The sequence below is a fragment of the Fundulus heteroclitus genome, unplaced genomic scaffold (genome assembly GCF_011125445.2).
Source record: "Fundulus heteroclitus isolate FHET01 unplaced genomic scaffold, MU-UCD_Fhet_4.1 scaffold_168, whole genome shotgun sequence".
NCBI classification, from domain to species: domain Eukaryota; kingdom Metazoa; phylum Chordata; class Actinopteri; order Cyprinodontiformes; family Fundulidae; genus Fundulus; species Fundulus heteroclitus.
The window spans coordinates 196,767-268,855 of record NW_023396580.1 but is presented as its reverse complement, the minus strand read 5'-3'; the positions used below and the strand labels follow the sequence as shown (position 1 = coordinate 268,855).

General features: G+C 38.2%; 1 protein-coding gene across 1 annotated transcript; it reads right to left on the bottom strand.

The window, feature by feature from the left end:
• Positions 1–14,195: 14,195 nt before the first annotated feature.
• Positions 14,196–37,997, bottom strand: LOC105933597 (protocadherin-17). Its single transcript, XM_012873199.3, has 4 exons — positions 35,145–37,997; positions 33,551–33,609; positions 32,872–33,041; positions 14,196–16,178 (listed from the first exon to the last, which is right to left on the bottom strand). The coding sequence occupies exons 1-4, from the start codon at positions 37,611–37,613 to the stop codon at positions 15,601–15,603; spliced, it is 3,276 nt and encodes a 1,091-aa protein (XP_012728653.2). The 5' UTR covers positions 37,614–37,997; the 3' UTR covers positions 14,196–15,600.
• Between the last annotated feature and the right edge of the window lie 34,092 nt (positions 37,998–72,089).

Sequence of the window (72,089 nt, the reverse complement as noted above, 5' to 3'; positions counted from 1 at the left end):
GGATCTTTCCAGTGCTTTTATTTTATTATGTGTGTACATGCTAGCTTAAAAAAAAATGTAGACCATCTAAATTATCTAGAGTCTAGAAACGGAGCCTGGAACAGGGTAGCAGGAAAACATCTGAAAACATTCTTTGCATATTCTGACTGTAAATAGGGAAATTAGACACAGTTGTTTGTATTGTGGTTTCTGTTTGTTTGATCAGAAACCAGAATTTAAGATCTGTGATTTTTATGCTTGAAGCTTTGTGGCTTATTTCCAACCTCCAGCCTTAATGCTTTACCAATTGTCACCGATTCTGACGTCTCATTAAGAGCTACGGCATAATAATACATGGGAACAGCATTCATAATATTTTCTCTGGCCATCCTCCCGCCATGAGCATTCATTGTTCACATTAGAAGCATTGGCAACGTCGTACCATCCTTGTAAGAAAGCAGTCACTGTAAAACAGGATGCTACTGTTCATTTAAAATCAAGACAAAGTGTTATATAACTGTTATTTTAAACTATCTTTAGCATCTGGCATTAGCAATTAGCATTAGTATTGCTAACTGTAAACATTGGTGTGTGTATGCTTAATAAAATGTAGATTTGTGCTACATTTTCTTGAGAAAATCTAGCACGTCACATCTCGTCTTTTAAAGCAGAGATCTGGGAGAACTATATGCATGTCCTTGCAAAAGATAGACTTTTCTTCTAAATAACTTCCTACATGTTTACATACCTTTTGTGCTTCCTCTCAATTTTAAAACGCAGCACCTATATTGAAAATAGATCCATATCAGTCCTCTTCCCACCGTAATGACTTCCTTACTGAAGGGTCCCGTTTTAAATACAGTTCAATTCAATTTCAAAATACTTTATTAATCCCAAAGGGAAATTAAATGATCAACCTAGTAGCACTTCAGTTTCGTTTTTCCACAGATCAGAAAAACATTGTATTGTAGCTGGATTGTAGTGTTTCTCAAAAGCTGGTCACCAGTCCGGGCTGTTGAAAGTAAAAACTGTCTGATTCCTGTCTCATTGTTTCTTTGGCACCCTCCACTTTCATTTACAACCCCGATAAACACATTGCCATGTTTTGATTCTAGTGCAATCAACAATTACAGACACACTGAGATCATTTAAGAGATTTATTGAACACAAAAAGCTAGAGGGTAACTCCTTTGAGTTCTGGGGAAAAAAAGTGGTAAGAGGTTATGGTCTTGATTTTATAGGGATGGTTGTAAGATGAAAGGACTAGTGAGAGGAGTACTGATGTGGTGGAAAAGCTCCAGGGGAATGAGCAGATCCACAGAGACTGAGTTTGGTAGGTGGTAGAAAACAACAGTTTGGCGGAACCGTCTCTTTGCCTACTTCCTTGCAGGAATGAGTGGGCAGTGGACTGGATGGCATTGAAAGGTGGACAGGCAGGAGAGCTCAAGGTAAGTTGCAGCAGGGTGTGAGCAGCTGGCACCAGGACAGCCAGAGGAACTGTGAGTAGATCAAGGGAGGGGATGCAGAGAAGATTTCTCCAGTAGTCGGGGGAGTGAGAAGAGCACTGAGAACTCAAAAAAGGCATGGATAGGTTTTGAGAATACAGAGGACAAACACTCTGATGAAAACCAGAACTGGAGAACAAAAGGAACCCAAAGAAGACATGTCTGACTATGACGCTGGGTGAGAAAACAATTTAGTGTCTGTCAGAGGGTTGTCTGTTCCTCTTATATGCTCCTCCTGATTGGTTCTAAACGAGCTGCAGACTGCACCTGCCAGTCACACCCTGCAAGGAAGTAGAAACACCCCCCCCCTCCCCCACAACAATAGCAATGTTGTAACACCTAGCACACTTTGGTCTAGAAAAACCTAGAAAAAATAGGTGTTATGGTTTTAAGTGTCCAACGAAAACCATCCACTTACAACCTCACAAGAATGAGACAGATATAAGAGATCAATGTAATATATGCTGAGACAGCAAAAGCAAAGAGCGAGTAGGGTTATTGGAAATATTTTGGTGTTCTGTACCCTGTCCCAGAAAGAGTATCAAATTCACATCTATCTTTTTTTTTAAGAAATGTTGTTAGAAGTGATGTGATGCATGGCACAAAAGTAAAAAGAAAAAAAAATATCTTTATCCGTCACTTGAGCTTTGTGGAAATGTCATTTTGTTTGCTTTATAAAAATGAAGAAATGCACACTCAAATGCAGCAGTGGCTGGTGATACAAAAAATAACTGGGTGTGCACTTAAGGTCTGGGATTACAAAAAAACACTAAACTCTACTTGAACATACATTTTGCTCTCCTCTCCTTCATGCCAGAACCGTTTCAATGACTTTCTGATTGGAATCTGTCATTTCACAAACAGGTCTATTGGGCAAGGAGAGCATGGCCAGTCCATTCAGCCTCTTCTGGGTCATGGTCTTTCTAAGAAAGGTTTTTACTCTTTTCAAGGATGAGAAGCGTGGCTGAGCTTCTGCTGTGATCATGGGTGTGGTGATGATAATCTTTAATAGAAGCCCTCCTCTAGATTTTCCCCATGAACAACTGGAATAGCTCCACAACACATCAGCCTCTGAACTCTGCTGTAGACGAGACCAAGTTCTGTCTTTAGTTTGCTTCTGTTCACCATTCAGCAGGCCTTTAGGTTTCTGCGCAGTGCGTCTTCAGGAAATTACCTCAAATGTTCTTCAAACCCCCCCCTGCAACACGTCTGCACAGACAAGATGATTTGCAAAGGAGAAGTGCTGCCTGGCATCTGTAGGAGTACAAAAATACATTAATTCAGTTTTGTTGACAGTTTTTTGCGGCTGGAAAAAATATTTTTGCTATTTGATATTGCTACAACTGTGACATGATTTTAAATATTTTTTAATAATTTTCATTGTCGTTAAAAAAATAAACTATAAAAATAGTGGTGATGAACGTGATAGGCTGAAACATCTTTGCAACATGACAATGACACATTTCAAATGGTATCTCAAAACTAATTTCTCATCTAACATGTATCACAACTTCCAGTGAAGCATGGACAGAGACATATTTCTACAACATAAACTCACCTCACGACTCTTCGCTGGCAAAGGTCTCATTGCTTTGTTCATGCATGGAATGGAGAGAATTTCTGTGAAGGATAAAGAAAAGTCATGATAAAGATCAAAAGGGGGAAAGCGATAATGATGAAAAAGTGCTGATCAGATTACTAACATGAATTTTTACTACCTGGTGTTTCCTATGTCCTGTTTGACCTGTGGGTTGCTCCCTTTGATGTGGACTGAGGGATCTTAGCATAGAGGAGGTCCACATGAATCATGATGTGGTGAAAATGTTCCAGGAACAGCCAAAAGTCGTGATGTTCCAGCCGCATCATTAAATTAGCATTTTTTTTCAGAGAAATGGTTAAGGTATCTGACCCCCACTGTTGTCTAGAAAAAAAAAATCACTGCCAAAACTGGGAAAGCAATAAGAACATTTCTACTGTAATGTCACATCCAGCTAGCCAACCATGTTAGTCATCACACAGGCATCCGTCCACGGTCACTTGCCCACTGCTAGATTTTAAATAAGTCTGGTTGATTCCCTCATCTGTTGTTTTCCTCAAGCAAAAGCCTCATGAACTTAATATTTCATAAATAATTTCACGAATTAAAGGAACAATAAGTAATATTGAAATCTAGTGTTTCAAATCGGAAAAACAACAGCCTGCCACGACAACAGAGTTTCCTTAACAGTCCTGTTGCTGTGAAACTCCACTGAATTTTTACTTACACAGGTTAGGTATATCATGTTGTATTATGTTCTACTTCTGGTCTGCTTCCCTTACAGGCTTCCATTTTTGTAGGCTGCTGCTCTTTTGCTGAGATAAAATATCAAATGCTGCGCTATGTTTCGGGAACGCTGGGAACTCTGATATGATTGGCTCAGGAGCCAGGAAGTAAACACGGACTACACATTGCACCGAAGTTGTTCCGCACCGTACCTCTAATTTTGAAAGGAGAAAGACTCGATTAAGACATTTTATATGAAGAGGACCAATTGTTTATAGGTAATGTTACTTCCATCCCAGGTGACAAATCAGAATGAATTTGGTTAATTTTACTGTAAATATCCTACTTACTGCTCCTTTAACCTGGCTGGATGACGGATGACACACAAGGTGCTGATTGGCCAGCAGAATCTTTTAGTAAAATTAGAGACCAGCATGGAGTCATATGGAGCCAAAGGCTTAAAGACATACATACACACTGATCTGGCCAGCCACCCTCGGCATTGACACATAGCCCTACACAACAGAATAACCCCAAATAAATCCAAAATGGAATGTTAAAAAAAAATCCAAAGTCAGGAAAATGTTATGAGAGAACAGATCTGTTAATTACTTCTTCTTTTATAATGTATGTTTACTGTCAACACTTTCTCCTTGCATTTTTGATGAGGGCGACGCCCTAGCGCCCCCTATTGACTAGCCGCCACTGGTCAATTGTAAACAAGAAAGCAAGGAGCAAGCTAACCATCAACACAAAAATGTATGCCATTTAATCAGCAGGTGCATTATAAAAGCAACATTTTTATGTCTTCTGTGGTATTTAGTAATAGTTATCTCCTTCTGAGGCTGCACATGTGATGCAATTTGTTTTTAATTTGAAAGATCTGTTTTATTCATATAAAGATACAGAACTGCGTCATTGTTCTTTCATTCTCATTTGTATAAATGCCATTCTCATGAAACAGTTTTTTTTTTCTGTGAGAAGTAAGAGGTAACACATATGTGCTAATGAAATGCAAACTCATGCAAACCTTGAAAAACCCAACTAACTCAAACTGAAACCACCTCCAGCCAAGGTGGCTGCATCATTAACTGCAGAGCTAACTTGCACGGAATGCTAATGAGAGTTCTGCTCTTTAACAGCTATAAAAGCAAAACCGTGAAGCTTAACATTTGATGTGCTCCATCAAAGCTTTGTGACATCCCCACCTTTGCAGTTTCTCCAACAATGTCAAAGACCTGAACAGTTGTAAGAAGGCACATCTATTTTCGAAATGATCCAAAATATGCTACACTTACGCCTCCATGACTCCTAATCAGCCATCTTATTCAACATGTAACTTTTTGGTCAGACAGACAGGTTTTGTGCTGCACTAAACTGTGTATTGATTCAATAAACTGTCTATTGATTCTAAAAGGCTCGGCCTGTTTCTATACTCTGTCTCACTCTGTCTAGTACCTATTTTCTCCCTTTTTTATCCTATTTATGATGGCAGACAAAGCACTTAAAGGGTAAAGCTTTTTAGACTCAGGACTCTTGAGCGTATGACAGAGCACATTAGCTTCCCCACTTTATGCAGATATTGGCCCACTTTGTAACTAAAAAGGCTCGCAGAGGACTATTTTTGCCCAATTCAAAGTGAGGAAAGTGTGTCGTGACCCAGTAACATGTAGTGAATCCTGTGTGAAGTCCTGCCAGATGACTTACTCAATCTATATGAATTTTTTTTGTGTTAAACATTAATCACGATTGACAGATCGGCGTGCATTCGAACTCCTCCCAAAGGAGAGTGCTGTCACTAACGCCTTTTTAACAAGCACTTAAAATGAGGTGTGTGTAGAGTCTGGAATTTTCTGCCAAAAGGGGGTCAGGGAGGGTTGTTTATTACTGACTCTATTAGTGTCTCTATGAAAACTAAACGCAGTAAATAACATTAGACACCTTTTAAGGAAAAGGTTGGCGGTGGGAACGGCTGCAGGGGAACAGCTGGCTTTTTTTTTTCTCCTCCCCGTCAATTCTGTTGACTGTTTATAAGGAAAAACGGGTTGTGGAAGTACACTTGCTTGAACACATGCGTATCACCCCAGCCGTACGTCAAGTACAAATTACGGAAAGCATTACTCAGTGGTGAAATTTGGCGTGCACATTTATTTCCATGTCACTTTGCTGGGTAGAAATCTAACAACACATTAATCAGTTTGGCTCACTGTTTGGCTTCTTTTCACAGACTGTTTTCATTGGGCTGGAATAATCGTCTTCTTTGCCCAGTCTAAGTTCAGCCAGTAAAAAAAAAAAAAATAGCAGTATTTGATTTCTTAAAATGAGCACAATCCCTTTTTTAAGTCCTTATAAATGCCAATGATATGGAGGATTAACAAAGAGATGCAGCTTAGTTATATTATATTTTGGCTTAGAGACAGGATGTTCAGCATTTCTCAATTCATTCTTAATACACTGACAAAATAATTTCAGATTCCAATTTAGGGGCTTGGACTGCAAATGTGATTAACATTTTAACAACACAAACAGCTTTGGTAAATATATATATATATATATGTATTTATTTTTCTAATCAAAATTTCAAAACAATTTTTGTGATCTTTGCTTTTCATTTCAACCTGGATTAGAAATTACTGTCAGAAGGCATGGGTCAGTTTCTGTCACAGTTTCTCTTCCTGTGGTTTTAAGTCTTTCTAAAGAGATGGCAGAAAAAAATACTGACAAGACCAGTTTTCACCGGCTATGTAAGTGCACAGACTAATGCACAGCTGGCCCTCCAAAACCTTTTGTTGTGCACTGCAGGTTAGCTGGCTGAAGGATCCGTTCACATGACTGCTGGCTGTGCAGAAAAACAATTGTCTTTTTCAGGGCTTTTTAAATTTTCAATCCCACTACCTTTTATGTAATTATGCAATTGCTGAAAAGGAAATGCAACACTGGCTATTTACTTTAAGTAGAGGCTGGTGTGAATCTACAGTGGGAAAACTACAAGCAATGTATGTCAGGCAACTGGCAACATGATTTACCTGAGCAGAAAGCCAGACTGAACAACCTGCTGATAACAACTTGTTACTCCAAGTAATACTCTATAAATTATACGTTCATTTTGGCTAACATCAAAGCTAACCGCTTAGCTAAGCCAGCAAGCGGAAACTAACAGAGAATGTGCACGCACATTAGCGTTATGTGAGCGCGTAGGAATGATTAGCATGTGGGACAACCAATAGATAAGGCGATACCCCCAGAACCTGAACCAGAGGTGGGTGAGAGCAGAACCAAAACTCTAACAAATCCTTGCCATATCTTAGAAGCAATATGAATGATTGCTGCTTTTCTGTTTCAAATAAAAGGAATTTGATTGTGCCATATAGCTTTGCTTAAAGTTTGTATACATATTTGCCATTGGTTAAGGTTTTAGGAGTTAGTATTTTTACTCAAGGTTATCATACTATGAGAATCTCCGACTGGCCCATTTCTAGCTTACAGTTTCCCTTAGAAAATTCTTTATGCTATCCAGTGAGGGGAATCCAGTTTAGAATTTGATCCCTGAAGCATCTTTACGTGTTTTTGTTGAAACACATTATATCTGTTAGATATAATGTGTTTCAACAAAAATTGGATCTAAATATGTTTTTGATTGTTTTGTTTTAGTTGTTTTTCATTTTTTCTTTTGTTTTCAACAGGACATGCTCCCCAATCACTGCCACCCTCATGAAAGATGTGTAAAAAGCCCTAACATAAATTAACCCTTTACTGCAGTAGCAAAATGTCACACGAAAAGATTTAATCTGAATAGCTACTATTGAGCTTTGAATATTGGGTAGCACTGTTGCCTTGCAGCAAGAAGGTCTTGGGTTCATATCTGACCCTGGGTCTTTTTGCATAGGGTTTGCATGTTCTCCCTGTGCATGCGTGGGTTCTCTCCGGGTACTCTGGCTTCCTCCCACAGTCCAAAAACATGACTGTTAGGTTAATTGGCTTCTCTAAATTGTCCTTAGGTGTGTGTGTGCGTGAAAGGTTGTCTGTCCTGTCTGTCTATGTGTTGCCTTGCGACAGACTGGCGACCTGTCAGGGTGTACTTCGCCTCTCGCCCGGTGAATGCTGGAGATAGGCACCAGCAACCCCCGTGACCCCATGAGGGATTAAGCGGGTCAGAAAATGGATGGATGGATGGATAGAACTTCCCTTACATCCTCCCCACTTTGTGCGATGATAAAATAAACTAGTCATGGGAACAACTACATAAATCACTGTACTATCCATCCCATATCACATACATCTATCCTATCTCAGTTCACTGGTGTAGTATGTAAGTGACACAGCATCACTTCCAGTACGATTTGCATACTGCACGGATCAGAGTGGTTAATTTGTTCATGCTGCAACACAGGCTTCACAGGCTGAGTCACAGTGTGAACAAGAAAACAACTGCAGGGTGAACAAAGCAGGTTGAAAGTGAGTACTTTACTCTGTAAACGAAGCAGCACAGTACCACACCTCAGCGGCAGTACTTTGTGTGTCTACTAGGTTGGCATGTCAATCTTGAGTTACTCCAAGATAACTTAAGCTATTAGCTTGGGCTGGTGATGACATCATAGACATATAGGTAGACGCCCCCTGGACTGGCGCTGCCTGTTGCAGCTGGCGTTGCAGCGCAGCCGGCATTTTGGAAGGGTCTCTCACGCGACCCTAGTGCATTTCTTTGTACTGAGGAAGCTGTTTGCCCAACTAAAATAAGTCATAAGGGCCTGATTTTTTCCACAATTTTCACGTGGTTTGGTTTGCTACAAACAGCAGAGATGTGGTTATGATACAGGCTGCTGTTATGCATAAAAAACGTGTTTTCATGATGAAATATGTTGTTTAAACAATGTATTTCATAAATGTATGGTCTTTGACTTACATACATATGGTATATTAATGTATAATTTTGTGCTTTCATACTGAAATACTTTGTTTTATGCTATTTAACAAAAAGAGACTTGTGTTATGGCATATTATTAAATCTGTAAATAAATACATGCTTCATGCAGAAATTTTGTTTTATGCTCTTAAAAGAGAGATGTGTATTACCTATTGATAAATGTATAAATTAATATATTGCACATTTCAATAAAGAAACAAGTTGGATTGTTCAGGAGCAGCAAAGTGAAACGGGCCTTTGACTCAGGTGATATATATATACCCCAGAGTGTAGACTATAACATTTTTAATAAATTTATCAACTTTTCACCGTGTTAAAATTATATGCTTATTCTTATTAATATCAAATAAATAGAGTATAAAATCGAGTAATGAGTATAAACAATTTTTTTAGGAATTCTTATGGTTGACACTAATTTTGTCACAGGTTATTTAGTAAAAAAAATACAATTATTTATAAACTAAATGTAATGTTTAATGTGAATTTACAATAAACATTTTTTAAAAAAAAAATAGTATGAGATGATGCTTCTGCAAGTGCATGTATTTAAGGCTTTTTTTTTACACATCTGTAACAGAGGTGGCATTACATGGAGAATGTTAAATTTTGCTTTGAGATGCTATTGGATATTGTTTTTTGTAGATGTTCTTTTTTTCTGCCGATACTCAAAAATAAGGCAAAAAGTCAAATTAGGCAAAGGATTGAAAACTTGGAGAAAAGAAAACTTGGCAGTGTGAGCAGCTGCAAAAACCATATCATGTCTTTATTGTGCTTTTTCTTATACCAAAGAAGTACAGGTAAAGTGGGTGAATGATTAGGATCTTATATCCCTTCTGGTTGCAGATATAGGAACCACGCGAGTGTTATAACTACCTTCCTTCCATCACTGTGGTGCAAAAAGCTTTTGGCAACAGGCCCACATTAGGCATACATATATAAGGAGTGTTATTTATATCAACACAACTGACTTTTGATGGGAAACGCATTCCTTACGGCTATACTGCTGCTAATGCATGTTTAAACTCCTGAAAACAACAGCAGAGTGCTTTCAGATGTTGGTGTCATCCCTTGATCATTCTTTTTTTTCTAATAAAAAAGGGAAAAGGTTCAAACTATACATTTTATTAAGTACAATAAATCTAATTATATAATTATATATATGTATATATATATATATATATATATATATATATATATATATATATATATATATATATATATATATATATATATATATATATATATATATATATATATATATATATATATATATATATATATATATATATATGAGTAAAATAGACTTATTTACTAAAAAGGTAGCTACATTCACTGTGTAGCTACTGTGTAGCTAAATTATGTCCCTTTAAGTTGATCACATTTATCACGTAAGTTATAACCACAAAGTTCAAAGTATTTAATTGGTATTTAATTTAGATGAGCATAAAGTAGAGCTTATTTATGAATAAAAAAAAAGACAAATGGTTTTCAGTTTGTATATTAAATAAATAAAAAAAATGGAAAAGCGTGTTGTTTCATCCAGGCCCCTTAAGTCAAATAATTGTACTTTCATCTTTTTTTACAATTACAAATTGCAGATATTTTGAGGTACCTCACTACATTGTTTTTCACATATAGCGACTGAACCACTTCCCCGTTCTTCTTTGCTTAATAGTTACATTTTTAGGTCTTACCACAAATTCTCCATCAGACTCAAGCTTCGACTTTGACTGAATTATTCTAACAAATGTGTACGCTTTGATCAAAACCATTATTTTGTAGCAGTGGCTACAAAATAACCAGCTGAAGATTAACCTCCATCCAATCTCAGGTCTTTTGCTGTGTTCAAAAGGTGTTCTTACAGGATCCCCTCATATTTAGCTCCATCCATTTTGGATAATGTGTAGGGGTATCACAGTTTGGGAGTTGAATACACTTACATGACACGGTTTTCAGATTTATACCTGTTTAAAAGCATTTATCTTTTTCCTTTCACTTCCCAATTATGCAGGACTTTGCAATTATCTATCACAGGGGTCAGAAACCTTCATTATTTAGGAACTACTTTCCTTGCTCATTTGGAAAATACCTCATATGTTATTTTATATTTATCTGACACATTGCGCCGAGGTGAGAGCAGTTTTGTTGCGTTTGTGCCACGTGACAATAAAGATGCTTAAATTGACATAGAATTTAGCTAGAGTTGCAAAACCTTTTCTGGTTTTAGTTATTAGAATAAAAAAAGAACATTCCTATATTAGGTTAGAAGCAGAAATACTATAAAATTTTTTGTAGCTTTGACCAGTTGAATCCTTTCCATATGTTTTTTTTCACTTAAACTAAATTACCCATGATTTTTAGGCTAATGATAAAAGGATAGAAAATAAACTTGCACCATTAGTATTATATTCTGTTGTTGAAATTTTATTCAAAAAATTTTCAGATGAAAGACCTTGGAAAACTACTTTTCCTTTTATTTTGATGTATGCAATCATTGCTTATTTTATGTCTTTATTGGTCAAATGTCTTCAAATTTCTGCATTGGGCTAAACAGCTGTGTTTGGGCTAAACTGCCACATGTAGGTTATCACTTAAAATCCTTGTAAAATTTAGAGCTAAAACATGAGAACATGTATATATATTAAAAAAAATCTACTTTTGCAAGCCATTGTATTTCTCACATAAAGTAGTTGTAAAATTCAGGCTCCAGGAACAGTTACGGAAAAATTAAGTTCATGTTATCTAATGGCTCCCAGGTTTTGCTATTTCAATTATGTTTTCCCCCCATGCTAATAGAGCTAAAATCAGCTTTTTAGAAGTCGCCCTGGGGGTATGCACGCTGTGTTCAATGACATCTCCCAGTTAAAATGAAAACTACACTCTCAATATTGTTTATGTTTCGTGCTCGCTTGCTGTTTCCCCACCAACAGTTCCCAGCCAAGTGGAACCATCTCCCTTAGAATTTAGTGAAGGTGGAAGACAAGCTCTTAATCGCCTGTGTTATTGAATTATTGAATTAAAAGCTTAAGTACTCCGGGTGAGCATGTCAATTTTTCACAACTGAATGGTACAGTGCTCATTCCATTTTCATCTGAATAGATCATTTGTGTATGTAAAATGTAGAAGAATGGCAGTATTACACAGATCGGTTTCATTGTCTGTAATTCCTTTTTGCTCTGACTGTAATCATTCTGTGAGACAAGTCATATTCATCCTGAAGCTCATGCTAGTCCTTAATCTGCATGCAGATTCCCTCAGCAACATTGCACTTTTTTTTGTCAAGCAGCTGCAGTGTACAGTGCTGCAATAATTTGGAAAAAAAAGGGGGTTTGCTTCAAAGAACATTATGCATAATTATGGAAGAAGTTTAACCTGTTTTACATCCCTAAGTGATCCAGTGGTAAACATGTAGTTGGAGGAGTAAGTGTTGCAGCAAATGGTTCAGCCTCCTTTCTACTTGACATTCTGCTCACCTGTCTCCTTCCCCCATGTTCTGAAACCCTGGGACTGATACAGATAAAATGATGTGATGTTTCTGTCTGTATTTCAATGGGATGAGATGCTGTGACCCACGCAATCTCCCTCTCAAAGAGTATTTCAACTTATGCAGATGAGCTCATCAGAGCTGCCTGCTGAGATGAGACATCTAGGTCTGGAATTGTGTCAATACTAGCACCAAAACAAATGCAAATCAAAATCCAAATTAATGTGTTTTCCCCGAGGAGAAACGGAGTCGTACTTATAGTCGACTCTCAGTAGATGACAGGATTCTGTTATCCAGAAAAAAAAGAAGAAAAAAAAAAAACACAAGCCGTTCTCAAACCGCTCACTGCGCCAGGGTGACAAAAGTCGGTGTCTCCAGATGGAGGAACTAAACTAAACTAAGTGAGGAGAAGCAGGAGGCTTCTGTCAGATTGTTTTACAGATGCAAAATGGAAAACATTCCAACATTCCCGGGATTATTTAGTTTAGTGATCCAGCTGTCCAAACAGAAACCCATGTGTATCCTTAAACGCGGCACAAATACAAGCAGATGCAGTGCATATCTTCTTGGGTATTTTTTTTAATTTTTTACCGCAAATAATATTGCGGCGGTCGCGGCCGTGTTTACGTCCCTGCATGAATAAGTGGGAAGCCATGTTTAAAAAGCAGGTTGTGTTTGGATAAAAATGAGCAGTTTGAGCTGCTCTAATATGCCTGCAGTCCTAGCCTGTCTGTCACACCTACCCTTATCTGCATTTGATTGAATGGTAAATAGTGCACAATGCATACAAACAGCAAATTTGCACTCTCGCAAATCTAATGAGGTAGACAGCAAATGATGGACATTTCATCAACTCAGTAAAGCGGCAGTGTTTCAAAGCCCTCTGAGGAAGCTTCCTTTTTATTTACTGTATAACTACATTTTTTTCCACACATACTTGTCACAACCTTTAATCCGCTGTTTGTTCAGTGCCTTTTGCTACCAAGATGACCTACTTTCCCCCCACGGGGATCATTAAAATTTAATTTTATCTAATCAAAGAATTCAATGAAAGCCCTGACTTGTAACTTGTAGTTGCAGCTGAAGTTGGATCCGCGTGTCACCATTTGTCAGACACATTTATATTTCAGCAAACTTGGTAGTCATTTACTGACGGTAGCTGTGACGACAGCGATTTTGAAAATAGCACAAACGAGTCCATTGATGTGATGCATAATTTTGAGGAAAAAAAAACAAAAAAAAAACGCTCCAAGCAGAGGGGGTCAACGCATCTTCTGTGGGATGCACTAATCCACAAGGATCGGTTCTATTTGAAATTCCTAAATATATAAATAGCTACGTAAAATGTCGATTGTTATTTTCTCCAACAGTTGTTCTGAATAGCTGATAAATGACAAGCTGAAGTAGCAACACAGTGTATTGTTAAAGGTTCTATATCATGCTTTTTTCAAGCCTTCCAAAGTCAACTATAGGCATATCTATGATGACATGTAACCTTTGACACTACAAAGTATTAATTTGTCATGAAATATTAGTTATATTCTGGTGCAATTTTTCCAACCTAGAAGAAAGGCGCTTGCCATCACTGTGATGCCACCTCTTTCTGTGTCGGTGCAGCCCATTTCCTGACGTCGCTCTAGAGCTGCTGCAGCAGTTGCTGTCGCTGTGCAGATTAGGTGCTAAAAGAGCCACTTTTTGTCAACTTTTAGCAGAAATGATCACGCTCTGCCTCACATCACCACTCGTTTGGCCTGTTGTTTCCTGGGCAGCAGTGGAGCACTCATGGTAGGTACTTCCTGGAGTGGGTGGGTAGGAACAGCTCTATGTAGACAATGGCAATAGCAACTCACAACAGGGAGGGGGTGTGCCTCTTAGAGCAGAATTCACCAGTATTACTCCAACATGCACAAATCAAGCAAAACACCACTTTGGCCATGTTTTTAGTGAAAGAATAGCATCATAGCTTAGCTAAAAGCTCAAAAAAGCCGATTTTGCATGATATAGGTCCTTTAAGGTAAGTAATGAGTTTTTACAGATAAATCAATGGTTCATAATTTGTTTATTGTTTTTTTTTATTTTGATACAAAAAAAGCAGAAATATCAGAGAGACACTTGCTAAATGTAGCAGTAGCTTTCAAATGAAGAAAAGTAAAACACGGTGCAATCAGCTGGTTATGTAAATAGGTAGCCTGCAGTCCGTTGCTTACCAGACCATTTTTATTTTTCCCTTTTATCCAAACATTTTAATTATTTGATTTTGTTTGCAAAGGAACAGCATACCCATCCTTATGTAGCCAGCTGACCAGCAGTGTGCAGCAGTGGGTGTGGGACAGACATGAATGATTCTACTCTATATGGCATTTGAAATCTTCAGTAACTCTGGCACTTTATTTTCGTGGTCACGCATTAAAAAGAGGTTGCTCTGTAATAAGAGAATTATTCTTTTTTTTTTTTTTTTGCAAGTTGGGGAACCAAAACTTTTTTAAAAACCTTGTGATACGTTGATAACGGTAACTTGCTCATGCCTATTGCAGAGTCCCTAGTGCTATCTGTCATGAACAGGTCAAAGAACATTTAAAACACATGAATCCACTTCTTTCACGTAAAACACAACAGCTTCGGGAATTGTGCCAGTCAAAAATAACTGCCTTCCATGTGCACAGTGTATACAAATTTAATAAAGTACACAACGAGTACAGTAGCCCACACTAAGCACAGCTTATTTTCACATAAACTGCAGAGAGGACGACGATAAAATTACAAATACATTCTTAAAAAAATGTTTGATTTTTTATAGGAACTTTAAATGGTTTTTATGAAAAGGGACATTCCCTGTTGCACCACCATTAACAGTTCATAAGACACTTCACTTTTTTTTCTGAATGTAACGTCACTTGATATGTATTTCGGCTCCTTTGTGATATTCAAAGTAATGGTCCTTATACACTAAATGGAGACAGAAAGCTTCACTGTACAAAAGCAGACAGGACTCGTAGCGTAACAGTAGCAGTTTTTTTCAATAGCCTCACAAAGTCGGAGCTGGAAATGTGTAAAATACAGACATCTAAACTGACATGTACAGTACACCATGAAAACATTTGAAGTCAGGTAAGCACTGATCCCCACCACCCCCATATCCCACCCAAAACCTTCACACCAGTCAAGGACACATATTTCACCTAAACACAACAAGTCACAAACTAAAAAAAAAAAAAAAAAAGAAGAAGAAGAAGAAATAAAAAAAATGAACAAACAGAACATAAAACATAGAAAGCAGTTGGTTTTTGGTTATACAATGCGTTTGAACACCTCTGTGGGTCAAAATAAATCAACTCCTGGTCATCAATATAGGGTATCATCATCATCATCAACATCATCAACATCATCATCATCATCAAATCCCTGGCAGGCGAGAGAGAGCTCGAGAGCGTCGTCGCCTCACCTGTCAGTTGCCAGAGTCCCTCTGGTCGGGAGCACAATCCGACCCCCCGCACTCCTGACTGATGACAGAGCTGTGAATGAGACAGCTTGACAGGGACTTAGGCCTGAGCTCGCAGGTCAGGTAGGAGGGCTCCTCCAGCTCGGTGTGCAGCGGGGAGCACTGGCCATCTGGAGGGCCGTAGGCACTGCTGTCTGATCCCCGGTCCCTCTCTTCTTTAGGCTCTCGGCTGGCCAAGTCTGGGGGCACGCCGCTCTTGGTGGGGCTGCTGGACGCAGATGGACTCTCTCGGAGCGGTGGGCTTAGCGCACGCTGCGATTTTAAGTAAGGTTTAACATTGGCTACGAGGATTGTACTGTCCCGCTGTTCTTTTCCGAACGTGGTGAGGGTTTTTCTGCTGCTGCAGCTGATGGTGCCATAAATCTCTGTCTCTACCATGGCATCCATTCCCACAGGGATGAAAAGGTTGGTGCGATTATCTGCGCTGTCTGCTTGGCTTCCTACCCGTAACTTTGGCATCCAGCATCTGTCAGAGTGTCCCAGCGCACGACATTCATCGGTGCAGTGGACTGATTTGTCTTGCTCTGCAAAAACAGTTAAACATTTGTTATTGGAGCCCGCTGTGGTAAGTATAAACAACCCACAGGAAAATGTAGATGACATTTTGAGGGATGAGCAGCAATACTAAGACATGGGAAACAAGCACAAATTCCCGCATTATTCCTAAACTCCAACTTGGTTTCTCTGCTGACATGTTATATTCCATACATCATTTCCAGAATCAAATCACATTGAGCAATATAAAGCAACAGCCAGACTATTCTCGGTTATTATTTATTTATTTTTTTAATTAACGCACTAAATCTAAATTGGTAGTACAAAAAATATGTTTTAAGTTAATTATGCTTTTTTTCTTTTTGATAAATTAGACAAAATAGTGATTACTGCTACTTATGACACATTTCCCCTCTGGTATTATCTGTGTAGGTGTTTTCCTGGAAAATATCTATGCTTCAGAAGAACCAATGCTATTCATTTACATTTCAATCAGAGCAGACTTAAAAAAAAAAAAAAGAGTAATTTCTATTTAGCATGCAGGTTCTGACAAGGATAAGCCACAGTCTCCGTAGTTAAGGTGCTATAAATTTGTAAAGGTCCCAATCTTTCAAGCTTCACCAACTAGATCTTTTTAGTTTTGCATTCACTATACTATATAGTGTGTCCTCTTTCATATCTACAGTTTTTACATACATATTTACATAATGTGTATATGACTTTAACTGTGTGATGTTAAATCAGACTAAACTCCTCTATTTATATCAGTTATGATTAGTGTGCTTATTTCTATTAGCTAAATTTCAGAATGATATGGAATGTTTTACTTTTTTAAAACTTTCTTCCAATTCAGAAATTGTCATGCTGAACTATTTGGTTGAATTCATCCACAAGATTCTCACAGTAATTTGTCGTAATTTTGGTTCAATGCTGGCAGAACAGGTGTAATTGAGGTTTGTAAGCTGCCTTCCTCTCTTTTATTCTCTCTCTGTCACACACTCCTTTTGAGCTTTGCACACAAATATATTGGGCCAAAATCAGGGCTTTGGGATAGCCACTCCACAACATTGACTTTGTTGACCTTAAGCCATTTTAAAACTGATTTAGCTTTATTCTTAGGTTCATTGTCCAGCATTGCCCATTTTTAGCCAAGCTTTAACTTCTATCAACTTCAATAGCTATGTCTGCATGCGCAGAATTCCTTGATCCGACTCAAATGTGTTCAGATTGAAAAAGAAAAAAATAATAACCTGAATTCATTGTTTATACGGGCCCAAATTCAATTAATCGGATCATGATGTGCCTTTACCAGCACCAGGCATTTTGACATGCGCAGAGTTAAATAAAGACCACAGAAGGAGAAGTTGTACATCTGTCTGTGCTGCAAAAAAAATAAATAAAAAGAATAAATCAAACAAACGTGGAAGTGTGCTCGCTCTGTGTTTTCTGAGCGCCGGTTTCTAAGAACGGTGGAGACGTTGCTGCACTCGCCAATAAAGCTACAGGCTCAGCAACACATGCTGTTGGTCACCCAGCGTTAGAGAACGAGAGGGCAGTTTGGCCCAATCCGAATGACATGATCAGAACAAGCGTTCAATGGATGCTGTTCGGATTAACGATCTGCATAAACCAGCCCGCTCATTCAGATTACAATTTTACTCCGATTGAGCCAAATCCGATCACAATATTCCGACTGCCGTGTCTACATGATGCATTTTAATTTCAACGGGCCCTTTATTCTGATTACTCATGTCCATGTAAACATAGCTGTTGCTGTTGTTTTGAGATGTTGCTTCGATATTTCTTTATGTTTTTTTTCCTCTGGTGATGCCATCTATTCTGTGAAGTACTCCAATCCCAGCTGCAGCAAAATACCCACACATGATCAAGCCCCTTCTTCTTCAAATGCAGCAATGGTCCCCAAACACTTCAATTTTAGGTTCGTCAGACCACAGACCACTCCAAATGTAAGGGTCTCTTATCATGCGTGCTTTCGCAAACTTCAGCCTACCTTTTTATGATGCTTCTGGAGTAATCACTTTAAAGAAAGTGAATATTTACATATTTAAAGAATATGAATAATTTTTGCAAGCCTAACTAACCTTAAACAGGTATGGTTTTGTCTGATTAATAGCCAAATAGTGAAGAAAAGGGGCTATTTTTCTATGTTCAAAGTGTATGTAAATATTTGGTTTCAATTGTTCAAGTCGTGCAATGTTATTTGTAGCCTTCTACTTATTTTTGGTACTAAAAACTAAGAAACATTTTGTCTTTTAGTTTGTCACTCTGAAGCTATGGAAAACAAATTAAAAACCTCCTTTTTCACGCTGGTGTTATCCAGCGAGCAGGCAACAATTTGCACTGGTATTTTTTTTTTAACAATCTCAGCCTATTTCTGTGTGAACAGCTTGAAAACTGAAATATACTCTGTGCAAGTTTTTTTTCTTTCTTTCTGTGGAGCAAAGAATCAGTGTTTTCCCCAAACAATCTTAGAGTTTCTAATCTTATCAATTGCATTCACAGTGAAACAGAGACTGTATTGGCTCCAGTAGCTTTCCTTCTTTCTGTCAGTATCACATATTCTGCTCTGCATGATGTCCTCACATAGCTGTTTATGTTGGGAGTGAGCCTCATAGAGAGCCGCTGAATCGCTGATATTTGAATTTTAAGATGTTCAAAGAATGGCTAGGACTACTCATTAATTTCAATTAATTACGATGGAACTTTTTGCAACACCGGTGAAATCGATGCACACATTTTAGCCGGGTAGGAGCCAGGAACGCACCTAAAGGTAATTTGCCGATCAGAAGGAAATTGCATAAAATGAATTGAGTAACATAAGCGCAAAAGAAAATCTGGTTGAGCAATGATAAGAAGTGGCCAAGTTCTTGGGTTATAATAAGAGCATATTTGTGTGCGCTGAAACACTATGAGCTTACATTTTCATATCAATGCAGAACATGTTGCTTATGAGCACTGACACCGGACCCGAGGTAAGCCAAGGCAGTCCTGGCTCTAGCAAGACAACCCACTACAGACCAGATGACATCAATCTGAGCCAAAAACAACTAAGGCTCACAAGATTGTTTAAGTTTAGATACATGTCTGTTTCAAAAACTCAGTCCTTGACCTAGATTTATTTTATTTGTAAGCAAATATCTTATTGTGTCAAAGACACAATATTTAACAAATATATCGTTGATTGAAATAATTTTATTAAAAAGCCCTTTTCTTAAATCGCATTACACAACTGGTTCCAAGCAAAGGTTCATGAAGCAGAAGAACAACTTTTTTTTTCATAAATTTTGCATGCACTAGACTCTTTGTATCTGCAGTAAAACTTGTTATGAACTGAAACACCAATGAGTCATATAAAAAAAGAGTAAGCATGGTTATATTAGTCTGCATTCGCAACTGGCTCTGCACTGAACTCCATCAGCATTATTGAAAAGTGACGTCATTTAAGACTATTGTTGCATGAGTCATGTGAGATATACCTTCTTAGTTTAGAAAAAGCACCTGTCATTGTAAGGAAAAAGGTACAGAAGAGATTGCTGCATCCTGAGCTCCACTGGCGAGTGAGGTAAGTTAGACACAATCACAATATGAATGTGATATCAATGAAATATAACATGTTCTGATATTGCACACAGAAGAATATTAAGAGTTTTTAATGACGTGTTGAACCAGGATTCGGCAAATGCCTGTTGCTAAATCACTGACCATATCAGGGACAAATAAAAAAGTGATTTGGACATCCCGAGTAAAATGCGTATACGATCTGCTAACTAGCATGTTGTGTTCTAAAAATGTAAACATCCAACAGTCTTTCTTTTTATTATTTCAGCAAACATACAAAATTAAACACATGAAACATTAATATGATATAAAGATCTGTTATCCAGCAGCATCCTCCTCTACTGGCTGGAAAGAAGAGGGTTGCTCCTCTGTTATGCAGTCAAGAGGATGTTCATTGAAGATGAAGAGTGAACAGCTTTTTCCACTCAACTTTTGAGCGGTTATGAATGACCACACAGCCACTCACAGGTCACTACATACATGTCAGTACAAAGGCAGAGAAAACCTAATCAGGCTCATACAATCAATCCTGTCTCTCGTTCTCTTACACTCCAGATGGTCTCTACGTAGCAGCCATTTCTGTTTGCAGCGTTGGCTGATCCAGTATGTTTACAGGAACTTAAAACTCCTTATCTGTTGTTTACCAGTCTGACTTTTTTTGTCTATCAGCCTTCATAAATATAATTGCTTGTTGTTTTTTTTTTTTTTTTTTTTACATCTTGCTTTCTGTGCGAAGCATTTTGAGAGATATTTGAAGTAAAATAAAACATTACATTTAGAGGGGAAAAAAATAAATTTCCATGCATCGCTGTACCCATTTTATGGGGTTGAGGTGGCAGTGGGATGGCATTGGAACCAGTCCCAGCTGACATTTGGCAAGGGAAAGGGTAGCCCACGCCCTGGGCAAGTTGCCACATTGACTAAAAATAAAAGGTATCCCATCAAAATAGGATTTCCAAAATAATTTATGCCACACGAACTCATTATTTTTTGCTTTCACCGTTTTTCTGACAAGAAAAGAAGAATATCATGAATAATCATGAGCTTTCCTGGGGTCCTTTTTAAAATTATTTTACCTTTTAGTTGATCGGTTTTATGAAGTGTGTTTAATTTAATTAGCTTTTTTTGGACTTCAGTGAAGTTTCTCTAAATATAACACCCAAAAATAGTGTTTATACTGAAAATCCCATAATATGTAGAAGTATAATTTACAACTATACAAAATTATTTCACTGCTGTGTTTGCCACAGTTGATCATATAAATACTGATTGGTAGCTTGGAAAAGTGGGCAAGACATTTTGCACTGTGCTACATTAGTTCAGGCTGTACTTGGCAGACAGGCACTACTTTGTGTCATTTGGCAATTATAAATCAAAGTGAGCGAAGATCAAATGTGGGAGATTAAGCAAGGCTACGTTTTATGGCAATTTCTGTTCAATATTGACGGCTAAGCCCAAAAGTCTTCACACCCCTGCCAGATTTAAAATTATTTTCATCAAACCAAAAGGTTTGTTTCTGACATAAAAAGCAGTTATAATATAAAAATTATAAAGATAATAAAACAATGTAAAAGGGAAGTTAATTTTGAAATAGATATTTATAATTTATGCTTGTATTTACATTTTTAAAAAGGGCATGTCAAAAACTATTTATACACTTCCTAATAATCAATAGAAAAATCTTTATTGGCATTACAGCAAATTAACCTTTCTTATGATTAATGACCCACTTCTCACATGTTTGTACCGACATTCTGAGGATTTATCCTTGGTGATAAGGTCCGAGTCTTTGAGTTGGAAGGTATTTTTGTCATTAACCTAATGTTTAGTTACCTCCACAGATTCTCTATAAGATTAAAGTAGGGACTCTTGGTGAGCCATTCCAAAAAAAAAAAAAAACTAAACTATTACTTTGAGTCAGAAGAAACATTGCTACAGTTAAAAGGTTACTTTTAAATTCAAATCTGTCAGGGGTGTGAATAATTCTGAGCAATTCTAACTCAGATTGAACTGTAACATCTATCAGTGTAGGTATCTTAATACTATTCTCATTTTAATGGGATTTCCTTTGTGTTGCATCACTATTTTTGATTATAGTAGCTGAAAGGGGACAAACTTGTTAGTCTTAAGGTTGCTTTATGCTTGACGCACGTAGGTTCTGCACAGAAACGAGACATGTGGACACATCTGCAGCATTTATGCTCCATGCGGCTCTTCCTCTGAAGTAACAAATATTCTCCTGGACTCTAGAGGGCAGCGTTGCACTCTTATACCCCACAACACATAGAACACTGTTGTTTTCAACATTTAGACCTCTTACGTTCTTCCAAGAGTAACAGCGATTTCTGTCCATGAATTGTTAACTATTTATTCTTTTAGGGCCAAATCATGAAGATGTCTATATTTACGAACATCTGGCCAGAAGGAGCGCATGCTCGTCCGCAATGTTTTCCATGCAGGACTGTCCTCGTAGTTAAGTCAAGCATAAAGCAACCATTAAGTATTTTAATGTCCTGTCTTCTATTTGAAGATGTGCTGTCAGTGGAGGATGAGTATAAAACAAGCAAAGACCACCATAGATCATTCTATTTGTCGTTTTCTGTTAAAATGAGTGACCATACATTCTCTTTGCCCAGCGAGAGTAAAGAGAAAGTATTCAAGGAAGAAAAATAAGTAATAACCGGAAAGGCTACATCGGCTTAGCTTTAACTAGGTGGAGACAATTCATGAGGTTGCAGGTATTCTGCTGGACAGGTAGGTTAATTCAATATAGCAGTGAAGTTTATTTTGGCGTTATGTTAGAAACAGGGAAGTGTAGTCCAGCAACTACTCTGTCCTCCCGGCAGAGACGGCTAATTTGTTAATCTTTGTCTCCCTCTCACTTCATCAGATGATCTCGGAATCTGCAGGTCACCAAAGACGCAATGACTATAGCTATTTGCAGTAGCTTACTACCAAATACATGGAGGACATACTTGTTGACACTGTCACCTTTATGACACTCCCCAGGTTATATAGTAGTTATTACGCTCTTAATGGCAAGGTCATTTGTAATTCATTTAGCACACCACTAGATGGGTGTCAATCTTACACACTTGGGCCTTAAGCAACAATAAGGAAAGCAATAAATATTAATTAAATAAATAATAAATAAATAAAAGCAATTTTAGTGATGGACTTTTGTTTTTAAATCAAATAAATCTCGATTTTTCTGTGTAAAATTATGCTACTGAATTAAAAGATGTATTTATTTGAAGGCTATTAACAGATCCTCATCACATGTATCAATGTACAACATTTTACAAAAAAAAAAAAGCAGGATTTAATTTGTTTTAAATAGACCAATAAATAAATAAATGTTTCATCGCATCAACATATTTGTGATTTCGTAATGATGCATAATTAACCTGTGACTTGATTTGGCGAATGCTGCAAGCACTAACCCCATATAAGCATTCATGGTTATGAATTGTAAAATGCAGGAAAAAAGTTGAGACTCTATGTTGGTACGATAACTCCCTTTAGTGAATTTCACACCACACCTAATCCCCGAGGCATAAAAAAAAGCAGACTGAGAGCAACACATACAAGGAAGCCAATTTTCATGGTGTTATGATGTAGAGAGTGTCATTTTTTTCCAATTCCTGAGACCATTTTGTTCAGCTATCAAAATTAATTTGACAATAATGCACTGAGGTGTTTTGCATGTAAGAGCATGAAGCAAAATGTCAAAAATGTCTTGTAAGTCGGTGGAAAATAATAGTTTTCCTTCATTTGTTATACATGAAAATGAAACAGCAATTTCATCCTCCTCTTGTTCTCTCTATGTAAGTTTACTCTAATAAATCTGTTTTCTTGGTTGTGGTTTCTACGATAATGCAGGAGCTTTTCGCCACAAACACCAATAAATTTCAGCAGAGCTCACCAAATTAGTTAGATTTTGGTTAAGCATTGGCGTTTGCCTTTTGTATTTCCCATTAAATATGAAAGAAAACACAAAAGGACTGTGCAGCTAATTTTTTAAAATAATTTAACGTTCAATTATTGGGTAAAACATAGAAGAAACATTTACATTTCCTACATTTGCAATCAATGATTCCTCTTCCTCCAAACATATTTAATATAAATACCTAAAATATTTAATTCATGGTTAAATACCACTTTGATCACCTCCGTTTTTCTCTTGCTCACATGCCATTTTGTGTTATCAAAGTCCCTCAAGCAAGTGTCTGGCTAAATGAGGCACTCAATTTCATTTTGAAACCTGGCTCTGATGAGGATGAGCCTTGAACAAGAGAAAGCTTCTCATGATGTGGGGAGAATAAGTGGGACGATTCTCTAGTTGAACACGATGGTACCTTTTATCATACACCAGCCTCCCCAAGTTTAATGAAGGACACACAAACCAAAAAGAACAACATGGATGCCAGAACGTCTGAGAGTTGTGGGAATGAGAACAGTTTTATCACACATACAATGCAACCTCTTTTCCAAAGTACATGCCACAACTATCACATACTGCGGCTCAAGTGTATTAACACCTACACAAGCACACCCACACGTAGCCACAGGGTACGATAGAACTGTTAATTATGCTACACTGGACAAAGCTAAATTATGTTGTTAATTTAGCATCGGAGCTCTTAATGATTTTAAATGTTGGTGGAAAAGATGATTAAATTTTGTTCGCTCTACACGTGCTTCTTTAGAGGTTTTTTTTTAATTTATTTAAAAGATTGAGCATTGTAATAGACTTTAGGTCATGGCCAGCAATCTCAAATGACGTCCTATTATGTACATTTAGGCAACCTTTCCTCACACTGTTTTCCTAATTAAAAAAAACTTTATTTCTGAGAACTTGTGTTATTCTTGCTCTACAACTCTACTCAAACAAACTTTCAAGTTTGACATAAGCAATAATTCAGCATCTACAACCCCATCTGTCTCCTTTTCACTTCTCAATGTGTGATCTGATAAATTTATCCGGTTTTGAAAAGCTGAATGTTATTGTCAACAAATCTTACCAAAACCAAAGGAAGGAAGTCTACAGCAGAAAGTTCCTGATCATCACATAACTACATGGTTCTAAACATTTTTTTTGTTTTTTTCTAAATGAGGCAGTATTCCTAAGTTTAAGTCTTTAAAAGTGTTAGATAGAATATTCACTTGTTACAAATCTCAGTCCCTAATTTTATCCACCATTGTTACAACCTTTGGGACATGCAATTTATTTTCCAAAATCAAACAAAAAAATCGTTATGAAATTTTTATTACACATTGCTGAAATATTTTTTAACATTTATTTTGTTCTCTTCATCTCAATGTTTTGTCTTGTGCCCCCATTGAAGAAGGAAACATTTTCAGGCCCTCATCCCAAAAAATGGTTAAAAAACGTAACTTATCGTTTTCTGTTTTAATGCATCAAAGCTGTCGTTCTGAAGATTACCCAGAATTCCTTTTAAAGTGCATAACATATATATGAGTTAATTTATAACATGTAAAAATGGTTTCTAACAACTAGAAAGTTTTAGCATTGCCACACTTTTTTAACTATATAATGGTAACAACGATATAAATGGCTTTTTGCCCGACTCGCAGCTGCATTCAAAACAGAGAGGAAACAAAAATATTCACTGCCTGCAGTCACAGCACATTCTCTCTCTGGAAAGATGGCGCATTACTTTTAACTAGATATGAACCTCATATGGCACAAAATAATGTCAAGACATCAATATTAAAGACAAACCTCAGCTACATTATGTTTTTTATTTTTTTTTTAAAGAGTTTATTAATAGTATTCATCATACTACTGACCGCAGGTACAGACCAAACAGCAGGGGGTGCTGTTGTCAAATTTAGAATGATTCAGAAGGTGTGTATTTTCTGGTAAAAAAATAAAAGGCAGGGCTGTTCTTGGAAATGTTTTTAATTATCAGTTAGGTTACGCTGCACTTTTCCAAACTGCACTCCTGATCCCTATTGTTAGCATATTGTCTGTGATGTTATGTCAGCCAGACCCACCCTGCTAGTCAGAGAGCTGTGCAGCTGTGTTTTAATTTTAATTTTTTTAAACCCATGCCCTTTTTCAAGCATGTTTTTTTATTTTGTTGATTTAATGAATCAGTGTTTTTCATTCTGAACAATAAAAATGCTTTTCCCGTTACAATTATGTTCTGGGTGAATGAAACACTGCACTGGCTAAAGCAGCTTTCTGTCCGTCTGTGTCACATAATAGGCTATGCTCTGCATGTTGTGGTCATAAAGTCATTTGTAGGAACCCGTAGCTACGCGGAAAGCAGATAAACACTATTCATTAAAAATGTAATTATAAAGCAGGAGACCAACAAGGAAAGGTGTGCAAGACGGTGGTGAGACCAGCGATGTAGTATGGTTTAGAGACAGTGGCACTGAGGAAGAGACCGGAGGCAGAGCTGGAGGTAGCAGGGATGAAGATATTGAGGGTTTCTTTGGGAGTGATGAAGATGGATAGGATCAGGAATGAGCAGATCAGAGGGACAGCTCATGTTAGATGTACTGAAAATAAAGCCAGAGAGGCCAGACTGAGATGGTTTGGACATGCATAGAGGAGGGATAAGGCTTGAACTACCTGGCAAGAGGCCTAGATGAAGACCAAAGAGGAGATTTATGAATGGAGTAAAAGAGGACATGAAGCTAGTTTGTGTGAGAGAAGCTGTAGAAAACAGGGTTAGATGGAGAAAGATGACTTGCTGTGAGCAAGCCGAAAGAAGACCACCTTTTTTCAATGTTTAGCCTACACAATTCACTGAAAGCTCTTTAAACAGGTTATGAACCAAACTATCAAATAAACTTTCCAAAACAGGGAGTGAACATGCATTTTAGTACTTCAGCAAAGTGTTCGTCATTGAAACACTGCCAGCCAGAGCAAGACATAAACTTAAGTCTGACACAAGTGTTAGAGCCGGACCCGCAAAAACTTAAGTTAGGACAATATTCAAGCACAAACATGCCACGTACTTCATTAACTTTAGTATAGAAACTTTGTAGATTGAGATTGAGGTATCAGCAAATGCCCAATATTAGATTACTTGGATCAAGGCGGAGAAGTTCCAGTCATAACATCCTTAATTCACATTGTCTAATGTAACACACGGTTTATGGGAATCATTCAGACATTTATCTAATTTCAAGTTAGTTTTAATGCAGTCACCACTTTTTGCTAAGAATCTTTCTAGTTAAATTAAACCGATATTCAGGTGGAGCATGTATAAGCGATGGGTAAACCTAGGGACTGAAAGGTTGCTCCCAGTTAGCTGTTAAATCTGAGAAATAAAGTCAGAATTTAAATCTTAAGGCTTTAGAACCGTAGATTATGGTTGAGGCTTCACAGCGCTTGACTACTCTCATTAGCACCATGTTAGCAGTGTACAGAGATGAATTTTCTGTAATTAAGCTCAACTTAAATCTTTCAAGTAATCTTTACTCTTAGATCAGAAAAACAAATCTAATTTCTTGTGAGTAGATAAATGTTTTCTTTCATGTTGCTAATTATTTGAGCTCATATTTTACCCTTATTTAACATAAGCCATGGTGACAGAAAACATTGTCATTCATTAAAACCTTAGTTTGAGTATAGAATTACTTTTACTTAAGACAGCTAACCGAAATGATTTGACAGAAATCCAGTGCATTACTCTGTGTGCCATGTTCATTTGTGTTTCCCCTTCTTTTTTATTTGTAAAGTGAACACCGGTATTCTTAAAGCATGGATATACAGAGCAAACTTAATAAGAAAGGAGCAGGGGGGAAGTAGGCAGATGCTGAATTAATTTCTATGCTACCTATCTGCAGAGGAGCTTGCAGATGATGCTAATGCAGAGGGATGCATAAGCTCTGAAGGTAAAGCAACAACAGAGTGAGGAGCACTGTGTTTGTAGTCATTTGCCTTGCTGCATAAACAGAAGTAATCGCAGAGCGGCATTTTAACCTATAAAATCTAGTTTTATAGGTTATTAGCAGCTTACATAAGATTTGTCATTTAGTACTGTAATTTAAAAAGTCGGAATAAGATTATATAACTACACTTTGCATGGGATTGTTCAAGAATTATAATAAAAGGAGCTATGGTGATGTAGATATTATACTAGTATTTAAAAAGTGAAAAAAGGAACCCTTTCCTTTGATTAGCCTGTCATTAGCTCTCCATTTCTCTTTCATGTTATGTCACAATGGCTTTACATAAGCCAAAGCTTTCGAATGGCTCTATGATCTCATCTAGCCAAATCACGGCAAAAATGAATGACAAATAGCTGTGATCTTGCTCGTAACTGTAAAACGACAACAACAGCAATGGAAAAAAAACATGTTCACAAAAACAAAAGAAACTGCTTGCCCATTATAAATAGAATCAGAGAAAGCCTAGCAACATACCCACTGTGCATCTGCTGTCTGTGAGAGCGAATAAATATTCAGAATGCATGATAGTGGAAGCTGCACAGGTGAATATATTACCTGTATCAAAGCAGCCAGGAGACTAGAGGGATGGTAAAAGGTAAAGACATAAAAGCAACGCTACTTAACCTGCCAGCTTTTGTGTTGGTGCATTTGGAACAAAAAATGTTCGCCATTTTGGATAATAGCGTTATCTTGTCTAAATCTGCAAAAAGAGTGACTTTGTTGTTCAATAAATGTACCAGTATTTGTGTGTAAGATACTGAGGCAGTGTGCAGGTAGGTGGGTGATGTTTTTGTGTGATCAGTTCGGAGGGAAAAATGCATAATGTGGATCTTCCATCTTGCAGTCTTGCAGACACTGACACCATTTAAAGGGATAGTTTGAGTTATTTGAAGTGAGGTTCTATGAAGATATTGACTACACATTAACGGTCTCCTGCTCGGAAGATTAAATTACCTTTCTGCTAACTTGGTGCAGTGACACATCTTTCTACAACAGGTAGGGAAACTATTGCTAGAGATGCACCGATCAGAGACTTTGTTGCCCATTTCCAATCACCAATTTTTCTTCTGTTGTGCTAATAGCGATTTTAGTCAATTTAAATTTCACTTTAAAAACCAAAGCTTTTGTACTTTCTATATACATTGAAAAACGTAACTGTCATAACAATACAATGTTTATTGTAAAGGAAAGCAAGTTAGTGATCTGTCTCTCTCTGCATCAGTGAAAATCTACAAATACAGTAAAATATGTGGAAAAAAGTTATGGGACATAAGTGTTTCTGCAAATAGAGTAAAAGACAAACAAAAAATTTAAAAATGTCTACTTTGCTCCTTTGCTAAACAAATTGTAGCTGCCCTACACTGCTACAATAGGTCCTGCTCTACACTGCTATATTTCCAACATAAAGCCCAAATAAACTTCACTGAATTAACTTATTTGTCCAACAGAAAGCCTGCAACATCGCAAGCATTTTTTAATCCTCGCTCCCTCATGATTTATCTCCACCTGGTATTAATAGCCGATATAGACTCTCGTTTTCTAACGATATTACTTCTTTTTCTTTTCTTGGTTACTTTCTCTTCCCTCTCACTGGGCAAAGAGTATGGATAGTCGTCTATTTTAAAGGAAAACAACAAATAGAATGATCTACGGTCGTCTTTGCTTGTCTTATTCTCTTCCTTCACCGACAGCGCGTCTTTATATAAAAGCCAGACAGGGAAAACACATATGGCTGACATTTGGTGCCTTTCGGCTACAGAAATCAGAAATAGCGACGCAACATGGCGCCTCCCAGTGAGTGCACAGACACCTATCTGTTTATAAACTACTAATTCTAAGTTATGAAAACTCTTTAATTTTTGATGTGGGGTTATTAGACATTGCCAGAATCTGTATTTTTAAAAGCAATACTTGATTTTTGCTCATTAAAAGCCAAATTAGTTACACACTGTCCCTTTAAATGATCTATAAAAAGATGATTCAGATCTATAACTTACAGTGAACAGTGCTGCCTCTGTAGAGTGAGCACCTTGCTGTACAGCCTCCTCTTCTTGGGGGACATTTTAATTTGAAAAGGACAAAATAGAAGATCTGCATTTTACTATGGGTTTTGTCCAAACATTTAGAGCAATACAAGCTATTTCAAATCATAAAAATTATAATAACTGAGCAGAAATCTGCAGACCTCTTTGGGAAGAACGAAAATGTGGAGCAGCAATAGAAATAGTAATTAGAATTTCGAAAGTCTCTTCATTTTATTTGTTTATTTTTCACTTTTAACCTTTATCTGCCATAGAGCATAAAAAGATCACACAAATCATGTGGTTTTGGCTTTGTTTGACTAAAACAAGGAGTTGTTTTGTGCAACCTCTCTCAATCGTTGATGTAAATACACCCTGCAACCTACACTCATACAATAATTAATGACTGTTATGACACAAAAGCTTGCTATAAACAGTTGTTAGTTAGTGGAGTTTTCAGGCCGTTTTCCCTACATTTACAGCACAATAAAGCTATTCAGTTGACAGCAGCAGACTTTTTGAAATAATGCTTATATTTTGACCCCCTCCCACTTTGTCTGAGCTGTCTGGAAACAGATTTAGTGACTGCAGTTTAGTGTTTTATAGCCATGATTTAGGTATACATAGGTTATTCAGAGGCTTACTGTGTTATTTTTAACGGTGCAAATATTAATATAATTGAATGTATGGGCACAAATTGCATCAATAAAATAAAAGGTTCCTCTTAGTTTTTTTTTTTTTGTTTTTTTTGTTTTTTTACCAAACTAGGACAACAAATAACTAAAGGTTTAGGCACAAATGCTCTGGATTTGAAAAAAACAAAATGTTTCAGAAGATACACTGTACTTACATTTATGTATGGAGATTGGCTATCAACTCAAACATCCTTTATTGGAACATCTCTGATAGGCATTGAAAATGTAACCGTCTTTAGTATTATATATTAGCATTTAGCACAGCAGACAAGATTAGCGCCAGTAGCGCAGTTAGCCTCACTACCCGGGAGTACTCCCTGCAGAGTTAGTATATCAGTGCTGTAACTGAAATTTCAAGAAAACTGACATTTCCTAATCCACCACAACCCAGGAGAGAAAGGATAAAACAGAGCAATGTAGTAAGTTGAGCTTTCTATTTTAGCATTGTGAATGAGCAGCAAATATAATTTCCTTTCTGCAAGTTTCCTATCTCTTTTGTGCTTCCTTACACTTCATTTTTTAATACCTCAGTGATACGGTAAATAGCTGAGTTATTCTCCCAGAGTAACAACTTCCATACTGAGGAGTGTCATCCATGCAATCAGGTAATATTTAAGGTGGGTTCCATGGTGGCATGATATAAGGAAATTATTTAATTGTGATACCACTACTGAAAGTAGCAAAAGTGATATTCAATACAATCATCCTACATTTTCTTTTGTTGCACAATGTCCTCAACACCCTCAACAAGCTATAGCAACACAGCTGCTAAAAATACACATCAGGTGTGGGCATTAGGGTCAGTCAGATTCCACCCCTCTGATCATTTAAATTACCAACATACAAAGCATGAGCTTGTGATATTTGAAATTGCATATGCCAGCAAATATTGCATCCAAGCAGTCCTTTGCAATTACAATATTCCAAACACAGTTATTGCAGCACTAATGATCACAATAAAATATGTTTGGCGACTCAAGAGTGATGGGAGGGGATGTTGAAGTACAGTGACGATGAAATAATCATATTATTAGGAATTTCTCGGTACATTGAAACCGCGGAGAACCTCCCTTCAAAAACTCGCAACTATCCCTTTAATGCTCAGCTGACCAGCCCTATCAGACAGAGGCTAATTTAATCTAATCATTGGTTTTTCTTTATAACTACATCTCTCACTTAGGAACGGGAAAGACATTAGCAAACACGCTGATATTAAAAGCATTTCCCCACTTGATTGGATTTCTCTTATCTTAAAACCCCAGGTCTATAAATTAACTGCCACTGCAGTCAAGCAAGCATCGGCGCTGCACGGGTTTCATATGTACAGAACGTCTCTCTTGATATCTCTCCATATGACTGGCATCAGAACTTCGTCTGAATCAAACTGTGGGGGAAAAAAAAAAAAGTGAAGTGATTGAATTTACACCTCCCACAGAGTTAAGTTTGCTCTGCCATAATTCCTCTCAGAACACACGCAACCACACGATCACACATACATAAAAGTGAGACAGACAGGGAGAGATTCGCACGTCTCCTCTGCCAGCCACAGGAGCGCCTCCATCTCTGCCCTCCTGAGCATGCTGCAAACAAACAGTTCGTAGCAATGTAAATGGTGTGGAAAGTGCTGCATAGGGACATGATGACCACGGCCGTTTCTCCTCCGAGGCGGGGGACGAGGAAATGAAAAACATCGCCACTTCACTTCAAGTCCCCCACCCATTATCTTTTATCTTACCAGCGAGAGTTTGCTTTCATGTTTTCCCAGTTTATATCCGCAAAAGCTAAATATATCAGTCTCTGCCAGGTCAGCCAGGTTGCCACCAGCCTGACAGTCATCTGAGATTATCCTCCTGGCAGTCTGGATCGTTTTGGATTTGCGAAATAAAATTTAACATTTCTATTTTCAGTCATAAAGAGGAAGCGCGCTCTCTCGAAAACCACAGCAAAACTAATAACTGAGGAAATCTATCCAAGCAAAAGGTGGAAACAATCTGTCATGTTGCACTCGATGTATCTGTCATTTTACTTCGCAAGTGTCTGCCATGCTTTCTGAGACACGCATGCAACAAATCTACGTTCCCAAACATGACATGATAAAATAAAAAAGAGACACAGGCAGAGGTACAGTTTTTTGGTGCACACGACTTCGCTTGATGCTTAAATCAAACTGAAGACATATGAAAAATTCTACGTTTAGACGATGGACTCTTTCATCCTTTTAAACTCCCCATCTACCTTTCACTCCGGTGCCTTCATGTCATCTTTGAGACACGGCTCGGGCTGTCTGCAATGTAAAGCGGAACAAAGTATCCTGCTGCACCCAACAGCTTCTAATAATGTTCAGAGAGGATGTCTTTTTGCTCTGGCTTCTACATCCAGAAGCCGTTGTGGGGCTCTAGTCAAACACCAGCAAACTGCGGGTTCTTGCTGCATTAAGTACAAACAATGTCTGCTGGAAGAGTCAGTTAGGCATCTTGAAGATGTCCACTCACCCTTCTCAAAAGGCTGCCCATTAACTGTTGCCGCTTTCATCTTGAGGGCCTCCCTGGCAGATGTGTCGCAGTGTGAGCCTTTATTAGTATCCTGGTCACTATCAGCTTGGTCACTATCACCATGGCCACTGTCTCTGAGACTCGCTCGTTCTGCATCCTTAAATGTTGAGCTGCAGAACGGAAAAGACAGAGAGGGGGGAAATGAAACATAACTTGTCATTACTTATAACCGAGAATCAACACACTCTGATAGGTAGAGTCAGGGAGCGTTTGAGCGCAGCGTTCCCACACATTTTAATGTGGACATTTACGGACTCAGCCGTATGGACTTCAATGTTCTTTTATCGGGTCATTTTGAAGTATATGAACATTCACTGCAGATTTATGGCCGACATCTTTACGGATGGATGGATGGATGGATGGATGGATGGATGGATGGATGGATGGATGGATGGATGATGGATGGATGGATGGATGGATGGATGGATGGGCAATCAAATGTATGGATGAAAGGATAGACAGATGGATGGACCAATGGTTGGAGATAAAGTTGAAAATATGATATATACAGAAATACAATTTAATCTTTTCATACTTTTATGATGATGTAGCCAGATCTGAGAATCCTTCAATTCCACACTTTTTAAAGTGTAGAAACCCCACTGAATTTTGCTCTTACCTTTGAACAAATGGCTGCCTGCTGCCAGAGTAATTGGGCTCTGATGAGAAATTTTCAGTCTGGAAGTGAAAAGGGAAAACATTAATATGCATTGAAAATTCAGCATTATTTAACAAGGATAACAAAAAAAATACATATACTACAGCATAAGACAAACAGGGACACCTCCAGGACGTTTTCACAAGGGTGTGTAGATGGAGACCATGTCAAATCTTTTCTTCTTTGGAGTTTTTTTTTTTTTTTTTTTTTTTTGTGGAGAGCTCCAAAAAAACCATAGCAAAGTTTCAGAGGTTTTACAATGATACACGCCAGCAATAGAGAGGATGACGGAAATGAACAAAAACAAATGATAAAGAATAAAACATTTTTTGCAAGTTTATCAATGAGCTGCAACATGTATGCTCTGTTTTGAATAAATATTTAAATAAAATCATGTAAAATAAGACTGCCTCACTGAGGGGTGGCAGCAGACCTACAGGTTTAGCCATTTCTCCTTCTGGACCCCTCGTGTTGCTGTCATTAAAAATTTTATTAAACGCTTTTTTCATATTTTTTTTTTATGTAAATCCCTTATGATATCAGTAAGCACACACAAGAATAGGCCAGCGAGGAAGGGTGAGGAACAGCAAATTTCCGCTGTGACCCTGTGTATTCTCCGTGGTAAGGCAAAGGGTTCAGCATTTGCCACAGTCATCAGGATCCTTCCCCCTCTCTTCTCAAAGTAATGCGTTTGTGTTGATCACACCCACATACCCTAGTGGCTGGTGACAGTGCCAGGCCTTGTCATCTGTGTTATAATTTCCGAATGAGACTGTCCTGGATATTTACATCGTTTACATCAGATAATTCTGCAGCGCTAAAAAGCTGTACAAGCTCATGCTGTCAAATTAGCATGTTAGCTGGCTCGGGTGTTCAAACCCTGCCATCTCTACAAGACAAGTCTGGAACCTATTAATGGCACCACCGTGCCAATGCTGGATGTGGATGGGTGGATCTGGCCCACATTTCCAAGGGAGGGGGGGAGGGGGGGCAAAAAAACGTGATTGTAAGGTTATGCTGTGTGCATCTCTCTGTCTGCTGCACAACGGTTTGGTAATGTGATCGGACAAGCTGCTCAAACACCTGTCCAATCCCACATTTCAGGCAGGGTTTTGTTTTCGCTCTCTATAGCAGCAATTCTGGCAGGGTCACAGCGGCCTTGCTCAAGACTCATACTGTTTGCATGTCTAACCGCGAGGACTCTCAAATTACAGAGACCAACTGTGTCATTCTGCAAGAAAAGACTTAAAATGGAGCAATTTGAAATGATTCTCAAATGCAGAGAGAGCAAGGGAAAAGAAAAAAGCCTTTCTGTAGTACAATTCCTTTTAAAATGCATGATTACAGTTCAACAGGAGGTTGCCATATCATGCTTTGCATGCAGAGAGTATAAGTTAAGTCTTAAAACAGGAAAAAAGAAGAAAAATCTATGTAATGATGTCTGCTCTGTGTGCTGGTGTTTCTTTTTCATGCACTTTTGTCCAATTTGTAAGACAAAGCAGTAGGTGCAGATAAGAGAGAATAATAGTGGATGAATATGAGGGATCCTCCTTACCTGTATCACTGACATCCTATTCGCTTGAGTGTCTGTGCTCAGCCCGGCGAAGCTGGAGTGGCACCCCGACCTGGGCACGGTCAGGCTGTTCGGGGTAGTTTTCAGGTACATGACCTCTGACCTGGGCAGGGTAAGCGGCAGCGGGCTTTGGTAGTCGAAGCATATGGGCGAGGTGATCAGAGATGGGCTGCTGACAACGTTCATCCGGCTCGCGGAATCCCTCTCCTCCATTTCACTCTGCACCAACATGATGTCACTCTTGTTGATCCTTTTCTTTTTTCCCTTCCCCACCGGAGGATTGGAGTACTCAGCCATGCGGCAGTTATAATTCCCAGCATCCTTATCTTGATGCTTGGACTTGACAGCAATGGCAGTCATGACGGCCAGGAGCATGACAGAGATAATGCAGAGGGTAACTATGAGGGGCAGGGACACGTCCCAGTGCTGTTCCTCCCCGCTCGCGCTGGAACCCCCTCCTGCCGTTGCTTCCGTGTTCGCTTTAATGATCAGCTTAGCTGCCGCAGATAAGGGGGGTTTGCCATGGTCAGTTACCCTCACCACCAGCTCAACTACGGGGGCAATCTCCTCCCAGAGAGCATGGGCAGTTCTGACCTCTCCTCCCACTGGGTCTATCTCAAACAGGTGGTCGTCGTTTCCCTCAGTGATCTCATAGGTTAAGTCCCCACTTTCTCCGTGGTCATGGTCCACCGCTTTAACTGTCGCGATGATGTACCCAATCCCCACGTTTCTAGGTACTGGGATCTCAGCCGTATCATTCTGCAGCAGGGGTAAAATAATAACTGGGAGATTGTCATTCACATCAAGGATGTTGACCCTGACTGAAGAAGTGCTCTCCATGTGAGGCGAGCCACCGTCCTTTGCTTGAACCTTAAACTCAAAGGTTTTCGTCTGCTCATAGTTGAAAGAGCGGGAGGCGTAGATTGCTCCGTTCGTGGGATTAACGGACACGTATGTGTACACAGACACGTCTCCGATGTGTGAAGGCAGTATGGAGTATGACACAGTTCCATTACGGCCCACATCTGGATCGTGGGCCACAACAGAGCCGAGGTACTCCCCCGGGATGTTGTTCTCAGGCACCTGCAGTACGTACAGTGTCTTTGTGAAGCGTGGCGCGTTGTCGTTCTCGTCGAGGATTTTCACGGTAAATGACCTGGAGTTGTTCAGAGATGGGTTCCCGTTATCTCTTGCAACGATAGTGACATTATATTCGTCTTTTGTTTCTCTGTCCAGGGGTCTGTCTGTGAGCAGAGTGTAGAAATTATCGTTGTTCTCCTGCAGTCTGAAGGGGACATTTCCCAGAACCCGACACTGGAGCTGGCCATTACGGCCTGAGTCTTTATCAGTCACTCTGACCAGCGCTATGACAGACTCTGGAGGAGCTGCCTCACTAATCGCTCCCTGCCGAACAGAGACAAAACTTATTATTGGTAGGTTATCATTTTTATCAAGCACTTTCACAGTAATTTTACAATGTCCTGGTATTGGATTTGGCCCCAGATCCTTCGCCTGTACATCAAACTCTATGATTGGATTCTCCTCAAAGTCAATCTCTCCCTGGACCTTGATGACGCCAGTGTTTGGGTCTATCGAGAACAAATCTTGTATTCGCTCAGATGCATATCCAGTGAAGGAATAGACAACCTGCCCGTTGCTTCCCTCATCCTGGTCAGTGGCATTCAGATCTATAAGTATTTTTCCAGGGGGAGAATTCTCAGGAATCTCCAGCACATAGGAGGATTTTTCAAAAACAGGGCTATTGTCATTCGAATCAGTTACTCTGACGTTGATCTGCATGGAGCCTGATCTCGGATACTCCCCACCATCAACTGCAGTGAGAAGAAGGGTGTGATGACTCTGATCCTCCCTATCCAAGGGTCTCTGAACCACCAGTTCTGGGTATATAGTCCCGTCGCCTCGCACTTTTAAATCCAAAGAGAAGGTATTGTAGTCGTCTCTTGTGACCTGATAGGTCTTTATCCCATTTTCCCCAGAATCTGAGTCATGTGCAATAGTGAGGGGGAAGCGTGTCCCAGCAGCCGCGTTCTCAGAGATATCAATATTCACGTGATCTGAAGGGAAACTGGGGGAGTTGTCATTGATGTCCTGGATATCAATCTTGATCATGCAAATCTCCTTGTCGTTGGCGAACACCTCCATGGAGAGCTGACACTTGGGGTTGCGCCTACACAGCGTCTCCCTGTCAATCCTTTGTTTGGTGAAAATGAGTCCACTCTCGGGGTCAACATCCACCAGATGCGGGGCTGAATTCTCCAGCACCCTGAAGTTGGATTTCTTCCCTCTCTCTATGGTCCCATACCCGCCGTCTTTCGCTATATTCCCTATAACAGTTCCAGGTCCCTGCTCCTCCGGGACGGAATAATTGAGGTTTTTTAACGTGAGGGCTTTCACCCACAGCAAAAGGAAAACGGGTGCAGAGAGACGCATCCCTTCTAAGTACACATGCAGCAGTGGTAGACTGAAAAAAAAAACGGTTGACTTTCAACCTGTTGATTAGGAGAAGGAAAAAAAAAAACCTAGTGCTTTAAACCCGCACTGGGCATGTGTTTCACGCTGATCTCACACTAATTAGGTATTAAACCGATCCCTGAACCGTGCTCTCCCTTTTTAATTTGGATCTTAACCTTTTTTGGATGCGGTGGAGCTGGGATGAACTCTTTCTGTAAACAAAGATGACCGCTCGGCGACACCTGATGTATGAATTAAATACCAAATTCAGCACTACTACAAGAAGGATGCTTTGTTTCTCTTTGCTTCCCCCCCCCAAACGCAATGTGTGTGTGTGTGTTTGATTGTGTGTGTGTATGCGCGCGCGTGCGTGCGCGTGTTTGTATGTGTGTGTGTGTGTGTATGTGTGTGTGTGGGGTGGGGGGGTTGGGGGGGGACTGATGAATAATCGATGACTATAAAGTATTCATATTCCCAACCGCATCCAAGGTTAAAGCGTTTAAATCTCGTGGTTGAAGGTTAGAGCGCGGCTCACAAAAGCGCATTGCCCTCATGCGACATCTACACCTAGGCTACTGCGAAACACTGACATGGCCATTCAAAATGCAGCATTTGCCATCCACATCGCATGTTACTTTCCCCCCTTTCTCCTGTGCGGCACACTGTTGCACATACGCGGTCGGTCCGCGTCGCCCATACACAGTCTGCTCCCAAAGTAGAATCAAATATCACAAGCTGGACGCAGACCTGAGAAATACTCCAGTTCCAACCTTTTGTGCTCAAGAGCGTCTGCCACTTTTGCCCGATGATTGTCCTATAATCAGTCCAGTAATCCCATAATCCAGTCCAATTGGACCCGGTGCTCTTCCATCCTTCATTCCAGACAATTCCCTTCAGCACTGACCCGTAAAAAGACAGGCGGGAGGAGGAAAAAAAAAAAGGGAGCAACCGAGAGGTGCTGGAAGATTTCAGATAATCAAAATTAATCGCTTCTCTTGCGCTCACAGGTTTCTCCCCTCTCCGCGTCAACTGTTGAAACCCGCTCCCCTCACTGTGTTGAGCCGATCTGACCGGAAGCCTCTCGAAGCCCTCGCAACGCACTCCCGTGTGTTTCTGGGCGCATTTAACATAGTTTCTGATCGTCTTCCAGCGAATGAGTGAGCAGTGACAGATCTTTGCCTTGAGGGGGGTTTCTCCGATAGGGTCTGGCAAGATCGCATGAAGAAGGGCTGTTCTAGTGCTACGTGATTCATTTACTGATGTGCGCGCAGCGAGCGGCAGCATCACAGGGAGGAAACGTGCCGGAGGATGTTGCTCCTGATACGTGTCGATGTGAACCATAGGGGATTGGAGATAGGTTACGTGAAATGTGCCGTAGCAGGGGCAGAAAGAACTTGACAAGTGGGGACAGAGACGGTCCAGTGTTGGATGGGGCCCCAGAGCAGGAATTGTGTTGGAGGGGGGGTCACTTGTTGTCATCCACTACCAGAGCTCAACTAAGATATGCTTGTAAATGCTCCCCTTATGATGATCTGCAAAGTATGCATAAGTTCTTATTATTTATTGAATATACCCAGCTTTGCAGTACATATTCATATCCCTTAAAGTTAAAGTTTTTTTTTGTTTTGTCAAATTAAAAACCATAAACTAAAATATGATGTGTTGGAGTTGTATGTCATGAACAAAAGGTTGATATATTTCTGAAAAGTGTGGTGTGCATATGTGTTCAGAGCAGAGAAAATACTTTGCAGAAGCAATTGCCGTACAACTACATGATTACATGTAGAGGCTGACATTTTCCTCCAATCTTCTTTACAAAATACCTAAAATTTCAGATTGGATGGTGTCATGGAGACTCACCACTGGTTTTTAGTTGGGTTTAGGTCTGGACCTTTACTGAGTCATTTTACACATGAACATACTTTGATCTGATTGATTCTCGGTGTATGTTCAGAGTTACTGACCTGTGTGATGGTGAAGCATTGCCTCAGTCTCAAGTATTTTCTAACTGATTTTCTCCAAGCATTGCTCGGTATTTACCTCCATTATCTGCCCATCAACTCTAAGCTGCTTCCCTGTCCATACTCAAGAAAAGTACCCCCACAGACCGATGAGGGTTTTGTTCAGTGAGGAGCAGTGTTAGTTAGTCCCCCACATATAGCATTTTGCAGGGATTATTTGTTAGTTTTCCATAAAGACCTGATTTATGTAGTGCACAACTAACAGTTGTCTTTGCTGTCAGCAGATTGTCCCTCTTCAGCTATTTACTTCTGCAGCTCCTCCAGAGTTACTTTTGGCCTTTTGACTGCTTTTCTAATTAATGCTTGTGCCGCACCTTTCCCATTTTTACATGATAGACGTTGTGATGCATTTTATTTATGGTTATCAGAGTACAGGAGGCTGTACCTTGAGTGTACTGTCTCACTGATGACTTGGGTAGCCACTGTGACAGTGGTCGGTAGCGGCGGCCATTGCTGGCAGCAGCATACGTTTCCATCTACGGAAGGCTGATGCTAACCAACCAATAGGGAGCAGTGGTCCCCTTAAGCCCACCCCTTCCTCCTTTGCACAATGAGGCAGAAACACATACAGAAATGGAAAACGACTGAAATAAACGGGGTAAAAAATATAGAAAGAAATAAAACAAACAAAACTATTAAAACATAGACAGATATAAATACATTTAAAACTAAGTGACAAATAAAGTTGACAATTATAATGAAACATGAATAAATGAGGTGATCAGCTAATTAAAAGAGGTATTTACAATTAAATCTCATTGTGTAATTTAAATGCTGGATACATTTATTTATTTACTGTATTTTTGTGTATTCATTTCGTGTTTATATTTTTATTGGGCATGTGTTTATTTCTGCATTTATTGCTATATTCATTTTTGACTATGTCAGCATCAGTCCTCCATATTTTAGGAGTTGACTGCAAAACACAAACTGGATGAATCCTTTGTATCTCTACGTCATTTGTTTTGTATCTGATGTAAAGTATTTCTATACAAGCTGTAGAATCAAAAACCAGAAGCAAAGCATATTTGGTTTTGGTCACATGAAAAAACAGAAAAGTTGAAAGGAAATTATGAAAAAAAAACTATATTGTGAATTTTTTAACAGTTCAACAAAATATGAGTAAGCAATATTTTACTAAAACAAATTATATTTCAGTAGGAAAGGGATGTGTAAAGTATGACTAGGCATTTACACATTTGCTGTTATAAAAGATAGTTATCCAGTATGCAAATTCTTTTGGGTTTGATTGAAATTGTTTTTAGAAAAATTCTGTCTGGTCTCAGCAATAAGAACATGATTTGAGTCAGGCTTTCCTGGAATATGCTTGTTATTTTTAGCTAACTTTAGTAAATTAATTAAAATCAGATTTCAGCATTTGAGTAAAAGTCATTGGGTAGGTGTGGTCCTATTTACTGTGAAATTAAAGAGAATGTAAAACGTCTTCTCTCAGAATGCAAACAGAATGCATCTCCGACCTAAATTAATTGGTTCAATTGGTACCAAGTAATTCAATTAAGTTTTCCCAACTGTTGTTTATTTATGATGGTTTAGCTTGTCAACTAAACTAAATACATTCAGTTGGATCAAACAAATTCAAATACTTTTTACCAATTGAACCAATTAATTTAACCAGCTGCATTCTCTATTTAAATTGTGCTTATTAAACGTCAAATACAAGGTGTTGAGTCTACAAATTTTTAATTGTTAGAAGATTTTAACTTTTCTGTAATATTTCATCCTTAATTAAAAATAAAAAGTCTACAGGTGGGCAAAATAATTCTCGTATTGCAGTTGGAGCCAAAAAATAAATAAATCAGTCTGGGGCCCACAAATGGCCCCCGAAGTTGCACTTTAGACACCTCTGGTCTAGACAGACTTGCAAATAGTCACTGTGCGAATTTACTGTATCATTAAATGTGCAAAATAAATTTACTAAAATAAGATCATAAACTATCAGCCCTACTAGCCCTTCTATCACAAGCATACTATTGTTACTTCCTCTAATACATATAAACCTTTAATCTTTTTAGAAATTAGATTCTATATTTAGAAAACATCAATGAGAATTCAAAAGAAGGATCATTTATTTGGCAAACATGGCTTCAAATGTGAAGTTCTGAAGTCTGTACTTGGAAATGCAGGGCTCTTGGAACAAAACAGTGGCTCAGTTTGATTACACTTTAGGCTGACTAGGTGTTTTTATTTTTTGGGTGGGGGGGTTGACATATGGCCAACAAGGTGTTAGAAATTTTAATTTAAAGCTCTGTAAATGTTTGGAGAGTAGCAGAGTCTTCTGTCTTGTCAGTGTCATTGAAGCTCCTTTGGTATTCATAACTTAAGATCCTTATTAATTATTAAAAACAACAGGCTTACACCTGTCTCTTCTGTTTGTTCCTCGTTTTCATCATTGCTTTTGAGAAAATTCAATCGCAAGATAAAAAGAGAAAGAGAAGGAGACAGACTGTGGATGTTTTCGGGATAATCTCTGTAAAGGACATAAGACAACTGCTTATTCCTATGAAAGAAACAAGGCTTATTTCACAGCTCAAATATCACAGCTGTTGGTATAACCTGCCTTATGCGGTTATCACATTGCTTATCCACATCAATCTCATATCTTGCATCGAAAGAAAAGTAGGACTGACATTTAGTTCACTCAGCATTTCAACAATATGACATTTGCATTTTTATTCTCACTTGACCACATCTCAGTGACGCACGGGCCTGGGGGGGTGGGGGGAGAAGGCGATGCATGCAGGTACCATACGAGAGCAATTCTGAGAGGAAGCTGTGTCAACATAAGGGCGAGATTACTGTGGCCTGCTTCCTCATTTAATTTCATGTTGCTCGGGATCTAAATCAACCTTGAGTTGCTCCTCAGTTCATTTTTCGACGTGGGAAACATGGCTGCTTTCCTCCTGTGGGGAGCATCAACTTTGGCTGGCCCCGGTGCAGCCTGCATAAATTGGTCATTTCTGCAGGTAGGAGATAAGGACAACAAAGGGAAACTAATTATCATTCAGTTTATGTTAAAACCTCAGGAAAGAGCTGCTATTGACAATTGTGTCTGCATTGTCACAGTCATACTATTTAATATGATCTGAACTCCAAATGAGAGGGTGGTTTATATCCATAATAAATAGGCCATGTCCCGATGTGAGGCTTTGGCTGCCTTGTTCTTCTAAAACCATGCCGACTTTGTCTTGGATAACTTACTCTAATGAGACCACAGTACCTGACCTGGTATGAAATGCAATTTCTGCTGCTTTCCCCTCCTCTTATTTAACTGCACAAACAACAGTGTGCATCAGGTGTTCCATGACAAATTGATTTTTACGTGAAAGCACATTATTCCAATAGTGCAAAAACCATACCTGTTGTAATTCCCGGTGGAAATGACAAACAGTGGCCATGCTCTGTTTAAGCACACTAGTAATATCTTGGCATCTTTCTCATGTGATTAACTCACCACTTGGCGCAAGCATGATTAAAGGTGAGATTAAATTGTTTATCATTTCTTTTTCTTTTTTTTTTTTTTTTGCTCCCGGCTCCACCACTTTGAGCTGCACACAGGAATACTGATGGTGGGGGAGCGGGAACGATGATCAGGACAAGCCACTGAATCTTGCTGCAGAATGAATGACTGTACAACTCAAGTCTTAATAGAGCATTTGATAAACAAATCAATTGCTTTGACAATAATAGAGCGGTTTTACAGAACACGCCAATGTCACTGATAGCGCAAAGTCTCAAAACTTTATATGTAAAAGTATCTTGCAAAATATTTTTGTACCCGTTTAAATTTTCACTTCTTGTCACTTTATAACAACAAACCATGATGTAATTTTGTAACATTTGAAATGATAGACCTGTCATAATTAATATAATTGGCTAAAGAAATGATACATGGTTTTCAAATTATTGTTAAAACAAAGAAAATGTGGCACACGTTTGTATTTAGCCCCCTTTACTCTGATACTTCTAAAAAAATATCAGTGCCACCATTTACCTTCAGAAGTCACCTTGGTGGAGTGCACCTGTGCTTTGTTTATATCGGTATAAGTCTAGCAGTTCTGTGAATTTATAATTGGTTTAAAATGCTGAAGGAGCTGCAGAGATTCACAGCTCAGGTAGGATAACCTAAATAAGAATTAATGCTTAATAACAAAGCTTGTTAGATACAGGTAAAAAAAAAAAAATCATCAATTAGGATATTTATTGTGAACACATACACATTAAATTGTAATAAGCAGAAAGAAAAGAACTATCATTTAATTTGGACAAAGAAACAACTCTCAAGCTTCAGAACTGAGACTGTAAAATATAACAAAACCAGGAACAGCATTCATCCATTTCAAGTTCAGAAAGAAGTGGGAGGAAGCAAATGCTTACTAATTCCTACCCCTATGTAACTCATCCTATAGCTTACATTTCACCCTTGTTATTCTCGTACACATGACGACTGTTAGTCATACACTCCACAAATATGGACAGAGTTGCGAGAAGAAAGTTATTGTGTGAAAGACCGCCACAAAAATCCTGTTTTTCACAAGCCCCTTAAGGAACATTCAAACAAGTAGAAAAATGAGATCTGGTCAGATGAGACCAAAATAATCTTTTTGGCCTAAGAGTAAAATGATTTGTATGGCAGAAAACTAATATTGCACACATCAACGCAACGCGCCGTTCGCCCAGCAAGGCACGGCGGTAGCTGTGTTATGCTATGGGGAAACCTTTTCCTCAGCAGGGACTGATCAGAGCTGATGAGAAAATTGTTATTGCTATCTACAGGGGAAATACTGGGGAAATACCTGATAGAGGCTACAAAAGAATTGAGAGTGCAATATTTTTGCAAAGAAAAACAGCCAAAACTTTTAGCCCCTGGATATGCAGAGCCTGTTCTGGACTGGCATCTTTGGCTCTAACTACAACAAAAGGTGGTTCCAAAAAGTATTGACTAAGAAGGGTGAATGTATATGCACTTATCATGTTTTAGAGTCTATTTTTAACTATAGGTAACTTTTTCCATGCACTTATCTTTTCTGCCACTTATCTTGTGTAGCTGTGAATGGTTTAATGGGTTTTCTCATAAGTTTCCAATAAAACACTTTGGAGTTTGTGATTGCAACGCTGCAACAAATTAAACTGTCAAATGTTTTCTTGCAAGGCACTGCAGGAGTAACAATGGAGCTTGGGTTTCTCAGACATCAAAATGTATCAATGCAATTTATCTAAAAGTTAATAAAATGCAACAACATGCCATTGTATTCTGCCCAAATCACTATAATGAAAGTTCTATATTGCTATACTGTGGATTTTATGTTGCAATAATCAATATTCCTATATAATTCCTGCATCATGATTCCTCAGAAAGGTATGAGTCTTGAGGGGACAGCTCATTAAACCCTTCTCCCCCAAAACCCCTTTTTCCTATACTTGTAAGAAGCCATGCAGAAAATTTTAATTTTAATGTGTCAAGGTTTTGAGAAGTGAACCTCTGAAACTTCTGCTCCTCATCAGTTGGCACAATGCAGCACAGTTATGGAAACAGAAATATGGGAATATTTTCAAAGTGACCTGGGATATAGTTTGCTGCGGTGTGTAATATTTTAATACTTTGAAAAAGCTTTTCATTCTGTCAGAGTGTCTGCTGTGATCTGAACTACCTCAGGTTAAAGCTAAAAAAAAATATATTTGGAAGAGGCTGTTGAAATGATCATATTCCCGTTTGATGTCTGTGGTGCACACTTTGTTCTCTTTTTTTTTAAAGAGTAAGTGTTCGTATTTTTCTCTTTTTTCTCCGGCAAACAAATCTTACGAAAAGAACAGAATAAGCAATGTACAGATCCTACTAACAAGAGTTTTTGCCTTGAATGTAGCAGCCAATTGTTTATCTCGGTAAATGAATTGTTTCATTTGTTCACCACCTCGGAGCAGCACAGATTGCTGTGGTGGATGGTGGACATTTAAATCAAACGGCTGACTTCAGCGAGGTTTCAATCCTGAGTCCAATCTGTGGTTAGACTGGAGCAGAAAACTCTTTTTTAAGGGAAAAGTCGTTGTCTCAGTTAATGTCCTTACTGTCTCTTTTGATGCCAGATGAATGTGACTGGTTAAGGAAGAACAATGTCTTAACCAGCTGCCTGCCTAATCATAACCATACAAGGGTTTAAGAAAGAACAGAATGTCACTAAGACGATATATTGGATACAGGCTTCCTACTCGGTGTGGGAAAGTGTTTTTCAGCTCTGCATAAGTATAGGAAAAGAAATTACACTCTGGCAAACAATTATTTACACACTGTACACATTATCCCATTGTCTAAAATACTTCATTCTTCCTTGGTTCCTTCAATCCTGGGTTTCTTTCTTGTGTCTTTCCCTTATTCTTTCATTCTTTGTGTCTTCCTTGTGTCCTTCAACGCATATTTGTGTCCTTCCTTCCTTCTTTCCTTCCTTCCTTCCTTGTGTTTTTGTACTTCTTTAGGTCCTTCATTCTTCTTTTCTTTTTCCTCTTGTGTCTTTCCATCCTCACGTCCTCTTTCATGTATTTAGTCTATCTATCTTTTAGCTCTTCTGCCTATCTTCCCCTGTGTCCTTCTTGTGTTTTCCTTCTGTCCTTCCTTATATCCTTCATTGTTTCTTTTTGTCCTACCTATGTTGTGTTCACATTTCTATTATTTCTTTTGTTTAATCATTGATTGCTTTCTTCTTTCTTTTATCCTTTCCTTTTTTCCATCTGTCTAGCCTCCTTGACTTTTGCTCGTGCTGTTCTTTTTTTGTCATTCCTGTTTATTTCCTTTCCTTCCTCACTTTTTCAACAGGAACCTTCATTCCTTGTTTCATTTATTCCCCAATTTCTTATTTTCCTTAATTTTTGTCCTTCCTTCCTCACATTTTTCTTGTATCTCCTTCATTCATTCCTTCTGTCCTTCTTTCTTTTGTTCTATCCTTCCTTGTGCATTTTATTTTTCCTTCTCCCCTTCCCTATTTCCTTCTTTCCTTGTGTGCTTCCCCCTATCCTTCCTCCAATTTTTGTTATGTCCTTCCTTGCATCCTATCTAGGGTCTGTCCTTCTTTCCTTCCTCACTATCTTATGTGTATCCATTATTTGTTTCTTTCCTTATTATGTCCTTCTTTAAGTCTTATTTTTGTCTGTGTCCATCCTTACCTCCTGCCAGTCTGAGGTTTTTGCAGGTTCAGTATGTAAACTCTGGGCGCAGTAGAAGTATCTACCATCAAATTAAATTGCATAATATTTTTCTTTTAACTGACAAATTGAAGTGAGACCTCTAGAAAATACAATAGTCTGGAACTTTAGATGAAAAAATGTCAAGGGACTGTTGTATAAAAAAATAAGGAAATGCAGGAAATCTTCACAGGGTCATTGTTAACATTCATGTGCCGATACCCTCCCTAAAACATTTTCTTATTACTGTTACAGAACATGTAATCCAGAAAGCTCTAGATTTCCTTCAAACGTTCTTTGCTCTTCCAAATAAATTTTCTATAAATGCAGTTTCAAAGGAGACAGGGTTCTGACACTGTTGCACTGGGTGGCATGTTGCTTCATTAAGATGAACATGGGAGCTGTTGTTTATTTTTAGTCGATCCCACACACAACACCCTGCTGTTATAATTCGCGAGCATACCAAATGTGCATTAATCTGCGGCTGAAAATAGAGCCAAAGAAATGCCCTATTTACCAACAAGTCCTCCAATCTAAGCAGTCAAATAGGCTGCTTGTAATGACCTCCTGATCACACTAATGAAAGTATTTTCATGGCGTAAGATGTGAAACAAATAAAAATAGTAATAGTTGTTTATATAAGAGGTCTGCAATGGTTGGTGATTTTTTATTCAGGTTTTTAGAAACAGAACAGTTTTTTTATGCATTTAACAAAAAATAAAACATAACAAATATCATCTCCAAGTTTTCAATTTATTTTATTTTGTTTACGCAACTGATATAGTGGGCTGCAGCTACTAACCAAGATATTTAATTGGTACAGAAGGCGTACAGAAGTTTGTACTTTGTGTGCAAAGTACAAACTTTGTTAAGGAAGTAGAGGTCTCAGACATGCATCTATCAAAAATTATAGGTTTGACATGATAGGGTTGATGGGAAAGCTCAGATTATTTTTAAAATGGGATTTTGTTTAGAGGTTATGAGCAATTAATATCCTAACTGAAACTCTGTTTCCATCTTGATGAAACAGTTTCAAGGTATTTGCTGGTCAGAGCACGACCAAGAGCTCAACAATGATAACTCCTGTCTCAAAAGCGTTATACAGGTTCATGTGAAACCACTTCGCTGATGTTAAAATCGGTCTCATATCTATACTAGAACATTTTGACATTATTTAAAGCTAAGACAGTGGCAGTTCCAAATATATAACAATGGCCATGCCATATGAAACATTTTGCAAAATGGAACATTTTAAATATATCCAGATAAAATTCAATGAAAAATAAGTTCAAAGTGCAAAAATCATGAGCTCCTAGACTGCTGGAAATAACCATAAGATCCAGATTCAATGAAGCATGTATAGTGCATTGATGGAAAAATTATTATTTACAATGACACATTACATTGCAATCGTACAGATATTTACATGAAGCAATGATCTCCACAGATATAAGTGGTCGAACTGAGCTTCCTCTGGAGGCTGACAGGGCTCAGCCTTAGAGATAGAGTGAAGAGCTCTGTTATTTGGGAGGAGCTCAATGTAGAACTGCTGGTTCTGTATATCGAAAGGAGTCATGGATGGATGGATGGATGGATGGATGGATGGATGGATGGATGGATGGATGGATGGATGGATGGATGGATGGATGGATGGACAATGAACTTCCCAATGGAAGCATGCTCTGCAAAAATTAACATGTAAAATTTATCCAGCTGGATAAAGAAATTGTAAAAACAAAAACATTCTAGTAAAGTAAATGGTGCTTGCTGCCTACAAACAGCAAAGAATGGGTGAGAAGTAGATTAATGGAAATGCAACAACAGTTTAAGTGCTATTAAAATAGCAATCTCATGAACTGCATTGACATTCTGAGACTTCACTTGTTTTAACAAAGCAGAAATTAGGTGATATCTCACCCTCTCAGAGCAATACCAAGACAGTTAAGCCAAGAAAGAGAGAGCCACGGCAGGTGCAATATTAACTTGTGGATGGATCTAAAAAAAAACAACATCTTTTTATAGGGGTCTAAAAATGAATAAATTAAGGACATTTTGTGAAATATCTACATCTCTGTCATCTATGGTCCTGTGTGTTGCCTTTGACACACCCGTTAAACATACTGAATCCGAAATGGGCTACAGGGTGTAAAATCCTCTTCATGCTACTTCAGAGGCAATATTATTCCACATTTTTTCCACAGCACATGATCGTCAAACAATTTCAGGTCAATGCTCCATAAACACTCAGTAACTGCCCTCAAGTGATAAAAAAAATATTTACTCAATTAATGAAAAAATAGGTTAGAGTGTCCCACAGCTGTTCCGACTCCATCACTCCATCATTTGTCATACCAAAAGAGTATATCTTCGTTAGTACAGACCGAGTGTCTGCATAGTGTAGCACAAGATTGTAACATTGTTATTGGTATTGTGTTTGAGTAGCCATTATATAACGTAGTAATGGCTCATAGTGTGGTTCATATGGAATCACTAAGTTGTGAAGCTTGTTCCACATTTGAGTCTTGCTTTGATGGCAATCAGATTATATATTGTACAGTTTCAGAGGAACTGAAAGCTGATGACAAAGCACTGATGATAATGTTGTAGTTTTGCATGCAGCTTTGATTAAAATTTGTAAGTATGCAGCATGTTTAAAGGGGTAAAGTAGATAACACCTCATTCTATCATGCAACCTATAAAAGGTAGCACACAAAGTGTCACCAAAACAGAAGAGAATGAATAACACAGACAAACATTACAGGCTTTTAGTCAACCACCGCTTCAATGCAGGAAAAAAAGGTGTATTGAAACCTTTGTGTTGGCATTGTTAAACAATGATACAGTACAAGGCTAGTTACACATTATACTTAATGTATTGCTTGAATTAGCATTATCTGAATGCAAACAACTGTTAAGACAAAAAATGACAGAAGCTAATAAGTAGCATTACATTACTTATAACTAAAGTCACTGTTTGTCATATCTCAACAAAAGACATAACTGCAAACTTGTTATAGAAAATATGCTTTTAATTAAGTTAAAACACAATCACTTCTTCAGTACTGTCTTCTAATGTTACAATCAGTCTCATCAAATATTTGAAAATATAATTTTTTTATCATTTTTAATGTTACATAAATAATCTAAATTTGACTGAAACAGACAGATCTTAACCTTTCACACTAGTCTCCATTAGTCGTCCGTTCCTGTGGGTTGACAATTGCTATGTCGTTCAGTCAAATGAATCCAAATAGCAGAGCTGCTTCACTGCCTGTGTGTGCAACAAAAGCAGCCTAACACAGCTCACAAGCCTTGTTATCATGATACATGTCGAATAAATTGTTTTTGTTACAGACCAGATGTGGATTTGCATATAAATGCAAATCCTCAAGGGTCAATGTTCCAGCTCTCCAATATTTCAGTTCTGAGTCAGAACTCCGGATCTGAGCTTCACTCTCCAGAGCGTAAGAGGTTAAAGGGCAGATGTTTTTTTGCATTGCATTTTTTTTAGAAAGTGCTTTGGAGGTTTAGAAGTTGGGACAAACCTCTGCAAAATGATCTGAACTTCCACTGTTGCGTTAAAGCTTATTTGATTCTTCCTAGAAGTGAGTCCGGGTTTTTTTTGGTGGTAGGTAATATGGGTTTAAACTAATTCACAATCTAATCTGTGCAATGGAAGTAAGGTGCTAAGAAAGTGTTTGTGTGTGCAGAATGGGCCTTTCTAAAGGATTTATGCAAATGTGCACCTCAAACCTCAGAAATTACCTGCTCATCAATCAGTCTGGGAAACAAGCACTGCATGGATTTAACCACGGAGGGACTGTGAAACTAATGAACATTTCTGAACAGTACACATCAAACATTTAAGGCTGAGTCATGAATATCATTATGAGAACGAAGAAAACAACTTCATGACCTTAAGTGGGTTGACTGACAGTTCTTGAGTTTCTGCATCTGCAATACCTAAGCTGAAGTCTGAACATTTAATTTTGTTAACAAGTCTGTGTGGTATAGACATTTCAGAAATGTTCATGCCGGCTGCAGAAAGAGCCAAAATGTCAGTCAGTCAAACATATTGAATAGGTATTATTAGTCTGAACCTGGGTAGTTTTTTTTTCTTTTTCTTTACGCTGCTTAGATCTTAGCAAGCTGCACATTACTTCTACAGTCTATTATAAGACACTCAATCATTTCTTTCAGTTTCCAGTTAAAATTTAAAGCACATATAGTAATAGACTGTATACTTTAGGAGTAACTAAACACTCATACATTATCAGCAAATCTATATTGTTTACTATTTAATCAAGAACATTGTGTTAAGGAATCTGGTACTGTATAACAAATTAGACCTTTAATTGTAAAAAGCCCAAGCTACAAAGTCTACAGTATTGCAAACATAAGGAAGAATCACTCCCCTACTAAAGATGCATTGATTATTCATCCCAGTAACGACCTCACGTCTTAAGCTGTTAGACCTCAGCAATCTAAAGTCTACCATCTAACTTGAGAGACTCCAGGAACAATTTGCTGCTTAAATTTTCAGACCAAGCTCACAAAACATGCTCATAGTCTTAGATGATCAAACACAAATGTATTGATTTTTCTATTTTATTATGTGGAGTTTTGAGTTAGGCTTCCAGCAAAAACTTGGCAGCTCAACTGAGAGCCTTGTTTCTTATGGACAAGTTGTTGTAATACCAACAATGCTCAACATTTTGAGGCTAAATACAGAGGCTACATTTAAGACTGATGTGTGCACAATCGAAAAATGAGTACAACCTAGGGGTTAACAGATCAACATTTTTCTTGTTGAATACACTTTTTAAGGGGGCTATTGCCATGAAATTCATACCTGATGTAGGTGACAATCCAAGTGGTTCTACATGTGAACAAATCAAAGCAAATTAGTCCATAAATGATATGTAATAAGCTGACATAGGCAATAAGTATTGGATACAAGAAAACAAACAGGTGCAAAAAGGTGTAGAAAGCCTAGGAACTAAAGGAACTCTGTCTGCATTCATAAAGGAACCCTACCCCTCCTTAGTACAAAGTTCTATCCTAATTTATGGCAAATAATTGATTTCTCATATCCAAATTATCCAACATAATGCAGGATTGGTAAAAGTAAAGCTTTCTCTCAAGAGCTCTGCAATCATATTGACACCATGATTGCATTGGTTATAGGTATTTATCTAAACTTATCAACAGGCCCTGTTCCATTACACCTGAAAAGCCTGGGCCTTTCAAAAGCCCGTAGGAGGGATTTCAGTTTTCCTTGGCTTTACTTTCACTGGAAAATGGTCTTTGTCTGAGGGTAGGACTTTTAACAAGCCTGGGGCAGGGTTGTGTGCAGCAAGGCAAAACAATCCACCACATGGAAGAGTAAGGAGCAGTTAGGAGATTATATTACAAATTTATTGATCTAATATCCTTGATTTATCACAAAATATAGTTTGAATATGTTTTTATATGAGAAAGTAAACCTCCAAATGTTATCTGTACAGTCAGTTCATCAAGGTTATGAGAGAATTTTGAACCTGTTTTTGGACTTGTCGGGAACGCCAGACCTCCACTGACAGGCTGGTCTCGCTAGGGGAGCTGTGGTTGGAAAACCCAGCTACTGCAGCATTTAGTCAGCTAGACAGTCTGTGATCTCCCACAGACTGGATCTGTTTGTGGCAGCTGAAAAGTGCTTGCTAGGTTTGTACCAAATATCCAATGTGAAAGTCTTCACAGGATGGTTTGGGCATTTTAAGTTATTTAATTATAAACTTTTTTGTCATAGTTCTGAAAGACTGATATTTTAATAGAGTACTGATGATCAAATGGAGCCCTTTCATTTTCCTTTTATAGAAACCACACATTTTCCTCAAACTGACTTTTCATGTGAACCATGTAAAAGTCATTTTTTATCATTTACAAACCATGAACCATGCCTGAAGGAAAAATAAAAGCTAAAGGACAGTTTAGCTTTCCATATGCTGATGGGCACACTGTATTTAATAACCTAAATCAGATCCATGGATGTAGTGAGGATTTCTTTCATTTTACACACAATTTTGTCCCTAAAGAGTCCACCAGCTGCTGATCAAACGTGTGTGTGTGTGTGTGTGTGTGTGTGCGTGTGCGTGTGCGTGTGTGTGTGTGTGTGTGTGTGACAGCCTCTGGTTAGGAAGGCTCTCTGCTCTCCTTTTGCAGCAGATCAGAAAAAGCGGAGGAAGAGACGAATCTGTGCAGCACGTATATCCTAAAACCTATAAAAATAATTTTGCTGCGATTCAAAGTCATTGGTATTGCACTTAAAAGTCCTTGTTGTTTTCGCCACGTATGATGCAAGAACATACTCATAAAGCTCTAAATTTGAACTCCACAAGGCAAACTTTGGTACATGCAGCTCAGACAACCTTGTTTCCCCTTTTCACATCTGTTTTCACATCATGTAACATCACCAACATCTAGCTGACATGACAGAACAATTACAACTTGACCAATCCCTAAAAACATTGCTTCGTTTTTCTCAGATGTGTGGTCCATGCTAGTTTGTCAACTCCTGACAAAATCATGCTTTACATAAATAACGCTGTACATAGCCTGGTTTATTTGCTCCAAACCAGTAGATCAGCGATCTTCAACTCATGTCCTCGAGGTCCGGTGTCCTGCAGCTTTTATGTATCTCTTCTTCAACACACCGGAGTCAAATAATCAGGTCATTAGCAGGACTCTGGCGAACTTGACTGCATAAAGATGAGGTAATTCAGCCAATTGATTCAGGTGTGTTGGATCAGGAACACATCTAAAAGTTCCAGGACACCGGATCTCGAAGCCTGGAATTGGCAACATAGATAACACGGATAATTCACATTTTCTCTTCCTTTTTTAATTTTTTGTGACATTTCAAATGTTCACTCAATATTTTGCATGCCAGTTGGATGGAAACATAGCTATTGTTGCTATTGCCCAAAGAGACTTTACTCTAAAGTTTTTTAAAAGAAAGGCCACATTTTCTGAGTAAGTCTATTCCATGCTTCCTCCTTGGGTCATTCACCTTTATTAGACACAACCGGATTTTTGAACCACTTTGTTTTGATTTATTTGTATGTGTTTATTTATTAGGTTATTACTGACAGCCAGGGTAAATCTAGCGTCAATAGCACCGTTAGAAAAATATTTTCATAGAAAAGCACTGATGTATGCAACAGTATTTATTTTCCCGATGCTAGATATTGAAATGCATAATAACATACATGACAGCTCTGGGGAACATCAGTGAAATAAAGGACTTTGATCAAAACACTGATGGAACAACATACACCGCTAGCACTACATAAAATCTTAATGGGATAGAGCTCATCACCAAGTAGTCAGTGAATGGCTAGAAAATGATAAATGAGTACATTTTCAGCTGATGCCTTGTCTGACATGACTTAAGCACATAATAATCCCATCGCATAATCACATCATGAAGCATTATTTTTTAGCTGGAGATTATTTTTAAAGGTGGTTGTCATTTACAATGTTTATTAGGTCCAGCTCCTTGCATGACCAGCTTTTACTTACTTCATGCAAATGTTTTTTTTTTTCTGATTCCTCAATATGGTAATTTACTATAACTACATGCATTGTATTTTTCAGAAAACCAATACCTTTGAGACAGCTTGCTGACTTTCAAAAATTAACTCACTTTTTTCTTTTTTTTTCTTTTGCTCTAGAGGCCTTTATTTTGACAGTAAGCTGACAGCTGAGGTAGTTTAAAAGAAGTTTACTGCTCTTTACTTTGTGGCTTTTTAGGGTGTGAAATGCTGTTTAAAGCATATAAAAAGTCACTATTATTAAACTACAAAATAATTTTTCAACAGCGTAATTTAACAAGCCTTTTTGCTGTGTTGAATTGTTAATTGTTGAGGAGGAGATGCAATTTTACACCATGTGTGTATGTGAGAGATGGCAAGAATTCCCAACAAACAATTTAAAATATCTGGCCATTGTTTTAGGAAAGAAAAATTAAAAACATGTCACAGTTTCAGACTGTGTTTAGCGACTTTTATTGGTAGATAGTTGACTCTGCACAGTTGACATTGGTAACTGTAACAGTAGTTTCTCTGAGCATTTTGTACATTGTAAAATGTCTCTAGCTCATGTCAAATTCTACCAACAGGCTGCTTACCTGCCAGAGCTCACATGTTTTTCATCAGCAAAATCCACATACTGCTCTCTGCTCTTCTACCCGCTAATGTATTTTCCTTACAAATGTTGCACAATTTATGGGGAAATAAACCAGCTTTGAAATGGCCAAACAAAAATGTTCTTACTTTTATATACATTCGACTGATCAAAGGCCCAGCCAAGAGCCAGCGACAGGAGCTATTGTGCATTCTAATTTTATACACATTAGTCTGTACAGTGGCTTTCATGGTCTGCTCTGTGTTTGGGCCTTTCTGTTTGGAGGGTTCTTAAAGGGATATTTCAGAATTTAATGGTAGTGCCATTGTAGACTTATTTCCTAGTAATGTACATACTGGTAAATTATATGAAAAATGCTGCCATGCTGGTAAACATAGATTTTTATCCCAGCGAGCACTTTCTAAATTTAAATTCGTCCATAGATACCTAGGGTAAAGGAGGCCGTGTGCCAGCACAGATTTGCATTTGTGAAATGTGCTGAGAAGGAAACATGTGAATCAATCATGGTGAAGAAACACTTTGCGCATTTAATTCCCAGTACTTTTATCACTCAGGAGGATCATTGGTAGTGCATTGCCTCCCGCCTCTATTCACAGTATAGCTAATTAGATGTCTTAATGTAAAATCACCAACTCAATGCAAGACCCTGGGACTACAGTTCAAAAATTAGCCTCTATAGCTAACGCTGGAAAATGTACATGTTGTTTTTAGAACTCTGTTCCATCTTAAATGAAAAAAAACAAACAAAAAAAAAACTGATGATGGTTTAAAAGGTCAGCAATTTTTCTGGAATTTTTCCCTAGTTTCTTTTTGAACAAGTGTGTGTAACAAAATCTCCCAAATCCACTCTGGTCTCATTTCTTTCTACTGAGGCTTTCCTCTTCTTCTCATAAACTTGAACGTGGTTTGCTTCTTGTGACTCTCAGACAAGTTCAAAGTATACAGTGAGAGCAGCGGAGGTACAAAGGACAGCTAACACAGAAGCTAAGCGCTAAGCTAACCACATACATAAACACTAGAAGTACGCATGTGCAGCGAGCAAGAGGAATGACTCCATTATTGTAACCTCCTTCTGAATACATAATGCATTGACTACTGTCAGGGTGACAGGACCATATCACCCAGTATAACAAAAAGTGTTTCGGAATAGGATTACCAACTTTAGCTTTAAGGATTTGTAAAATAATATTTGTATGAACTGCTGTGACATACTGTATTTGAGATTAGAGTTGTTCTAAAATGATGAACTCCACAGGGTCTTGGCCCTTCCTTAGCATGCTGCTGGCTTTGGTTTCCAGGGCGAATTACACTGGAGTTGCTAAATGAAAATATATAGAGTTATCCACTGCAGTTACAATAGTAACTGCTTAACTGCTGTCATTTGATAACTCTGAATTACCCTGTATTACCTTGTATCAGTAAACAGAATGGGCAAATTTGGAGATAAATGATCCATTAGTGTTTGAGCATTTAACAAATGTCTCAATTGAATGTTTTTTTTTTCCATTGTGTTGACTTTGGACTCACTCACCTGATGCTAATTTAGGTATAAAACTTGCAATTAGCCATAATCTGCAGAAGGCATTTTACATCCTTGTGGAAATCAACAACCTTGAAGCAATACAATTTTAATCTTTTTATGGCGCTCAGATGAAGATTTTAATAACATAAAAAGGCAAACCCCTGTCAGTTCTATTTCTAAACGGCTCTGAAGATAAAAAGATATTTGAATACAGTTTAACATAAATAATTTTAATCCTAAAGCTTCTTGAAATTATAAAACTAGAACAGTTCCATAGAGAGACAAAATGTTTATATAAGAAGGTTGGAAAACAGTGATAGAGATAATTAGACTTTCCTCACCAGAAAATCATTTCCTGTTTAAAATTCATAGCCTGGTCCAAAACATGAAAGAGTCACAGAACAAACATTATATTATTTTAGAAGATTAACTTGAATTGTACATTTTTGTTTGTTGTTCAGCTGAACTTTCAAATGTATATCCCCAGGGAGTTTATTTTGTGCCTATTTGTTTCGATTAAAAAAAACTGAGGTTTTCCTAAGAAGTCCTGTAGGAGATTATGTTGAGCTTAGATGATTCTGTAACCAAAAGATAGAGACGTTTTTTTCATGTCCAGACCTACCCCATAAATAGTTTCAATCATTCAAATGTTAAAACTAAGAAGACAAAGGATGCTCCAATCAGGATTTTTGGTCATGATAATATCCGAGCCAAGCAAGACAATCAATCTGCAAATAGCGAGTCCCAAACCAATGCTTGATTAAAATCAATGCAATGTATGTGCTTAAAAAACTCAGACCCTTTAAATATCAGTAAAATGAAACACTAGAATTTGCTATCATTACATATTTTACATTACTGTTTTGACTGTATTCCATTTCACTCACTCACCAGGATGCACTGGAAGCCTCAATCTCTGTTAGGCAGACGTCGATACAAGATTGTCACAATATGATTAACCTGAGCAAAAATATACAGCTTTTTTACAGTATTTACACAAAAAATACATAACATGATCAAATTTATTTTATTTGAAACATAGAAGCAGTACTTTTTTTCCTTCTGCTCCTAAAATACTTTCATATTGAAGACTATCCATTATATTTGCTTTTTTTAAAATTCACACTTAGATACACATATTTAAGAAATAAAATATTAAATAAAGACACTAAATTTAGTTGTATTCTTCAGGCCCCTGTTGCACACAGCCTTTAAGCTCTTTACATAGTAACACCAGTCTGAATGCAGACCTTAGATGGTGTGCGAGCAGGAAACCTTTCCTCTGTAAGAAATAAAAATGGAAGCCAGACAAAATTTTGCAAGAATGAATGCAAACAAAGGGCAGGACTTCTTTAATAATGTCCTTTGGACAGAGGAGTCTAAAACTCACCAACTTTTACTTCAAAATTGAGAAAATGCTTGATATCAACTAAGCACAGCATTCCAGGAAAGACCTTCTCAGCAACTGTAAACCATGCAGGTGAAAGTCTGAGGGGTTTGGATGCTTTGCTGCAGCAGCATCTAATCACCATCATATAACCCACCATGACTTCTACCACGTATGTCTTTGAGACCCTCAGACTTGCCTCAGACCAATGCCAGAGACAGATAAGTGAGAAGATTTACATTGTTGGTTTCATACTTGATGTTTGTTGGTACTGGGTGTTGGGTATCTGGAGGACCACGATGGAAATAAGCTCCTTGCTTTCATTTATTTTTTTAACTTTGGTTATGATACCGGCTTCAGGACATGAAGAACTAATGTTGCGCTCAATTGTGCTATTATCACCGAATACATTATATTTAATTCAAAACTGAATTAAATTCAACCATCTTACTAAGCTTATTTCAGCCAAAGTTGGTAAGAATGGGTGTAAAAAAAGAGCAATTGTAATGAGACTGTATTTCTTCCATAGTAGAGTGTCCTTTCTATTGATATATTTTGTTTAATGAGTAAAACTACATTCCTTTTTACCTTTTAAGCACAATTAAATTTCCCAGATATAGATAAAAATAGGATTAGGCATTGGTATGTAAAAACGTCTTAAAAAGAACTGAAGATTAGTGTGTCTTGTGCATTCAACATCTGATGTCTTGTAAAGATTAATAGCCATTATTAGATCCCATAAGAGGACAAAACCACAAAAAGAGAAGAAAAAGAGAACAGCTTCAGTGTAGCAAAAAAAACATACAAGGTCCAATGACTTTTCTAAAAAGTTTGACTTTACTTAAGAAAGGAAGGTTTTAGTAAGTTTGCAGTAAGGTATTAGTTGGAAGCTTGAACTTTCCCACTTGAATCTACATTGCATGCATTTCCTGAGGACTGCTGGTCCTTTTTATTTGACTCAGAGCTATCAGAGCAGCCGATATTTCCAGTCTACCATAATCATTTTAATTTATAATTAGCTCTACCTTGAGAGACTAATACTCAAAATAATATTAAGCGACACACAGATGTTAATTTTTGGCTCTCTTCTTGAACTCTGAGCTCAGCAAAAAAGTTACTTTGATTCCAGTTTCAAAGGATCCCCTCATTATTAAAACACACCCCGTGTGCCACTCTGTGTTTTAGCTCTCCTGGCTAAATTTTCATCGAGCTGAATGTAGCCCACAGTCTCACCAAGGCCGCTGCCAGCTGCCTCGTCTCCCTCTTTGCTCAAGTGTCCCACATACAGTGTAAGAGAATTGCTGGTTACAGTGCTCTTAGGACCGGCAGAGAAGCAGCAGGTTAGAAAAAAAAAAAACGAAAAAAAAAAAACACCTCCCCGGAGAAATGATTCAAGCTATTGGAGAGCCAGAGAGGCGAATAAAGTGAGCGCAATTTCAAAGGGGAAATAAATGGAGGTCATGGTGTTTTGATGTTCCTGTACTGGTCACAAAAATAACTCGGCTGATGATGGAATCAATCACACCTTTGCGGCAGTGAATATTAATGAAGACATGTTAGCTGTTCTTTTTTTTTTTTTTTTTTTTAATGTTTAGCTTCTTAGCAATTTTAGTAAACAGTGTTATCATGGACCGTTGCCATCCCCAGCTCCTCGCAGGCTGAAGTGAGAGTTTTCAGCAGCAGCACAGTGTGATACCAGCTGAGTCGGGCAATATTATTTGAAATGTGATGGGTGGTAGTTGTTTTTTTTTTTTTTTTTCCCCACCCCTCTGCTGTTCTTTTTCTTGTGTTTTTGTTGTGACAAGTGAGCGCAAGGTCAAAACGGAGTTTATCCTCTGATATCACCTGCCAGTCCAGACAAGAGAAACGCTCACTGAAGGTGACACTGCTTTGGTGTCTGCACTCAACATGCCACAGCATCTTTCATTTCCTGCGTGCTCGAAATTTACAACTCATGCTTTGACAGGAGGAGTAAACATCTCTAATGTGACCGGGGCTGCGGCGCTGCTGTACTCTAAAGTAAACCTGCCTCCAACCTGCGTGATCTTTGAGAAATCCGAAGAAAACAACAATAAACAAGCCAGTTTCTGTTTTTCTTGTTGTTATTTTTTTCTTTTACTTTCTACAATAGAGACTGCCTTGTAAAACTATCCAGACCTATTGAAATGTTGAAAATTCAACCTTGGTACCTTCCTTTATGTATTTTGGCACCGTTTTGCAGTACTGACAAACTGTGATGGGAAAGAAAAAGTTTTGTAGTTTTCAACCATTTCTTTTTTCTTTTTTTTCTATTTTACAAATCCAAATCTGAACGGCATGCATTTTTTCAGCCCCCTGACTCATTATTTAAAATCGCCTTTTGGGTGCAATTCCAGTCTAAGAATAGGCCACATTTCAGTAATAAGACAATTCAAAGTACTTTACATGAACATTACAGAACATAAGAAAATAAAACACACCGAGGAAGTATATTGCAGTTTAATAATAGCGCCAGGTCAAGATAAGTTGGACTACAAACTTAATCTGAAGACATTTCAGTGAACTACAATACTTTAAAGGAGCTATAAGATATTTACAGTAAAATCAACCTGAATCATTGTCATTTGTCACCTTGGATGGAAGTATCATTCCCTATAAACAATTATCTCTTTCTATGAGCAATGTCTTAGTCAAGTTTTTCTCTTTTCAAGCCTAGAGGTACGGTGAGAACCTACTACAGTTCAGATTGTAGCCCACGTTTACTTCCTGGTTCTTCAGCCAATCCCTGAGAGGGATACGGTAAAGAATCTCAGGCCAGAGTCAAACCCAGGTCGCCTGCATCAAGGACTATATATGGGTCATGCTCACTACCCCTGCGCCATCAGAGCACGCCCACAACTGTTTGAATTTAACATTGACAATTAAATGCAAATCTAAACAAATAGCTTTTTAACCTTGATTTAAATGTCTCTGTAGGTTTGCAGTTGGGCTATAGTCTTATCATTTTACAATTATGGACTGAACAGTGCTTCATCAGAGGTCCAAAGCTTGGGATATTGTTTTATAACCTAACTCCTGCTTTAAACTTCTGACCTTAATCCTCGATCCATCGGCTGTGTTCCTCTGAGTTTCCCAATTCTGTTTGTTCCCGAATGTTTTCTAATAACCATGTGAAGCAGATGTATTAATACTGCAGTTAATTTACACACAATTTGGACTGTATTTACTAGTCAGGTGACTTTTTTCATTTTGGGGAAACAAAGTGAGGTGAATACAAATGAGCGGCACATGTTGTAGAATTTAAAAACAAAAACCATGTTTTAGGCAACACACTTTTAATATTTTTATTTATAAAAAGTTTAAAAAAATTGTTTTAAAATGAAATGAAATACACATAAATCTGTAATTGTTGTTATAAAATTAGCAAAAGCTCAAAGGGTATGGACACTTTTACAAGGCCCTGTAAGTATGAGCCAGAAGCCCTTAAAATCCCTTGAGCTCCCAAACCAATAATAGACTTATTTTAAGATTTATGATGTTGACAGTGACTATGATCCTGTTGGTTTACTGAAAAGGTGAAAGCCGTATCAAAAATAGCACTCTTATAAAATGGAGCTGCAGCGTAATCCGCAAAACGCTTCCAGATTATTTCCACAGTAGTATTTCATGTCAGGTCTGAGTTGTTTAGTATGCAATGGATCAATCATCGTCCTCAAAAAGTCATTTAAATTAACTTCTTGGACAGATATCTATCCCGCAAAATGGTCCACAGAGGCAAGAGACTATCAGAAAATTAAAAAGGACACTTTTTTTTTTATGAAACTGAAATGAAACAAAGTTGAGCAAGGCAAAACCTCATAAACATTCAAAGATGCTTCTGACAGACTGTCTTTTTTGACTTTGATTTTGTTCTTTTAATAAATTTAAACAATGTGGTGGAGGCTTTCCCCCCTCTTACATCCTCTCTCGCTCCGACAACACAGCACAAGCCACAGTTTTTTGCAGCTTAGCATGCCACTCATATGCCAGTCATCAAAAAACATGACAACTGAATTCATTTTTTAGTGAAGTACTGTCCAAATGATCAATACTTAATAAGAACTGAGGAAAAAGTCGGGTTCCTACACAGTCTGCAATAGATGGGAAAAGCAGAGAATTAAATTCAAGTATTTTCCAGGTCTGGGTGCGTATGAGAAAAATAAAACAGAATAGGGGAAAAAGTTTTTTCAGACTTCCCCATCATTCATGTCCCTCTGTCCTTCTTTGTGCCCTTCCTTCCTTGTAAACATCCTTCTCTGTGTTCTTTTTCATTCCCCCGATTTCCTTTTTTGCTTTGTGTCCTTCATTTATCTTCTGTCTCCTTCTTTCCTATCTCCTTTTCTTACTTGAGTCCTTCCCTCTTCCCTTTCTTCCTTGTCTTTTCTCCCTTTCATTATTCCTTTCTTGTGTTTTTTCTTCCTTACTTCTTGCTTCTTTCTGCACAACCTATTTTCCTTTCTTCATTTATTTTCTCTTCCTACCATCATTTTTTTCTTTATCACTGTGTCCTCCCTTGCTTCCTTGCCTCCTTTCTTTTGTCCTAACTTATTTCCTTCAACCTTCTGTTTCCTCTTGGTGTCTTTCTGCCTTGCTTCCTTGAGTTCTTTCTCCTTACATCCTCCCTACCTTGTGTCTTTTTTCAAACATTTGCTTTTGTGTTTCCTTTCTTCCTTACTTTATTCATTTTCTTCTTCCCTTCTTTCTTTCAATCCCCCTTTGTCGTGCTCTGACTTAATCTCATTCTTCCTTGCGTCTTTGCCTCCCTTTGCCCTTCGGTGTCCTTTCTTTTCGTATCCCTCCCTTTGCCCCTTTCCTAATTTTGTTTCCTCTGTCCTTCCTGTCTTCTATTTTTGTCATGTCCGTCCTTGTATCCATTCATCTGTCTTTGTGTCCCTCCTGCCACACTATTTTTCATGTATCGTTTCTTCCTTTTTTCTTTCTTATCTTTTCTTCCTTGTGATCTGCGTCCATTCTTCCTTCCTGTCATCAAGCCTTTTTTCAGTGTGCTTTTGTAAATCCTGCCCACTGTCTGCCATATTACAGAACAAATTTTGGTAGTTATACTATATAATTGGCCAAAAGGGCCGGGGACTCTGGAATTTTGATTGTGGAAAAGTCTGGGACTTTTACATGGAAAATGTGTTGGAACCCTGTAAAGTGCCAGTTCACAGCATGCCACATGTTCTGTTTTTTTTTTTTTTTTTTAATCGGCAGGGTCCCACGCCAATGTTTGGTCTTCACAAAACAAAAACAAGCTAATATCTGTGCAGTGCATGCCTAATTTGCAGATGAAGCATCAAATTAAAATGTCAGGAGGCTGGTTGGAGGAGCTGTTGCTGCGGAGCCTTAGTGTTCAAATTTATGTCTGAGATTATACCATTTTCAAGGAAAGTGCAATTTGTGCAGCGGCATTACCGGAGCAACACCATGTTATTAGTTTCGACAATTTTCAGTCGTGTTAATGCGGTAAAGGAAGGAAGGCAGGAAGGAAGACTGCATGCCACCTAGCAGGATGTGAATAACCCATATATCTCGCCACCAATTAGTATTAAGCTGTACTGTAAAGTGACAGGAAACTAATTCATAAATACTGTAGCGACATGAAAGAGGAGGGAAGCTTTCCACAGAAGAAAAATAAACTGTCAGTCTCGCACGGATAGGAGAACATCAACACCGCCGTTCCAATTACTTCAAGGTTAACTATGAAACACTAATAACTTCAGGGAGCTGAAGAAACAAAACACTGTTAGCTAATAACATAAGCAAGTCATTTAGACTGATTGATGCAACATATTAGCTTGCCCTCCCTTTCCCCGCATTCTCTTTCTATATCTCTCTCCTCCTAATTTGCTCCTTCACATACCAGAGCAGTTCTTCCTTTTGGCAGCCCCATCTCCATGGCGGCCCTGCGTTGACACAATAAGACACTCCTTGCGCTCAGCTGTAAACCACAATCAACTGGTGAGCAACTGGCAAAGATTTATCATCATCAGCTACAGAACTCGAGCTCTCCTAACGTGTGAGCTGGCACACTCTGCAGATAGAGACAGAACTGCAGGCAGCTAGTGCCATTACTGTGCGAGACAGAGGTCAACCTCTCTGGCGCTGACGCGGAGAAGCAGCCGTCAGCAGACCCACGCCAGGATTGTATGAGGCTCTAAGCAGACTTTGATTTAAGGCTTTGATTCCAGTGTACATTATTTACTAAACAAACTGCATTAAATAAATCATGAAGAAAAACTTTCTCCAGACTCAAATTAACAGTCCTTCATTCTCCAAGACATAAAATAGTAAAATCAAGAGTGACTTTATATGTGCGCTTATATGTGGAATCACGGAAAACCAGAGAGTGTATGGCAGGCAGTAAGGAAGGAAATAAAGAAAGGAAGGAAGAGAGCTAAGTAGGGTACAAGGACGAATCCAAGGACAAAAGGATCAGGGAGAAGGAAATAGACCAGGAAGAAAGATGGAGAAGAGACACCTGAAAGGACATAAGGAGGAAGTAAAGGGACATGTGGAAGCCAGTACATTAGGAGAATACAATATAAATATTAGTTATTATCCTTCAGTGGGAAATTTCAGGCGTGCCAGCATCAAAGTGAAAGGTAAATATATGCACACAGATTCACACAAAGTTTAAAACATTAAAACAAAAAGTAAGACTAAAAGACTGCACAGTAAGAGCAAATTGACAGCAAGAAAAAAACATACTGTGCAGTTTTTGAAAAGTATGAAAAGTATGCTGAGTGGGATAATTAAAAAATTGTACATGTGCATGTGTATTTGAGCAAATAAACAACAACAGACGATTTACAGAACATAGAAAAAGGTAAACACTTATTTAGTTTGTTGGGAGCAGAGGTGGTTATAAAGTCTAACAGCTGCTGGGAGGAAGGACCTGCGATGGCGCTCCTATGTGCACTGAGAATGAAGCAGTCTGTAACTGAATAAGCTCTCGAGCTCTGCAGCAGCTTCATGCATGGGGTGGAAAAGATTGTCCAAGAGTGATGTTATTTTACCAGAGTTATTCTGTCTCCCACTACCTGCATTGGGTCGAAGGGGCATCCTGCAACAGAGCTGGCCTTCCTGATTAGCTTATCTAACAACTTCCTCTCAGCTGTAGATAAACTGCTGCTCCAACAAACTATAACATAGAAAATGTCTGATTCAACCAGTGTCAGAGAATGTCTTTAGGTGTGCCTCCTCCTTCCAAAATACCCCAGTCTCCTCAGCAGGTAGAGTCTGTTCTGATCTTTGCTGTAAAGAGCATCCGTGTTGTGACTCTAGTCTAGTTTAGTGTTCAGGTAAACACCCAGGAATTTAGAGGAATCCACTATATCAACATTAGTTTCCTGGATGTTCGTGAGTGTCAGTGTCGTAGGTCTAAGCTTGTGGAAATAATCCACCACCAGCTCTTTGGTTTTCCCCACATTGAAGGAGGTGGTTCCGCTGGTACCTGTACAACTTCCTCTGTCCACTGTCTGTACTCTAATTTGTTCTCATCTGAGATGAAGCCAACTATGGCAGAGTCATATGAGAACTTTTGTAGATGGCAGCCTGGGGAGGTGATGAAGGTGTTTGCACTGTAGAGGTTGAAAAAGAACAGAGCCAGCCCCAGGAGTGAGCCTGCACCCACCTGAGCACCCAGCCCAGGACACCGAGGACCACCAACGCACCAGCTGGTTGAGGCGCCAGCCAATGGATGGGGATCGGCTCCCCACCTAGTGGGGACCTGAGATGTCACAGGAGAGGGGGCAGTCCAAACCAAACCTGACATAAAGTTCCCACACAAGTGCCTCCACATGCATACACTCTCACCCACAAAAAAAGAAAGTGATTAGTACACACACATTGGAACAACCATCAGACTCCGACCTACCCGGTACATACCCAGAATCCAACTACCCATCCCCAGCCATAGATGTTAGTAAAAAATAACTGGTGGCTGTGTGGTTGCCGGATCAAAATGCTGCAAATAAATGGGTTAGAATAAATGTTTCTAGTTTCTGCTTTAAGATCTATATAACAAATATGTATTAAACATATGTGAAGGATGTAAAATAATATGATAAATCAGATTTTTGGGATCACAAAAATACGCCTCATGAGAAAAGCATCGTAGCCTGCAGAGTCCATTCAGATTAACATGTGATCTACCTTTATCTGCTGTTATATGGACTGTAAAACATTTCAACACATGGAATGATTTTAATTTATTGTCACCCAGCGCTGTTGGAGTAAAACTGGGATTATTTCATGTTACTATTGTTACCTATGAATGTATGTATTTTCCTGGCACACCTAATTAAGGGAAATCCTCTCCCAAACTCTAGTGGCAATTGAATATCTATCTTTCCAGTCTTAGACCTAAAAATAAACTGCTCTGACTCCACAACCTGTAGTTCAGTCCCAACAAATGGACAGCTGTTGACGCTATGGTAAATTAATCTAGATCAGGGGTCATCAACCTTTTAGAAATTGAGTTACTTCATTGGTACTGTGTCATATGAAGGGCTACCTGTACCGACCATTCAACTAGTAGAGTCAGAACTCACCTTAACGTTATATAATATGAACATGTTTTTAATGCATTTATCATTTTAAATCTATGTAAGTACAAATACGATCAAAAGGGAAGGGCAACTAAATAAAATAACATTTTAGATACAGCTCACAGGAGGGTTGTGCTATTTTTTTTAGCTTTAGGGCACCATGTTATGTGGTGCTCATGCGGTCATCATGTTGGTGACCCCTGATCTGGATCAACTGGTGACAGTCACACAGAGTCGTTGATTAAAGGTAATATCATTAAGAGAAAATCTTTGTCTGGATTTCGCCCTTATTTCAAAGCATGGGGACATTATTCTCTACATTAAATATTAAAGTTCAGCCTTTCAGATATATTTACTTACTGAAACAAAGAGGAAAAATAAATCCATCCTAATGCTCTTCTGTATCCGCTTAACTTTAAGGAATGATGTAAACGCTCCTTAAAAACATTTACTTTCCACGAGTGTTTCAGCCTCATGATAAGATGTTGAAATTCCTGTCATACAGGATGGGAGAGAATAAAATAATAAAGCCAGTCGTTCTCATTGAACATTTTATTTCACTTGGCTCTTCAGCATTATGCTGGCTCTCTGATTAATCCTTCCTCTTATCAGGTTCTGAAACAACAGATAAACAGGATAAGATCTGCAGTTCTCTGTTAGCGGTTTTGTAAGGATTATTTAAAACAAGCAATATTACAGCAATTAAATACCTTTATAATGAGGATTTCTTGAGATATTACAGATCAGATTACACTTTGCAGTGATTTGTAGTTTATTGTACTTTGTTTCCTGGTTCGGTAAAATGGCCACAGTAACAGTATCTGCATTTTTCCAGCAACCAAAACCAGATAATCTCATCACCAGTTAGTCTAAAACACCGGCACGGTTCTCAGTTCTCTTCCTTCTCAGCTTGCAGGGAATACTGGGTCACTTGGTGGGAGACAGGACAGTGGGGCTACCGAGAGCTAAAAGCTGATTTTTGGTTTAAGCAATGAGAGAGTGCCCGCTCACACGGCCTAAAAAGTGCTGTACAAAAAAATAAAAATAAAAACAGGCCTCCTAACAGTCCGGTCAGCTTCAATGTGTGTACAAACAAGAAGGGGGAAAAAAAGGAACGGAAATACACACAACACGTCTAAAAGATACTTTAACAAAGAGGAAAAGCATTGAGAGGGAGCTAGTGAAACAGACTGACTACATGTGCTATGTTGGAAGTCATAGATTTATGGGAGGTAGGAAACAAGGACAAAATACAATGAAGCAGGGGATATAGGACACAAAGAACAAACAGAAGGAAAGAAAATGATCAAAGACAGGAAGGAAGGAAAGAAGGAAGGAAGGAAGGAAGGAAGGAAGGAAGGAAGGAAGGAAGGAAGGAAGGAAGGAAGGAAGGAAGGAAGGAAGGAAGGAAGGAAAAGAGGGCACCAGGAAGAAGAAAATGGAAGGAAGCAAGTAAGAAATTAACAAAGGTAAATACAAAGAACATAAAAACAGAGGAAGGAAGGCCAGACCGAAGGAAGTGTGTGAGGAGGAAGGGAAGGACACAACTTTTAATCAATGAGATCGTAAATGAAGTCAGGGAATATAAAAATGTTTAAATATAAAAATATATATATATATATATACTGGAAAATAACTCTTAGAAAAATATGTAACAATATTTACACTGATTCATTTTAAAATCATGAAAAAAATATCTTACCTTAACCCTGTGACAAAATCTGTATTAAAATGTCCTATTCATAAACCTTTAAAGCACATTATTGACGTACGTAGGTACGTAGGTAAATTTGAGATCCTGAGATCTACCTCTTCTGAGTAACAAATCAATTACCATGTGGGATCTCTGCTGGCCTGGGGACCCGATGCAGCAGCTTAGCTTGCTTTTGCCTTGGGCCGGCTTTGGCCATCGGTTTGTAGATGCAGTCATTTATTCAGCTGCAAACTATTTTAGTATGTCTAAGCCTGCCACAGATTAAATATTTTTGTGTGTGTGCTGAAGCCTTAAGAGGCTTATTTATTTATTGTTATGGCTTTTATCACAGAGGTAACATGGTGTGTTTCCTCTGTGGTCATGCCATGATATTTGCTTGTTAAAAGTTGAATAATAACAGCTCAATTTGAATACAACCCCAATGGAGATTGGAGATCATGTTCTATTTTATCATGAAAATGCTCACTAGGAATGCTAATTAGCCCCCCCCCCCCCTCCCTCCCCACCAATTTCCATTGAAGTTAAGGCGAGAATCTCATACTATGTGCGTCTGTGAGTCTTATTCTTGGGTCTGTTTGAGGTAAAGATGAAACAGCTGTATGTCGAGTTCATGACGTTGTGGATTACTCGCAGATGTGCTTTAGCTGAAAATGAACACTTGAAAGATCTGATTGCTGAAACCTCTTCAGCGCATACTCATCTTTTGTTTGTTCATCAGCCTTGAATGTAGCACATCCTTAGCTCTCCAAATGATGCCACATCAGAGATATTTAAATCATTTGAAAATCCCTAAAAAAAAAAAAAAAAAAAAACAAGGCTGGAAAGGGTCACATCAACAGGACAGCAGTGGTGTTGGGTGAACATGTCACTAAAAGCCTGAGCCAAACAAAGACGTGAAATGGCAGCAAGAATTTGAGACTAGTGACATATTATTTCCACTCTGCGTGATGTTACTGTTGAACACAAGCTTCCTGTGAGACTTCAGTGAAACTCCATTAAAAACGGAGGTTTTGTAAAAGCACAGCAAGAGCTCATGAATGAAGCTGCCCTCCTTTTTGCAGAGAAGGATCTCTGGGTTCCTGCGAATCAGTCACAACAACACGCAGTAAATAAGAAAAATACATTCATTTTGTTATATGGTGGTTTTCATCTCAGTCAGAATGTTGTATTTAAAAATTGTAAGGAAATGTTTGGACTGGTCGGTGATTTTCAATGGTCCCACAGCTTGTTGTTTCCCCCTAGTGGTGGAAAACCTACAATATGAACATCCTAGGCTGCACATACTGCAGTGTCTGCAAATTAATCAGCCAGTGATCTGATTCTAAATAATCATTTATAGTCATCAGCATGGGTTGCAGGACATTACACCCAGAAACAAAACAAAGATAAATGAAAACAAACTATTGTGTAATTATCACTGACATAACCATTTTAATTAGTCTGCTTAAATAATTATTAATTTATAGGCATATTTTGCTTGTATGCTCCTAATTTTAAATAACTATGACTTCTGAAAAGGTCCCAAATAAAAAAAAAAAAAGTAATGAATCAGAATTTTACATTTAAATCTTTCGTCCATCCTGATGTCTGACAAAAGTTACCTTGTTTTATTTCCTCCAACCCTGTCTATTGAAAGCAGGGGTCAAATAACTCAAATTCAAATATAGCATTCAAATTGACATCAGCACATAGGTCTACATCAAGACACTTCCTTCTGTATAATTCAGACAAACATATGGGCTTTCTGACAAGCTGAGAGGCCAACTGCAGTTCTTCAAATGTTACATTTTATGAGGAATGTTTGCTTGAATGGTCCTGTGGGTGGGGCCATCCTTCTGTCACCCCATACACAACCAAATACAGACCCACTCCCATAACAATGCCCATTTGACTAGAAAACAGCAGCAGCAAGAACAACAATTTTGTGAGTCATCAGAAACAGTAAGAGGCAAACACATTAATCTGAAATGAATTAATGATAATTAATCAAATTAATTAATCAATCAATTAAGATGGATGGATGGTTGGATTGACAGGCAGACAGATGAAAAAAGTGATTAAAACTGCTTTGTTCAACTATTTTTTTACCTTTTGGCACCCTTCTGGATATGCAGCCCTTGACAGTGAGCCAACATCAAAAATCATTGCTGTTTATCACTGCTTGCGTTTCCATGCGTAGGCTACTATTACTTTTCAGAATAAAACCTTTGCAATTTTCTAATCTTGTTTTGATCTTTCATAGTCCAGTACTCAGCATGATACACAAACAAATCAGATTTGCTTTGCACTATTTATATAAAAGGGGCAATACACATTAATTATTATCTTAGCCGGATTTAGCCAAAAAGGCTAATTTTAATCTGCAGTATAAAGTTTTGTTACGTTCTCTAGCAGCTGCAGGAAAATAAAAGCAGCCTCCTGTGATCACAATCTGAGTGTCTGTCATGTCTTATCCAGAGGACATTGAGCATCTCGTTGCTGGAGAAAATCGCATTGGTTGGGATGTGCAGCCAGTGATAGGGGATGTCAAGTTTAAACACAGGAGACAAGATCACCCAGGCATGCTGGGACTCTACATTCCCAGGAGGAGAGTTTTGGCCTTATAAAGCCCCAATATCCTTCGCATTAAGTCAACACATATCATATTTGTTGAACATAACTCAAATGGATTGTCCTATACTATTAGGTTTTAGAAGATACAGTGAACCATCCCGTGCCTTTTAAAGCAGTATCTCACAGGTGTTTTAAGCAGACACTTTTCTAGCTTCCAATAGAAGCTAGCTGTGCTGCAATGCTCCCTCTAGCTGTTTCAAAGCGTGGCGAAAAAAAAGTGGAAAAATTCAGTTTTAAATGTGTTGTTTTTTCTCTTCTCTTCTACAATAATGCTATATGAGATTTTGGGAAGTCTGGTTGCCAGTGTGTTTTACAGTTGATGTAAGCATGTGGTTACATCAGCTTCCACTGTAAGCAATTATCATTGCCAACTGATGTGAAGATTAGACTTCTGAGCAACACTCCTCTTTTGAAGTATAAAAGGAAGCAGTAACTTCAAGTCAGCTAATAACCTTATATAGACTACTATTGGGAACTCACATTAACCCCCACCCACAGAAAAGTTGGATTACGTATACCACTACTGTCTGTTGATGCATATTCTACACATACCAGGAATCCCATTGGAATAATTTTTCCAATTTTCAGTATTCAGAGTTACAACATTTTATTATACCAAAGACCTACCTTTGTGTTTTGTGCTACTATCAAGTTAACATACTCTTCTTAGTTTAGAATCTGCTTTACAGCGACAACAAAAGTATTGTTTTATTTAATTTTTATATATGATAATAGATTAATTGAGGATGTAAGTGAATAAAGATGTCAGCAAGCTGACTGATAACATAAAAGCACTCAGGATGGCTTCACTACTTTTAATTTAGGTTTTTAATTTTTATTTAATTTATTTTGCATCATTTTGGGTTCTCAACAAAAATTAGAATCTGCAACAAAGTAACAGACAAGATATAAAAGATTAGTAAGCATTTTGAAAACACAGAGACCGGCAAACCATTAGCCGCTAACAATGTTAAAGTTATTTGTGGTTTATAGCCTCCAATTGCCACCATGCCAAAAGGATATTTCATTGTCTTTTGAATTATCATTGTAGTCAAGGACTTGACTACAATGATCATTTACTTTATTTTTGAATCAGAAAATATTGTAACAGAAACTCCTTGAAACAGAGTTTGATATTTACAAAAATGATTTGTATTCTCTAAAAATACAAATTATGGGTATATTTAAAGGTTTATTAGCATTAGAACAATAAGTATAGAATTAATAATCTTTTACTTATAACAGATTATCTT

Bases quoted from the DNA above. Each gene is read 5' to 3' on its own strand.
- LOC105933597 (XM_012873199.3), bottom strand. From the start codon at position 37,613: ATGCGTCTCTCTGCACCCGTTTTCCTTTTGCTGTGGGTGAAAGCCCTC. The intron at 33,042-33,550 runs GTAAGAGCAAAA...TCCGTTCTGCAG, and splicing joins AGGCAGCCATTTGTTCAAAG to CTCAACATTTAAGGATGCAG. The intron at 16,179-32,871 runs GTGAGTGGACAT...CTGTTTTTGCAG, and splicing joins TGGGCAGCCTTTTGAGAAGG to AGCAAGACAAATCAGTCCAC.